This window comes from Vulpes vulpes, chromosome 13 (assembly GCF_048418805.1).
Source record: "Vulpes vulpes isolate BD-2025 chromosome 13, VulVul3, whole genome shotgun sequence".
NCBI classification, from domain to species: domain Eukaryota; kingdom Metazoa; phylum Chordata; class Mammalia; order Carnivora; family Canidae; genus Vulpes; species Vulpes vulpes.
Genome location: NC_132792.1, coordinates 74147142 through 74219230, shown reverse-complemented (window position 1 = coordinate 74219230; position 72089 = coordinate 74147142). Strand labels below are relative to the sequence as shown.

Sequence of the window (72089 nt, the reverse complement as noted above, 5' to 3'; positions counted from 1 at the left end):
ACATTGAAGATTTAAAAAAAGAAACTGGGACCATCAGGAATAATTATTGTTCATTATGAACGAGTCTTAAGGAGTCAAAGAAATCTTGGTTGTTGGTCCTGAATTTCAGTAGGACTTCAGCATAGGCTTGTCATCTGAGTTTAAATGTTTCTCAGGTGATTGTGATGTACAGCCAAGCTTGAGAATCACAGATCTAAAGTATACCTTGTACCTCAGCAGATTCACATTCAGTTGGTGAAAACAATGCATTGCTGTAATTGTGCACAAGAGAATAGAAGGCTGCAGATTTGGGGAGACCCCCAGAAGACTTAGAAAACAGAAAGGAAAGGGGAAATCAAAGCAGTTCCTGGGCTGGACCAGACAATACATGGCCTACTGAGGAAGTCCCACTTTGATAATGTGGATTTCAACTAGGGTAAGACTAGAAAGGAAGATAACGTCATAACTGACTAATCTTAACTCCTGGTCAAGGTAATATCAGGAGTGGTAAAGCAGAGCTGGAGAGTGACAAAGTCCTTAGGAGAATCATCATCAAGTACATACTGCAATATACCACAAGCTCCATCCATGTTTGCCTCTAAGACTCTGTAAGGTATAGTAACAGGCACGCGAAGCAGATAACAGCATTGAGGTCCCACAGCAACTGGGCAGTATGAATGGCAATTTTTAGAAGGATGGAAGTAAGATTTTAGGCAGCTCAGCAGGGTCCCAGACAAGAGGGTGGGGTTCAGAACCCAGCAGCTCTCATAGTTACCAGGAACTAAAGCAAACATGAAATGTCAAGTCACAGGCCCCTTCCTGCTAAATGGAACATCACAGTGAGGTTGAGGAGGGAAATCAGATTCTTACAGGTACACACCTACAAGTGTACACCACGATTCCAGATTCCAGGCCACTCACGTGGAAGACAAGCCCATGTGCTTCAAAGGTAGGTTACCTGCTCTGAATTCTGGCATTGCCACTAAGCTTGTGTGAACTTGGCCAAGTTACTTAACATCTATGGGCCTTCATTTTCTGCCTATAAGATGGGAATCAGAATAATAGTTTTATCTCATTGGGTTTTTGTTAAGATTAACTGAAGTAAGATATGTATATTTCACAATAAAGAACCACTCAAAAAAGTTAGAAAATGCTCAAAAGTACTAGCTGTTGCTGTTACCATGAGCTGGTAAGGAAGAGTAGCTAGGCAATGGCTGGGGAATTTGAGAGGAGGGGAGTGGGTGTGAGGAAGGAGCAAGAGGGATCTAAAGTGGACAGATGAACAGGAAATGAGAATTTTAACTACAGGATGTTGAAAAGAAAAGAGGTTTGAAATCACACAGTAGGGGTCAGTAGGGGGGGCAAGATGGTGGAGGAGTAGATCCCCAAGTCACCTGTCCTCACCAACTTACCTAGGTAACTTTCAAATCATCCTGAAAACCTATGAATTCGACCTGAGATTTAAAGAGAGAACAGCTGGGATGCTAAAGAGAGAAGAGTTTGTGCTTCTGACAAGGTAGGAAGACAGAAAAAAAATAAATAAAAAATAATCCAGTGGGGGAGCCCCCCGCAAGGAGCCAGGGCTAAGGCTGGTTGATGAAAGCCTCCAGGACAGGAAAGCCCAGCGCTGGAGAAGCAGGAACTTTAAGAATTTGCACCGGATTCTTCCTGGACAGAAAGGCGCTCGCAGGGAACTTGGGCAGGACCCCAGGAGGGGCAGTGGAGCCTCCAAGTTCCCAGGGTCACTAACAGAGGAAGTGCACCCCGGGGGAGAGCGAGCCACAGACTGTGGGCCGAGCTCAGTTAGCGGCTGGAGTGCGCGCCTGGCAGGGTCTTGGGAGAAGCTCAGGTGGTGGCTCCAGACGGAGGGGGCTGCGCCCTGCTGCCTTCGGGAGCCGTGGCCCCGGGAGCATGATTCCAGCAGCGCAGGCCCTGGATTCCAGGGTGCTGGGGGACACAGCCCAGGATTCTATGGTCCCCCGGGACAGGCGGAGGCAGGAACAGCAAGGACTCCTCTGCCAGGCACCCCCAAACTGTGCAGGTCAGCGCCCCCCCGCCCCTGGAGCATCCAGGACAGTAGGGACTGGGAAACTGTGGTAGTTACTGCGAGAGCTGACTCCAGAGCTGGAGAGCTGGCCGCTGCCAGTGTTGTATTCCATCCTGGTGTCACCCTGTGCCTGGGACAGAGAGGGGCCGCCAGGGAACAGGGACCTCACAGGATAAACAGCTCCCACTGATCCCAGCATCTGGTGGACAGCAGGGAAGCTCCCCAAGGTGCACACACCTGAGAATCAGCACAGCAGGCCCCTCTCCCAGAAGACCAGCTGGAAGGACAGGGGAAGAGCAAGTTCTTGGCCAAGCAGTGCTGGAAAGCTTGAGGGGAAGTCGAGGGATTTACAGTATATAGAACCAGAGGATACTCCTTTTTCTTCTTTTCTTCTTCTTCTTTCTTCTTCTTCTTCTTCTTCTTCTTCTTCTTCTTCTTCTTCTTCTTCTTCTTCTTCTTTCTTCTTCTTCTTCTTCTTCTTCTTCTTCTTCTTCTTCTTCTTCTTCCTTTTTGCAGTACAACTCGTTTTTAGCCACTATGCACTGAGAAAAATGACTAGAAAGAAGAACTTGCCACAAAAGAAAGAATCAGAAATAGTACTCTCTCCCACAGAGTTACAGAATTTTGATTACAATTCGATGTCAGAAAGCCAATTCAGAAGCACAATTATGAAGCTACTGATGGCTCTGGAAAAAAGCATAGAGAAATCAAGAAACTTCATGACTGCAGAATTTAGATCTAATTAGGCCAAAATTAAAAATCAATTAAATGAGATGCAATCCAAACTGGAGGTCCTAACGATGAGGTTAATGAGGTAGAAGAAAGAGTAAGTGACATAGAAGACAAGTTAATGGCAAGGAAGGAAGCTGGGGAAAAAAGAAAAAAAATATTTAAAAACCATGAGGAAAGGTTAAGGGAAATAAATGACAGCCTCAGAAGGAAAAACCTACATTTAATTGGGGTTCCAGAGGGCGCCAAAAGGGACAGAGGACCAGATAGCATATTTGAACAAATCATAGCTGAGAACTTCCCTAACTTGGGGAGGGAAACAGGCATTCAGATCCAGGAGATAGAGAGGCTCCCCCCTAAAATCAATAAAAACCATTCAACACCTCAATATTTAATAGTGAAACTTGCAAATTCCAAAGATAAAGAGAAAATCCTTAAAGCAGCAAGAGACAAGAGATCCCTAACTTATATGGGGAGAAAGATTAACAGCAGACCTCTCCACAGAGACCTGGCAGGCCAGAAAGGGCTGGAAGGATATATTCGGGGTCCTAAATGAGAAGAACATGCAGCAAAGAATACTCTATCCAGCAAGGATCTATTTCAGAAAGAAGGAGAGATAAAGAGCTACCAAGATAGGCAGAAACTGAAAGAATATGTGACTACCAAACCAGATCTGCAAGAAATATTCAGGAGGACCCTGTAAATGAAAGAGGAAGCCCAAAGAAACAATCCACAAAAACAGGGACTGAATAGGTATTACGATGACATTAAATTCATACCTTTCAATAGTAACTCTGAACGTGAATGGGTTTAATGATCCCATCAAAAGACACAGGGTTTCAGACTGGATAAAAAAGCAAAACTCATTTATTTGCTGTCCACAAGAGACTCATTTTAGACTTAAGGACACCTAGAGACTGAAAATGAAAGGTTGGAGAACCATTTACCATTCAAATGATCCTCAAAAGAAAGCAGGGGTAGCAATCCTCATATCACAAAGACTGTAGTAAGAGATGAAGAGGGACACTATATCATACTGAAAGGATATATCCAACAAGAGGACCTAACAATCAAGAATATGTATGCACCTAATATAGGACTGCCAAGGATATCAATCAATTGATAACTAAGGTAAAGACATACCTAGATAATAATACACTAATAGTAGGAGTCTTCAACACAACACTTTCTGCAAATGACAAATTTTCTAAGCACAACATCTCCAAAGAAACAATAGCTTTAGATAATACACTGGACCAGATGGATTTCACAGATATTTACAGAACTTTACATCCAAAAGCAACTTACTACACATTCTTCTCAAGTGCACATGGAACTTTCACCAGAATAGAACACATACTGGGTCACAAATCAGGGCTCAACTGACACCAAAAGATTGGGATTGTCCCCTGCATATTTTCAGACCATAATGCTTTGAAACTAGAACTCAATCACAAGACAAAATTTGGAAGAATTTCAAACATGCAGAGGTTAAAGAGCATCCTGCTAAAAGATGAAAATGTCAACTAGGAAATTAGAGAAGAATTAAAAAGATTCATGGAAACTAATGAGAATGAAGATACAACCATTCAAAATCTTTGGGATACAGCAAAAGAAGTCCTGAGAGGGATATACGTTGCACTACAACCATCCTTCAAAAAATTGTAAAAAAACTCAAATACACAAGCTAACCTTGCACCTAAAGGAACTGGAGAAAGAACAACAAATAAAACCTACACCCAGCAGAAGAAGAGAGTTAAGAAAGATTCGAGCAGAACTCAGTGAAATAGAAACCAGAAGAACTGTAGAAAAGATCAACAAAACCAAGAGTTGGTTCTTTGAAAGAATTAATAAGATAGATAAGCCATTAGCCAGCCTTATTAAAAACAAAAGAGAGAAGATTCAAATTAATAAAATCATGAATGAAAAAGAGAGATCACCACCAATACCAAGGAAATACAAACGATTTTAAAAACATATTATAAGCAGCTACACGCCAATGAATTAGGCGATGTAGAAGAAATGGACACATTTCTGGAAAACCACAAACTACCAAAACTGGAACAGGAAGAAATAGAAAACCTGACTAGGCCTATAACCAGGGAGGAAATTGAAGCCATCATCAAAAACCTCCCAATACACAAAAGTCCAAGGCCAGATGGCTCATCAGGGGAATTCTATCAAATGTTTAAAGAAGAAACAATACCTATTCTACTAAAGCTGTCCCGAAAGATAGAAAAAGATGGAGTACTTCCAAACTTGTTCTATGAGGCTAGCATCACCTTAATTCCAAAACCAGACAAAGACCCCACCAAAAAGGAGATTATAGACTAATATACCTGATGAACACACATGCAAAAATTCTCAACAAGATACTAGCCAATATGATCCAACAGTACATTAAGATTATTCACCAGGACCAAGTGGGGTTTATCCCCGGGATGCAAGGTTGGTTCAACACTTGTAAAGCAATCAACGTGATAGATCACATCAAAATGAGAAAACACAATAACCATATATATGATCCTCTCAATAGATGCAGAGAAAGCATTTGACAAAATACAGCATCCATTCCTGATGAAAACTCTTCAGAGTTTAGGGATAGAGGGAACATTCCTCAGCATCTTAAAAGCCATCTATGAAGACCCCACAGCAAATATCATTCTCAATGGGGAAACACTGATCAGATCAGGAACACGACAGGGATGTCCACTCTCACCATTGCTATTCAACATAGTACTAGAAGTCCTAGCCTCAGCAATCAGGCAACAAAGAAGAAATAAAAGGCATTAAATTGGCAAAGAAGAAGTCAAACTCTCCCTCTTTGCAGATGACATGATACTCTACATAGAAAACCCAAAAGACTCCACCCCAAGATTGCTAGAACTCACACAGCAATTCAGGATTGTGGCAGGATACAAAAATCAATGCCCAGAAACCAGTGGAATTTCTATACACTAACAATGAAGCCAAAGAAAGAGAAATTAATGAGTCAATCCCATTTACAATTGCACCCAAAAGCATAAGATACCTAGGAATAAACCTAACCAAAGTGGTAAAGGATCTATACTCTAAACACTACAGAATACTTCTGAAAGAAATTGAGGAAGACACAAAGAGATGGAAAAATATTCCATGCTCATGGATTTGAAGAATTAATACTGTGAAAATGTCAATGCTACCTAAGGCAATTTACAGATTTAATGCAATCCATTTCAAAATACCATGGACTTTCTTCAGAGAGTTGGAACAAATCATCTTAAGATTTGTGTGGAATCAGAAAAGACTCCAAATAGCCAGGAAATATTGAATAGAAGACCACAGCTGGGGGCATCACAATGCCAGATTTCAGGTTGTACTAAAAAACTGTGGTCATCAAGACAGGTGGTACTGGAACAAAAACAGACGCAGATCAATGGAACTGACTAAAGAATGCAGAAATTGCCCCTCAACTCTATGGTCAACTCTTGTTCGACAAAGCAGGAAAGACCATCAACTGGAAAAAGGAGTCTCTTCAATAAATGGTGCTGGGAAAACTGGACAGCCACGTGCAGAGGAATGAAACCGGACCTTTCTCTTACACCATGCACCAAGATCAACTCAAAATGGATGAAAGATCTAAATGTGAGACAAGAATCCATCAAAATCCTAGAGGAGAACACAGGCAACACCCTTTTTGAACTTGGCCACAGCAACTTCTTACGAGATACATCCATGAAGGCAAGGGAAACAAAAGCAAAACTGAATTATTGAAACTTAATCAAGATAAAAAGCTTCTGCACAGCAAAAGAAACAGTCACCAAAACTAAAAGACAACCTACAGAATGGGAGAAGATATTTGCAAATGACCTATCAGCAAAAGGGCTAGTGTCCAAGATCTATAAAGAACTTATTCAACTCAACAGCAAAGAAACAAACAATCCAATCATGAAATGGGCAAAAGACATGAAGAGAAATCTCACAGAGGAAGACATAGACATGGCCAACACGCACATGAGAAAATGCTCCGCATCACTTGCCATCAGGGAAATACAAATCAAAACCACGATAAGGTACCACCTTACACCAGTGAGAATGGTGAAAATTAACAAGGCAGGAAACAATAAATGTTGGAGAGGATGTGGAGAAAGGGGAACCCTCTTGCACTGTTGGTGGGAATGTGAACTGGTGCAGCCACTCTGGAAAACTGTGTAGAGGTTCCTCAAAGTTTAAAGATAGAGCTACCCTACAACCCAGTAATTGCACTGCTGGGGATTTATCCCAAAGATACAGATGCAGTGAAACGCCGGGACACCTGCTCGCCGATGTTTCTAGCAGCAATGTCCACAATAGCCAAACTGTGGAAGGAGCCTCGGGGTCCATCGAAAGATGATGGATAAAGAAGATGTGGTCTATGTATACAATGGAATATTACTCAGCCAGTAGAAACGACAAATACCCATCATTTGCTTGGACGAGGATGGAACGGGAGGGTATTATGCTGAGTGAAGTAAGTCAATCGGAGAAGCACAAACATTATATGGTCTCATTCATTCGGGAAATATAAAAAATAGTGAAAGGGAATAAAGGGGAAAGGAGAGAAAATGAGTGGGAAATATCAGTGAGGGTGACAGAACATGAGAGACTCCTAACTCTGGGAAATGAACAAGAGTTGTTGGAAAGGCGAGGTGGGCAAGGGGATGGGGTGACTGGGTGACGGGTACTGAGGGGGGCACTTGACAGGATAAGCACTGGGTGTTGTGCTATATGTTGGCAAATCAAACTCCAAAAAATATATATATATATATCCCCCCCAAAAAAGAAGTCACACAGTAAAAGACATGTTAAGAGGTCTTGGTGCCTGGCTGTGGAGAATCAACAGCCCTGTAAAAGCTGCCACAAAGAGTTAAAGCCTTAGTAACTGAGGTGATAGGGTAACTGGGACAGAAATAGGAAATGTGCCAGTGAGAAAGGGTTTGGAAAGAAGAGGAGAGTGAGTCAGAGACATAGAGATTTAAAACTACAATGTAGAGATTAGTCAAAGCCCCAGATATAGTTTGGGGATCCATCCATGAGAGCTGAGAGAGTTGATGAGGTGGTGGAGGTGGGCGTGGTAGGGACGGAGACACAGAGAGGCCGTCCACACAGAGGGAGAGAACCACAGCAGAGTAGAATTGAGACTCGAGAGGTAGCAGCTCATGGCATGGAGGCAGTAGAAACAAGGAAGGGATAAAAATCACTACTATCAAACAGCTAAGTGGGTAGAGAGCCCAGGTGAGGTATGAGGACATCCACGCACTGTCACCTATGTCCACCGTGGGTGATGTGGGGAACAAAGGCAAGAGATATATGGCTAAAATTAAGTCTCCTACAGCTTGCCACCCACTCTTAAATACCTGAAACATTCATAGTGTGACCTACCTCAAAAAACTCATGGCTGCCTTAATGCTTATGTTTTATTAAAGACTAAAAGTAACCTTATGTTAACAGCAGCTGGCCGCTCAAGGCCCTGAAAGCCTCGCTTCCAAATTCCTTAGAGACTTATGCTCTCCCTAACCCCCACTAACTAAAAAGTGTGTAATCAGTCACTGCTCACCATCCCAGTACAGTCTTTTTCTGTCCACAGGTCCTGTCCCTATGCTACTATAAAATCACCTTTTTACACCAAAAACGTCAGGAATTCTTTCTTAGCCATTCACTCTGGAACCCAAACTTCACATCATCACATCAGCAGGTAGAAGAAATAGCCTCGCTAAGGATTTAATTCTCCTCTTTGGTGAAAAGGGAGTCAATAACTGATCTTTGAGGGACTTTGTCCTGTGAAATGCTGTGTGGAGCCAGAGTGGTGGGGCAGAAACCAGACTGTGTAGAATAAAAGACAGAGCTCTTTAAATAGGAGGCATTGAGGGAACACTGAATTTTTCAGAATTTTTAAGGTGAAAGGAACTTATATAATAGCTTCAAAGACCAGCAAGGTCAAAGGAAGGTGGGCCAGCAACCATAGGTGCAGGGTACTGGCCTGGGTTCCAATGGAAAAATAGAACAAGATAAAATAGTGGGCACAATAAAATAAAAGCAGCAAATGAGTACTGTCTGAATATCTCTTAGATATTCTCTGTGAAACATTCCGGTTCATACAAATTGAATTGGACCCACCAAAGTCTGGAGAGATAGAAGAGCCAGGACTATGGAGTACTTTGGAAACCAAGGCGGTCCTTTATGGGAATATAAGTATGCATTTAAATATCTGAGGGTTTTTGTTAACTGCTTAATGATTTCCTGTTGACTAATACAAAACTACTTTCTCACATTCATATGGGAGATGAACTATATGAACCTTATACTTTACATCACGTTAAGTTTGTTCCTCACCATTAATGATGTCAGTAGGCAACGGTCTCAATATATAAAGTGTGTGCAAAATAGCATATTCATGGACCTTAAGATGAAGTTTAATTGAGGAATAGATGCTTAGAATTTCTATGGTGTGTTGGTAGTGGCAAAGCTAACAGTTTCTTTATTATAGTGTTCTACTTTAAAATTGTTCTGGGCAGAACTAACCGTCTAAGTGTGCTACAATACATGAAAGCACATTTACAGGAAAACAGTTTAGAAAAATCTCTCAGCAGATAATCATTCAGATCACTTAGTGGGCTTGGGCCTTTAACCACATGAACAGAAGATTTCTCCAAAGAAAGATTTTCTCAGAAAAGGAAGATTGCTTTTTTGTGGATGAAGATGTTATTAAGAAATGTTTTGTGTTCAAGAATGAAAACCTCGGACTTAACAAAAGCCTTTTGAATTTTAGCCCAGAAAACCTGTCTGGATTTTGATTTAACATTTACTGAGAATATCTGGTATACAAATCTAGACAGACATTACCAGACAGAGCTCAATGCTGTGAGATTAGTTTCCGAATTTACTTCTTCCCTTAGGTCACACAAACATTAGTTTAAGCATAATTTCCTTCCAAAAGGCAGTAATTGGCCCTAGACAGACTCCTTACTTCACTATTAAACAAACACAATATAGAGTTTTAATTTTGCTATTTGCAAAAGGTTCTTAGTTGCTAACCCATGCATAGTTAATAACAGCTATTTTTGGGGGGGTATAGAGTTTGTTTATAAATCCTTTCAATACAAATCATCTCATCATCTCTTTATAATTATCCTGAGACATACTTACTATCCTAATTTTTTCAGGTGAGGAAAACATTACTAACTTAAGATTATTCAACTAGTATGCGATTCAGAATATAGGTCTGCTACCGCCATAGCAACATGCACTTTCTACTCCACGTAATCCATTCACCTGTTCATTCATTTAACCAACAAACATTTGTTGAGTGCAAAGAAAGGGAACACAAAAAGCATGCCTTGGGCACAACCAAATAAGCTCCTATACAAATAGCTTGAATTTTTTTAGTCATAATCCCCTGAAAATGACCCCTACTATCTCTAGCAAACTAAATGGGAGCCTGTAAGAATGGTATTATCATTGCAGGGCTGGTTTCACTAAGAAATAGAATGAAAAAAAAAAAAGAATGGAAATAAATACAGTAAGTCAGTGCTATGAGATATTTTCTGGATTCCTAAGGTGCTTTGAGTAGGAGAGGGAATCAAAAGAGTCCTGGGGACAGAGAAATTTGCAGAGGAGAGAATATAAAAGGAATAGCCGGAGACAGGCCAAGAGAGACAGTCTGAACATATGAGATTTCACAATAATTTTTCTACCTGGATCCATGGTCTTGTCAGGAAAAGAGTAACTGCCTCCTCTGAATCTACAAGCATGATATCTAATCTGAAACTTAAAATGGAGTCTATCTTGGAAATATTCAGAACATGTGGTTGACATAGACATATAATTGACCCTCCAGAGTTGAATTAAATATTGAACCCATGGACTTTTAATTAATTGGATGGACATTTAGATTTCTTCACGATCTTTAGACTCACAGGAATTACTATAAAGAAATATGGATCTTTTTATTGCCTGTGATCTTAATATCTTTAAAATTAAAACACACTAATGTTCTAGTAGAACTCTTGATTCTCAAAATTTAAGTGTGCAATTTCCATATTAAAATGATTATAATAAGAATCACTCTATTTTATTTGTTTATTTATTAGATAAGTCTTTGTTGGAACACCTGCTAAGTGCAAAGCACTTTGCCAGGTTCTATGGAGAAAATAAAAAGTTGTTAATTGTTGCTTGTTAATCCTGAAAATATAAATGGGAAGTACTGTATAACATAAGACTCCTAATTGAAATTATTTGAGCACTTAGATTTCTCATAACTAATATTTGATATACTCATTAAGACAGAGTATATAAGAATATTTAATATTCAGGCCACAATGTTTAACATGTCAGTGTAAAAAATATTTATCACACATATTCTAAGGATTCCATATCATGCTAATCTTTGAGGATACACAGGTAGGTAAACCTCAAAAGGCAGTAAACCTTTTACTATTAAGCTCATTGAGACTCAGAGATATTAACTAACACCAACCATACTGCAAAATTTCCCATGGTGCTTTAGAAATACAAGGATCTCTCACTGTATTCCTCAATATTGATTTGGTACAGGGCTTAGCATCTATTATTCTTATGTCTCATGGAGGATTCTAATACCCAGCCAATGAAAAGAATCATTAGCATCACGGAAATTATTTTGCTTAACTTATTATTTGTTTCTCAAAGAATCAAAGAATCATTTACATGCAGGTTCTCATAAAACACTAGCCCTATCACCCAGCAATTTTACTCCTAGGTTACTCAAAACAAATAAATACACATGCCCACAAAAGAACATGTACAACAATGTTTATGACACTTTATTAATAATAGTTCATGTGTCCAACAAAAGGAAAATGGGGAGGGGGAAGTCCTCTGATATACAGTGAAATGCCACTCACAATTTAAAGGAATGAACTACTGATACACACGACATGAATAAATCTCAAAAAATATTATGCTCAATGAAAGAGGCATTACACAAAAGCTGCATGCTGAATCATCCTATTTCCCTTCAGTTCTAGAAGAGGCAATAATAATTTATGGTGGAAAATACTCAAAACGTTGATTTCCTTGAGGGGGTTGGCAGTTGAGAAAGGCCAAGAAGGGAACTCTCTTAAGATGATAGCAATATTCTATTTATTAATAGACTCAAGGCATCTGCACCTAAGAAAAGAAGAAACCCCAAAAGAAAAAAAAAACATAAGCAGATCTTGAGCTCTAATTGTTGGTATATATGTTGAAGTATCTAGGAGTGGAATGTACTGACACAGCTTACATTGATAGATGTAAAAATGAGATAGATTGATGGATGGAGAGCAGGATGGATAGATTTAATAAAGCAAGCAGAATAAAATATTAATGTAAAATCTAGGTGGTGGGTATAGAGGTGTGCACTCTAAAACTGACTCAGCTTTTTTGTATATTTGAAAATTTATATGATTGAACATTAGGAAAAATTGTTTTACAATTTTTCTATAGTGTTTAAGGTTTCTAATGTTATTCCAAGCACTTTGCTCATGTTAACTCATTTATTTTGCATCAGTCTTGTCACACAAAGAGGCTAGCAGTCCACTAAATGCACTATCTCTTCTCGGTCACACGGTTCTTTTCTAATCAATCATGTGCTTACCTGCAGTTACATGACTGAGCTCTAGCCAGTGGACTGGGATCCCAAGTGATGGGTATCATTACTGTCCCAGCCCACAGAAACTTTTCCCATCTGAGATTGGATGGAAGCATCATCACCTTGGTACCTTAGGTTGAAGGTGAGGCCCTGACCCTCTGGAGGAGCAATACTGGCCTATTGGAAATATCTGTCTGAGACTTCTTGTGAGCTCAAAATATACTTCTTAGTCATACAATAGAAATTTGTGGTTTTGTCTACTGAAGTAGTTAGTACCACTCTAACCTGTGCATAATTCTACATCTACAAGTAAGTATCCTTACTTAACACATAAGAACATAATCTAGAAGTAAGGCAACTCATTGGCAGCCCCAAGATGCAAATTCAGGCAATTTGGTTCCAGAGTCTAGACTCCTGAGTATTAACACTATTCCTGCCTCTTTTCCCTTGTAGGTACAAATAAATAATTGCTTCTCCTTCAAGCAACTTACATAACTCAGCGGCAGTGGATCATCTTTCAAAATACAAATTTGTATTCCCAGGGGTAGGTTTTTCTTGATAATTTCTGTGAGTGTGCTGGTCTGCCAATCTGCTCATATCAGTCAGGCTGGGTAGACCTATTGTCTGCGGAACGCAGAAGGAGGCAGGAAGGAAGAAGAGGATACAAACACCAGCACTGACCTTTGAATATATGTTATTGTCACTGTTAATCTAAATAATTAAGAAAGGGGAGGAATCCCCATCCACAGTATATAGCTTACCAACATCCTTTTGGCCCTCCAAAATTCATTTCAAAATAGAGAGAATTGAGCTTCTGCCTTGATCTCCACCTGGCCATAGCTCATCAGTAGTGATAATAGCAGAAAAGGAAGCTTATTCACCCCAGATCGATACTTGATATAAATCCTGTGCATTGATTTACTGAACTCCTGCAAATGAAGCAGATGCCTACAGGACCCAAAATGTAAAATGGAGATGCCAGGAGAGGACCTCTAATATTTTGCTGAATTGAGTTTTGATAGGTTCACTATATTCCCAAGAAATAAAGTAATGACTAAAATACAGCATAGATCCTCCCCAGCGCACAAAGAAGCAGGAAGCAGAAAATATGTATATAAACCTTTTACTGTGGTGCTCTGGAACTTGTACTAACCATCAGGCTCCTAATCACCAGATGCCATGCAGCTATGAGTTACATTTAGGACATTATTAAGGTTGCCCAATTCACATTTAAAAAGAATAATAAGGTACATGGTAATGTCAGATAGCCTTGTGAATCAACACAGAATCAAATGAAATTCAGCCATGCCACTTCTGTTTTCATGTTTGTTGTGCTTTATCAAGTCACTGAATATGAAAATAAATCAATACAGATCCTTTATTTTTTTATGTTTGTTATGCTTTATCAGGTCAATGAGTATAAAATCAATACAGATCCTTTTACTTTACTTCAGTCATAGGTTACAAATATTAATGGTTAAAAATCTCTGAGCATCTAGATAATCTGAAATATCTTAGATTTCAAAATACAATATTCAGTTTCCTCAAAGATCTCTAGATATTTCTCAAACCTTACTCTTTAAACTTAACCTTTAAAACTTTAAAAAAAAACATTCACAGCCTAAACCTAAGCAAACCAGTGGCATTTTGCAACAGTGTTGACACAGCCCTCAGTTTCTTCCATTCCAGTGTCAGATTTCAGGGTTTGGTTTGCAAGCCCTTGTCAGCTGAGCCCCCAGAAATGACCACAATTGTGTCTCTCAAGATCTGCTCTGTTGGTCACTGTGACAGAAAAGATTTGAATCCCAGACTCTTGGCTCTGCTTTACCACAGAATTTATGAAGGCTAAATATTTATTTAACTACCAACTTCCCAATAGTGCTCCTGTCAAAAAAATTCAGGTCCAAGCAGAACCCCAGAATATGACCTTATTTGGAAATAAGTCCTTGGCAGTGTAATCAAGTTAAGATTAAGTGACCGTGGACTAAAGTAGCCCAAAGATCCACTATGCCTGGCGTTTTTATTTTTATTTTTAAGATTTTATTTATCTATTTGAGAGAGAGGAGAGCAAGTGAGCATGAGCTGGGAGAGAGTGAGGGGCAGAAGGAGAAGCAGAGTTCCCACTGAGCGGGGAGCCTGAGGCAGAGCTCCATCTGAGGACCCTGTGATAATGATCTGAGCCAAAAGCAGACACTTAACAGACTAAGTCGCCCAAGACTAAGGCTCCCAAATGCCTGGTGTTCTTATAAGAGGAGAAAACACAGACAGAAAAGACACACATGGAGAAGGCAAGGCCATGTGTCAGTGGCAGTAGAGATTGCTTGTCTTCAATTCAAGGAACACCAATGAGTGCCAGCAACTACCAGAGGCTAGGAAGAGGCAAGGATGGAGCCTCCCCTAGAACATTCAGAGATAGCCTGGTTCTGCCAATGCCTGAATTTCAGACTTGTCTCCAAAACTGTGTGACAAGAGTCTCTGTTGTTTTAAGCTACCCACCCAGTTGGGGTTCTTTGGCAGTCCCAGTATCTCATACAGAGAACACCTGGTAAAGAGATAATGTTTTCAAAGATTTATTACTAAATACAAGAAACCAAATCAACATGGAATTCATGATGGGTTTCTCTTTTGGCACTCAAGCTATCCTCTAAAAGCAAAAAAGAAACAAGTATTTTTGCTGAGGTGGTAGCGATGGACTGCAGGGCATTCATTACCCTCCACTACTGGGCCTGAAGGAATGAAAGCCTTTCCATGGTAAAGGGTAGCCAGAGAGTATGCGGAAGGCCCCAGGACCTCTTCCCCAGAGACTAGCAGTGTCTTCTGCGATGGTACTTGTTACACTGAACCTGAGAATACCCTTGTTGTTTGCAGTCACAAAAAGTAGAGGCATCCCTTTACAAAAAACATTTCGCCCCTTGTCACCTGCTTTGTCTTGCCTGGCTAATCTACCCTTCCAAAGACTTAACTTTATCACCTAGGGAAATGCCAGCAGTGGTACTGCCTGCATCTCTCAGTTATTTCGAGAGTTGAGTGAGTTAACACATGGAAAGTACTCAGACAATAGCCAGCAAACAAAGCACTGAGTTAATGGCAGGTGCTGTTCTTATCTAGGATAGCCCCAAAGTTCCAGAAGGAAAATCTCATACAGAACATTCTTCTTTGCTTTATACAGCGTAACGGTTCGGAAACTACTTCTCAGATGAAAAAAAAGTTCAATATTGGGAATTGCATGGTCTAGAAGACATTTCGTCTGATTCCTGTTTCCAAATGCTTATGATGGAAGACTGGAATCAGTCTGAGACAGGTGTTAATACATTGCCTACAGCCTTTACCCGCTGGCGTATAACCATCATATCAGGTGGTATCTCTGGTAAATAACCTTGTGTGTCCGTTGGCACAAGCAACCTTCGTAACTTCCTGATAGCAGTGACAAAACAATCATTGGTGCAATATAAGTGAAAATTTTCTTTTGCTTTCTTGCATTATAAAGAGAGAGCAATCTTGACGTTTAGCTGAGCTGAGAGCCAATTTTAAATGACATATTCAGTAGAGCTGGCACCAAATTTTCCTCCTACAATGCTGAGGATTCTGACTTCATCCACATATGAACCAGGCTTTGGTGAGGCTGACAGGACATCTCCAGGACTCAGAAAACACAAGTATCTTCACTGACAATTTGGTCTGTCTTGTGTATTCTGGCTTCCTGAATCTGACATATCTAGTCTCTCATAATATGTGTATTTCCTAGAAAGAAAATCAGTCACTTAATGGAAACAACCAAAAATCTTTCACAGAATCTTGAGACCCATTAAAACAAAAGTTTTAATGAGGAAAAAAAGTTGATCACACTCACATCTAAGAAAGTGTGGAATCTATTTACTGCATTTCCACATAAAATTGGTTATTTGAGCTGCTTATTTTCCTTGATCTCTGTATTGATTCATTTGCCCAAAGTATAGAGTGATAGAATAAAATGTCAGAAGGTGGATGAGTATCAACATACCATTGCATTGAGTTTACATCCACATTTCACATGGGCTGTGGCCAAATGGCCACCAAGACAACTAAGAACCATTTTCTGTTCTCAAGCTATTTTAAGTGCCTGCATTCAGTGCACCAAATGGGCAACACAGCATGACTCCATTTTATTTCTGGGGACATCTAAGTTCTGGTATGACATGTAAAGAGCTTGGATGTTATCACTCCCATCCTCACAACAAGAGAAAAACTGAAAATCAGTGACTTTTCTCCTCCTCCTATTTCTCCCCTTTTTTCTTTTTTAAAGATATTTATTTATTTTGATAGAGAAATACAGAGATAGTGAGAGAGAGAGAGAGAGAGAGAGAATGGAGGAGGAGGAGAAGAAGAAGCCTCCCCAGTGTGGGGCTCAATCCCAGGATTCTGGGATCATGACCTGAGCTGAAGGCAGACACAACCCACTGAGCCACCCAGATGCCCCTCAGTGACTTTTCTTCAGACCCACCCGAGAACTGAGGTGATGAGGCAAGCCACCGCCTCAAAATTGGAGAAGAGTACAGAGAACCAGAGTCCAAAGGGAGGAGACACAGTAGATGGTGGGGACACATGAAGGATATGTGACTATCCTTGAGGCAAAATGTGCATTAGCTCAAGAGAAAATGGAACTCCTCCAAGCTGAGTCTTAGGACTTCTCCCACATTTCTGTGAGTTTTACCTCCAGGAACATCACCAGATTTTCAAGATAAAGATTGGAAAATAATCCTTGCTTACTTCAAGCAGAAGGAGGGGAATGCAACCATTATGAAATATACCCAGAGCATTCTGTTCTCATACAAAAGAAGCCTACCATCAAGGGAAACCATCTTACCAGAACCTACCTGGCTTGGCTTTTACCGAGTCCAACCAACAGCAGGGAAAGTAAATGCCCAACTCCAGCTCCTTTTTACCCAGCTAAGAGGGTGAGAATCAGCTGAGAGGCGCTGGTGAAGGTCACAGCCCAGAGGCATAGGAACACATAATGCGTCTTCCTCCCTCAAAACTTACCAGTAGCAAAAACATTCCTTTATAATAATGGGGATTATAGCTAAAAAGAACTGCAAGATTCAAACTCAATTTTAGGAGTCTCTAAGAGAGCCTAACACAATACAGGATAGATACAAAAACAAGGACACCAGAGGATACCTGACTATGGCAAACAGTAAACACAGCCTAACTCGTAGCCAGATAAACATGAAACCTCACACTAAAGGCATATTTACCTTTGTTCTTCTTACTCAATAAATTATGTCTGTCCTTTAATGACAACAGCAGCAACAACACACACAGGCATGCTAAAAAGCAAAACACAGACTGAAGACGCACAGCAAGCATCACAACTGGACTCAGATGTGGCAGAGGTTTTGAAGTTATTGGACTAGGAATTTTAAATAACTATAAATAATGTACTAAAGGCTTTCAAGTGGACAGAAAAACAGAAAGTGGACAACATGCAAGAACAAATGGGTAGTGTAAGCAGAGAAATGGAAACTCTAAGAAGAAATCAAAAGGAAATGCTAGAAATGAAAACCACTGTAATATCAATGAAGAATCTCTTTGGTGGGCTCATCAGCAGAATGGACATAACTAAGGAAAGTATCAGTGTGCTTTAAGAGACATCAACAGAAATTTCCAAGCTCAAAAGCAGAGAGAAAAAGCAATGGCGGGAGCTGGAAAGCCAGAAGCAAATATACAAGTACTGTGGGGGGATTCTTGTTTTAAGTAGATTTTATTTTTAAAACAGATTTAGATTTACAGTAAAATTGAGAAGATAGTTCAGAGTTTCTCATGTATTATATACCCAGCTTCCCTTATTACTAATAACTTACATTATTATGGTACATGTATTACAATTAGGGAACAAGTATCGGTATGTAAGTATTTACTGAACTCTAAACTTCATTCAGATTTTCTTAGTTTTTTTCCTAATGTCTTTTTTTGGTTCCAGTGTCCCACTCCTACATGTTACATTTAATGCTAATGTCTCCTTGGGCTCTTGTTGACTGTGACAGTTGCTCAGACTTTCATTATTTTTGGTGATCCTGACAGTTTTGAGGAGTACTATGCCTTGAGATTTTTCTAGTATTTTTATCATGATGTGGACTTGATTTATGGTTTGAGGGAAAGAAAACCAAGGTATTATGCCATACTCATCACATCATCAAAGATACATACTATCAACATGACATGTCATTGATTTTGGCCTTGGTAACCTGGACACACAAAATATTTAGAGTTTGTCTCTTCTCCTCCATTTATTTACTTATTCATTCATTTATTTATTCCAGTATGAACTCAGACATGTTTATATTACACCTTGGGTTATAATATAATACTCTTTTTTTCTTTGTCAAATTATTCCAGCTTCAGCCATTGAGAGACCATTTGTTTACCTTTGACATATTCTCAGAATTATGACTTTATATATTTACTTTGGGCACATCTTCACTATCTGGAACTAAAGATGCACCAGGCCAATGTTATATATTACCTGTCTCAATCCTAGAATCATCCCAGGTCACTTGTACTGGAGATTGCTATTAGATACCATGTTCTGGATGCTAGGTATGCTCATTGCTACTGGGGAGTCATCTCTTTTAGACTCAGTTGACAAAGTAAGGAAATACACGTTATAGAACAGCACAAGTACATCCACATAACTACATTTTCTATATGCAACCATCCGTAATTGTTTATGATAAACATGGAATCAGATTGAAGTCTCCATCTAATTGCTATATAGGTTATTCTAGCTTACTAGCCTTGGTTTTCTGTAAATTCCTACTCCAAACTTGGCTCACACCATCTGCCATCCATTCACTGAAAGTGCTCAATTCCAATATACATGTATAGCAGTACAGGCATTGCTACCTTCTTGGGAAAAAACCTTATCAACCAGAGTGCAGTGCTTACTTGAAGTTCCTTTGTTTCTGATCTTATAGATTCTAGTCATTTCCAACTGATCAGCACCCTTTCTCCAGCCCTTCAGTGAACATATTTTATATATCTGTAACACACTTAGAATCTCTTGTCATGGTTTTCATTCCTTCCTGGGACTCATCAACCTTGTAAATTATTCTTAAAATTTGTATACGTTAAGGTTCACTCATTGTACTGTAAAGTTCTAAGGGTTGTGATATATACATCTACCATTACCAGTATCAGGGAAATTATTTCATGGCCCTAAATATCCCATGTGCTTTACCCATTTAATCTTCTCTCCCTCCCCTTGAGCTTCTAGCAGTCAGAAAACTCTGTACTGTCTCCATAGTTTTGCCTTTTGAAAAATGTCATATAACCGGAATCATATACTATGTAGCTTTTTAAGAATACCTTCTTTAACTTTGAAATATGTCTTTAGGTTTATCCATATCTTTTTGTGGCTCAATAGCTCTTTTTTATCATTTAATAGTATTCCATTATATGTATATACCATAGTTGTTTATCCATTCACCTACTGAAGGATACCTTGGTTGCTTCCAGTTTTCAAATCTCTTGGGTACATATCTAGGAATGTAATTGCTGGATTATGTGATAATATCACATATTTAAAAAATCACTTCTGGTACCAATGTTTTATGATCCTACCAGAAGGTAGCATTAGTAATGGCTAATAGTAATGAAATACAAAATATAAATATGAGGATAGTGAAAATTAACAAAGATATACCATATCAGCACTCCTTTTTCCCCAGAGTATTCTTCTCAGTGATTTTTTTAAAAGATTTTATTTATTTAGTCATGAGAGATACACACAGAGAGGCACAGACACAGGCAGAGAGAGAAGCAGGCTCCCTGTAGGGAGCCCGATGTGGGACTAGATCCCAGGATGGGGATCATGCCCTGAGAAAGGCAGACACTCAACTGCTGAGTCACCCAGGGGTCTTGTCTTCTCAGTGAATTAGTACCTTATATTAACTGGATTATTTGGAATTAACAACAAATTTACATAGTGAGATAGATGCTGATCTATTGTGACTACACCTCAGAGACTGCAAATAAATCAATGTATTTTCATGCTAATAGTCCCTAAGAAGTCATTTTTTTTCAGTGTTCCAAGGAATATTCATTGGCCTATCTCTGGCACTCAGTGGGATATGTTCATGCCAGATACTGCAGTATTATATAGTCCCGTGACATCAGCACAGGGTTTTATCAATTGACTTTTAAAATTGGTTATAAATACCAATACTGTACTATGTATTTGAAAGTTGCTAAGAGATCTTAATTGTTCTCACCATTAAAAAGTAATGGTAATTTATGTGACATGATGGAGGTATTAGCTAACCCTACACAGATAATGATATTATAATATAAAAGTGTATCAAATCAACATATTGTACACCTTCAAGTTCTAAAATGTTATATGTTCATTATATCTCAGTAAAGCTGGGAAAGAATTGAGGCTTTTTTGGGAAAGAGCCCTGATGAAATTTGGAATTTTCTAAAAGTTTTTTCTAAGCTTTTCTAAAAAGTTTCAAAACTACACTCCAAAGCACTGCGCTAGGCTCTGAGGAAATACATATTATGTGTAAGACTATGCAGCTGGACTTGAAAGAGCTTGTAATTGTGTGCAGGTGGTTAAGGCAAAGGGATTGGAACATGTTCTGAACGTGTTTCTAGAAGAAGATAGTTTAAGATTAGTATCATATGAATGAAACCAGAGTATCACAGGCACAGTAAAGTTGAAGAAAGTACTTTTTGTGGAAGTGATCGATAAGGTTAAGACTCCCACAACTGAGCAATGTCAAACAAGTGACCTTATATATCTCAGTAAAAGTCATTAAGTGCTAATGGGAATCTCAGTTCCATTTGAAAAAGACACTTCATAAACCACACATTAAGTTGGTATAGAGAGGTAATTCTAAGCACCATATTAAGTGCCCTGCTATTAAACCTAATTCTTGACAGTTAACAACTACTACCAATCAGATGGCAGTATTAGTATTTTAAAGTTGTTCTCTCTCTCTCTCTCTCTGATAGATCTATGTATGAATATGTACATACACGTAGGGATGTTATTGAGAAGTATTTAATAAAAATTAAGTAATATAAATTGAAATGAAAATTCAATATCAAATATTTAAAGCTGTATTTTTTTATTTTCTAAATAAGACTATGTGTGTGTGTGTGTGTACAGCATACAACTTTCTACATAAGTCCGTGTCATTTTCATAATTTCCAATCATTGTTGTTTTAATCATTTACTGAGTTTTAGAATTTCTTTTCCATGTGACCCATTGATTGTACTGCTTGCTCATCATTGGGTCTCCAGTACAGACTGAGTAGCAGTGAAGGAACAAAACTGGGAATGAGGGTCTACTCTTGGGACTAGTAGTAGGCCCTACTAGTAGTAGGACCACAGGCCCCATGCTCCTGCCCACAGTGCCTCCATCAATGCCCCTGGCTCACCTCCTCTTCCTGTGCCCTTGCCAACTGAAGCCTGGAAGCACAGAGGCAGCCAACCCCAGTGCTGCTTCTGTCATCTCCCCCTGTGTGCCCTCGTACCAGCTCACAGCCTCTGCTGGGAATGCCATCCTCTTAGGCTCTTTGCCAAATGATATGAAAAAATTTGCAGTTTGTGCCTCTATTACACAATAGATGCTGAGTAAGGCTACAGGGCTACAGTACGTGTGTGTGTGTGTGTGTGTGTGTGTGTGTGTTTATAGAGATAATGTATGTATGTTAGATAATGAAATAAATGATCCTATGCATTTAAGTTAATTATGGTCTCATTTATGGAGAATAGTGGAAATAGAAGCTTCTATCCCCCATCCCCTCCACCTTATATTTCTTTCTGAACATATATTACAAGTCAAGCATTTTGAGTTTTGCTTTTTTTTAAAGATTTTTATTTATTCATGAGAGACACACACACACACAGAGGCAGAGACACAGGCAGAGGGAGAAGCAGGCTCCATGCAGGGAGCCCGACGTGGGACTCGATTGATCCCGGGTCTCCAGGATCAGGCTCTGGACCAAAGGCGGCGCTAAACCGCTGAGCCATCTGGGCTGCCGAAGCATTTTGAGTTTTAAGGAGCTGACTGTAAGCTCTCTTGGCTTTTTTATTCTGTAAAGCTTTGATGAACTTGTTCCTGTACCTAGTCATGTAATCTAATACCCACCTGCCACTAACTCAAGCAGAATGAACTACAGATAAAATAAATACATTACTCTGAGAGCAAATAATTATGGGCTCTGTGATGCTTTGTTCAGCTTATTAAACTTTATATAATTTGCCTTGGAAACTGTATTCAACATTGTACCAACAAAGGACATATCTATTTGTATTTCTGATTTTTAACTCAAAATTTCAGTTTAATTTGATAACAGGTTACCAAAGTAGATATTTATATCTTTCTATTTTTTAGTGCATAAAGAAACTGAGACAAAGAAGTGTCAAATAACTTTTAAAGTCAAGAAATGGAGGTGATTTCAACCCCCCATTTTGCTGGCTCACAAAACCATGATCTTTCAAAATTCCCCTAAGTTGCCAGTAATAAGTTTTGTATAATTTGATACAATATTTAGAAATCTGAAATAATATGTGATAACAAATTTACGTTTTATAAACTATTATGATGGGAGAACTATCCATACCTAAAAGAAACTTATTTTCTGTGTTCTTATAAAATGTCTGTACTCATTGCTTATTTCCATTATTAATAAATTTATTGCAGTATTATCTCCCACTCCACAGCTGCCTTTTTAGTTATGTCCATTATCTGTTGGACAAAACTGGAGGGAAGCTGGAGGAAAAGAGATTTAACATGAGTTTCTTAGAAGCCTTAGCAATTATATATTTCTATTCCTTAGAAAGGATGTGAACTGGTAAGCTAACAAGGTTTGGAAGAAAGGCTAACTGCTCAGAATGATTCCTTTTATCATTAAGAGGAGTAGTTTTTCCCATCTGCCATATAAAGAAGTGAACAGGGAGGTTCTGAGTGGAGGCAGGTCATGAAATCTGACTGTTTCGATCTGTGGGTGTTCCATTTATTATATGACAAAGTGCTGCAGAACGTAGTGCTGTAAAACAACATTTTATTACGCTCACTGATTCTGTGAACGTGATGGAAACTTCTATTTTTTTAAATTCCCTGACAAACTATTTGACGCATTGTGCATGTGTATATGGAGTGGTATTTTTTAAGTTTTTATTTATACTGGAACTAATATTTGAATAACATAATCAAGAAAATTTCCATAAGTCAAAAATTTTTGCCTGCATATCGATTTAAATCGAGATACTTTCTATTCCTTAAAAAGTAATCCTTAAAAATAGATTCTTATGTACAGGGGAATAATTTAAAAATGTAACTCAAAGAAACACTGAGATTTATTTTTAATCTGAAAATATAGTTAAAGGTGTAAATAGAGCATAGAATAAAGAAAGCATAGTGGCAAAGACCTTGAGAAGGTCATCTTATTGTAGTGTGTTCATCTAAGCAGAATTCCAAAATGAAAACAGGCGACAAAAAACAACTTCCAGTTTACAAAAAAAAAAAAATCTAGTCAGTGTTTATGGGTGCACTGTTCTTCAAATTATCTCAGAATATAAACACTCTTAATTTTCACTCGAATGGAAGCAAGCTCCAGCTGGCATATGTCACAGCTTTGCGTGAGGTTACAAGGAAGAATGGCAAAACTCTCTGATCTGTACACAGATTGAAGGCACATTATTTTAAGTCATTTTCCCTAATTGCCCCTGTATTGTAATCTCTTCTCCATGCCAGTAAAATGCCTGGATCTCTCATTCTCCAAATGGTGTCTAATTTAGACCTGATAGTTGCAGGATAGATTTGAGTATAAATAGCCACTGTATGACAAGGTCTCATGTTGTGATGCAAGATATAAGGAGATATAAGATATGGACTATATGGAGGGTATAAGAAAAGCATGAGTTTAGTCATAGTGATAAGCAATTGTACATTGTTTTTTTTATTAGCAGTACCATTTTAGTGTTATTTCTAACATCTGCAAATATTCATTTTTTTCTAACAGACATCACCTTGTATTATTTATAAAATATTATCCATGTTAGAACTCTTCAGAAGTGTCACTTATTCTGGGGCTTATACACTAAATTTTACTTACTAAATTGAAGAATATTTAATGATTCTTTTTAATATAAAATTTCTAAATCTAAATACTAATTGCTATTTGGAATTAATACTCAAGAATATAGGTATTTTCAGTGTGTGCTTTCTTCTTGGCTATATACATAAATCTGGAACCCCATTCCCAGAACAGGAGAGAAGCTCTGCAGCTATCAGAACACCATGTCCCCATCTGTGTGGCAGCCAAGATGAATAATACTGCTGTTCTCATTCTCATCTCATTCCTCAGCTCACCCACCACCTCCACCTGCAAATACTTATCACATGCACAGTCTGTTAAATGCTGCTGTCCCTGGTTTTTTTTCCCACCAGATTCTTCTCCTTTCTTCCTCTGGAGCCACTAGGGATAGAGTGGAAAGTTTGAGGAGATGGGTATTGTGGTAGGTGCTATGATAGAATCGTATCCTCACTACCTGCTGAACCTCACAGGGCCATGATGTGTCACGTAGCTGTGTGGAGCAGCCCACAGGGAATCTCAGAGTTATACGATTTTAGAATTGGAAGAAACCACAGAAATAATGGAATCCAATTTTTTGCAGTGCAGCTGGTTAAGGATAATAGTAATTATATTAATAACACTTTTTGAGTACTGACTTTAGTTACAGGAGCTCGATAATTCTATGTGGTAATATTCTTTCTGTCAATGTTTCATAAAGGATACTGTCATACAGAAAAAAAAATGATATCCCGCCCAAGACCACACAAATCTCAACTGCAGCTGGGATTTAGTCCAGGCCATCTAATTCTCAAGTCTATGCTAGCGTTTATCCTCTGGATCTCTTTTGTTGCAGCTTACCAACACCCCAGAATGCTGACCCTGACAAATCTCATCATTTTCCATATAATAATCTCTGCCACTTACTATGTCACACTGGCAAATTTACTTGATTTTTCCACTTCAACTAACTCATAGACTCATTGAGAGTATAAATTCAGGACATAGAAAACACTCAGTATAACAATAAACATGAGGTTTAGCACTAGTCATAGCAGCACTGTTATTTTTAAATCAAAATGTAACTGATATTTTCTTTAGTAAATAACTCTCAGGCTTGAACAATATATATTTTAGTGTGACCTTCTGGTTGAGGTAAATTATGTCATAGAAATATCAAGTTTTATTTGTAATTTCAAAGATGCAGAAAATCTATAGCTTTGATGAAGTAGAGAGTCATCCAAGACTTTATGGGTGGTCCCGAGTCCTTTCCCACATCCAACATGGAGTCTTTTCCCTTAAATAACAGTTGAGGTTTCTGAAGAAATTGTAGGCCACCTCAAACAGCAAGGAGAGTGTTTACATTATGAAACACATCCACTTTATGTCTTTCAAAAACATAAACCTATAGATTACTGATTTATCACAAGTAATCTTCTAGCCAAGGACATCCTGCTATGGACATTTTATGGATGAGGCCTCTTCCACCAAGCAAAAATCATTATTTATTGGGGGTCCTTTTGAGGTTATTTGGCAGTCACCTGTCCTTGTTCCTGCCCCACTTGTAAAGAAGGCACCTCCACAAGGGGGATGAATTGGTTGCAAACCATCTATTTTAACTCTTCCCTCCCTAGTTCCATTAAAAATTATTGGAAGTAACTACAATATACCCTGTAGTTTGATCTGTGTTTTACATCCGCCTTTGTAGCACAGCCCATAATTATCAATGTCTCATCTTCTGGTATAATTCCAAGACTATATTGTTCATAAACTATTTGGTTTTCAACATATAGCCTTCCTTGACTATTTAAAGCCCACAAAGTCACTTATATTATTTACTAGTAGCTGCCATTTTAACTATCTTCATATATAAGAATACTGTAACTCTAACTTTTCTAGTAGTTTCACTGGCAATGCATAGATATAGATAAAGAATTTTTAAAAGTATGTCCTAGACCTTTTAGGATAGATTACATTCACTAGGTTATGCCCTCATTGCAACACATTGTAATTATTTCCTTAATTGCTTGTTTTTCTTAGACCGTAATATCAAAAGTGTATCTGTTTTGTTTACCTATGCAGAATCTGGCATAGTTCCTGACATAAATATGAATGAACATCCTTCAAGTAACAACTTTGGAAAAATTAATTATAATATTTTTTATTGTTATCACTAGTTGTAGGAATGTACAATGCAGCAAATTACAGAGGAGAAGATATCTTAATGCCTAAAATTTGCTGCATGTTGAGTTTTCTCTCCAGTCCAACTTGCAATATACTTGAAATCCAATCCCAAATGAAATTTAGTTATCAATCAAAGATAAGTATGCAACAAGAAATTTGCTGTTTTAAATGAAGGTAGGACCTGTTACCGTGTTCTCCCCAATTAGCAAGAAGAATCCCTCTTTGACTTCCCTTCCTAAGTTTGTTTCTACTTACAAAAAAGTCTTTCTTTTGTCAAGATTCTGGTTTTTAAATTACCCTTTGGCTATGTGTACCCATAACCACGAGGTTTAGGAACAGAAAATGGTGGTAATGCAGTTACACTGTATTAGAAGAGGGGAAGAAGAGTTTTATTTCTTTATGTTTTTATTGATGGGACAGTTTCATTTTGAATTTTGAATATTTGTTATTATAAAAAAGTGGTTTTCCATAGGGAAGGCCATGTGTAACATTGATTATGGATCTTGACAGCATAACTGTGGAAAGATGTGAATTTTCCTTAGTTATTGGTAGGTTTTGGAATTTAAGATCATGGTTTAGATTCTTACATGTTTTGTTCCATTCCATTAATTATCCACGACATTTTCATGGATGAAAATCAGAGACTGTTTTTAATTTTGAGAAACTCAAAATTAAAAACAGTTAACATTGTTCTTGCTGAAGTGCAGCATCATCAAAGCCATTAAACAATAAATGATCTACCACAGTAATCAACGCTGTGTTTGGAGCAGGTGCAATTTTTATTTTACTGCAAGATACACAATCTTATATACAATGCATAGTTGTCAACTTCCAAAAGTTCAAGATAAAAATAATACACAATAAAGAATATATGAGTATAATTTTGTTTCAGAGAAGAAAACTGCCTAAGAGCAAACAGGTTTATGCCCTTTGGGAATGGGATTTTCATATTTATACTGATTCTTCCAAACAGCTCTTGTTTAGAAAACAAATCTCATTGGATGGACTTACAGCCTTATCAGAGTTTTCTTCTTAAGAAGGTCTAATTTAGAGCCAGCCAATGTATTCCTTTTATTCCAGTTATTCATCTCATTATACTAGATGAAACATCTATAAATTGTCCAATAATGGCTCTATAGATTTAGTAACTTGTATTTGCATCATAGAATAGAACCACTTTCTTAAGATTTATATGAATATTCCTTGATTTTTTTTCAAAACTACCTTTCCAAACTGTGTTTCTTTTTTAGCATTATGCTTTGAGTTTTGACTTAACCTCTTTGCATAGGGGATGTTCTTAGACTCTTAACAGTATTTCTGAGACATTAATGCCAGTCTCTCCCGAGTTAGAATTATGTGTTTTCATCCTCATTGCTGCCTCCTGTATGGCTGCTACCTTTCTCTGTATCTTTTTACCATCCCTCACTAGATCTTAGCTTCCAGAAGTCATCAGGGTGGAAATATGGAATTTATGTCGAGTTGATCTTGAGGTTAGATACACACAGTTCTGGTCTCAAAAAGACACAGCAAACAGTGTGCCCTCCCTGCTGTGATGAGACAGCAGGAATATCAAGACATGGGACACAGACAAACCTAATCTCACACACACACATGCATGCATATGCGCACATAATCACACACATGCACACACATATAGTCATACTCATGCATACATGCATACATGATCACACACAAATACTCATGCATACTCACATGCTCAAACGTGTACTCACATATACATACACAATCTCACACATGTATTCACACACATACATGCATGCACATACATAATGCATATATAGAAAAACATTCGCTCACAATTTCACATATGAATGCCTACATTATCACACAAGCACACATACATTTTATGCACACATAGCCACATACACTCACTTACACGTGCATGTGCATGTGTGCACACATACACACTTTTGACAAATTAATACTTTTGTGTAAGTGGTATTTTCTCTAACATATATCATTCACTTTTTCATTCCTTAAAGCAGTGCCCTGAAATTACAAAGCCACCCTCTCTCCTCTTCCAGTTTGAAGAAATTGGTGTTCACAATAATAGAGAAACTTAGAACATCTCTCATGGGCACTCAGAGCTACTTCTCTCTCTCCTTGGGCTGCAAACTTAGATATAAAGACATGCAGGATAATCTGGCTAAAGTTTAGACTCCAATAATGGCAACAAATGCCATAAGGATACATGGGGTGCTAACTGAAAGAGAATCCATTACTATAATTACCATAATTCCATTTCACAATTGCATATTTTTGCACTGCATAAGAATCCTTCAAAAAAATCCTTTGGGTCTTACTGTTCAATAAAGAGATTTTTATATTTCTCACATCAGTATGGCTTGTACCTGAAATTACTCTCTGTATAAATATCCCTTCTGTGTGATAGCCAAGATTTATAACCATGAGGGGAATGCCAACCAATATTTAAAGCCATTCCTATCTACATTAGTTATAAGAATACAAGAACACCAAAGAAAATCAGTGGAATTTAAGAAATGCTCAAAAGAGCACTTTGGGTTCATTCAGAAGAAATGTGTAGGAAATATCAGGAAGGGAGACAGAACATAAAGACTCCTAACTCTGGGAAATGAACTAGGGGTGGTGGAAGGGGAGGAGAGTGGGGGATGGGGGTGACTGGGTGACGGGCACTGAGGGGGGCACTTGACGGGATGAGCACTGGGTGTTATTCTGTATGTTGGTAAATTGAACACCAATAAAAAATAAATTTATTTAAAAAAAAAAGAAGAACCCTGCCTTTCTGCCTTAAGTCATCTGTTAAGTGCCATGAAAATCTGGAATGTAGACAAACATCATCATAGTAAAATTCTTAAGCCGCATATGAAGCCTTCAATGCAAGGTTTGTTTCCAAAAGAAGAGAAAGAACACACAAGATAGAAAGTACACAGTGAACATAAATTATAGGTGTAATGATGTCTATGAGTAGGTAGGTCTATACATTTGATTTTCCCATTAAATTCCAGGGGATGCTGCCCTGAGAACATATAGGCTTAAAGAAGAGAAGAAACTGGTGTTATTTCTAAATTATCTCTTTTTTCTACCCAGGTAAATTACAGAAAAAAAGCCATTACCTCTGAAATCATAAGTTTCAGGAGAAAGATGAAGAAATTAATATATCATCTGGAATTTTTAGACAAATTATCCTAAATATGCTGCTCATGGCATTATCCTCAACTGGAATGCTCTTCAGAATACAGTGCAAGGTATGTCCAAGCACCACGGGTGACATAATGTCCTTGTTCAGCCTACGATTAGGAACATTTCTACTTTCTGCCAAAAGTGACAAAATCCTAGCCCAAGATCAACATGATGAGTCAAATGCCCTCCATCCAAGGATAGAGAGAATTTGGTAACAGCTATATATTCATGAAGAGATGCTGCATATAAATTAGATTCTGCCAAGTTAACAACCTGGGAATGAGTGAAATATTTCGTGATTGATTAACACATGAGTTAGGAGCACCACTGAAGGACTAACTGGTGCTTAGTGTCTGAAAGAGACGGCGCCTGGCTGATTCCCAGAGAGAAGCTCAGTTGCCACAAAATGTTTCCACATCAACTGTCAGTAACTCAGGGGATATTGTTAGTGTGTCCTCGGGAAAGTGCCCATATGAGAGGCAAACCCAGTCTTTATTTGCATGTATCCTATTATTTACAGATGAAACTATAGATACTTTCAATGCTATTTGAATCACTTTATATTTCTTGACATAAGGACATGCGTTATTATGAAATTATGTATCTGAATAGCATGCTGCAAAACAAACTGTGCCTTTTAAGAAATTAAGCTATGTTGGAAACCACCTTTGCATGTTTAAATAACTTCATAAATATCAAGATAATTTCCTATTATACATGAACATCAGACACCTAAGGTGTAGGCCCAAGCCATATCTAAACCAGAATTGTCACCACACAGCCACACTACATGTGTGTCCACACAGCATAAAGTGAGCTGGACGTGTGCCCTGGAAATGGTTTTTGTTTTTATTCAGGGTGTTGTTATCAATGTAGAGCATCTGGATGAGATGCCCACTAAGCTCTAAAACCAATATTTTTTTTTCTTGTCCTTTTTTCTAAACAGAGCTTTTGGAACCACACTGCATGGGAAAGCCACAGCAGATGGGTCCTGAACTAAATCTAGGTGACCAGAAGAAAAAGGGTTGTTTCTTTGTTCACCAAAGGAACTGGGAGTCAGCCTTTCTTCCCTGCCTTAGAAAGGGGCTGTATTTGCTTACTCGATTCTTTTGTACTCCATCCCTACAACCTTGATGCTTCCACTGACCCGGGTGGCAGACCCAGTCTGCATCTTATGACTTCAGACCATGAGATTTCTAAAAGTTTGTTAAAAATTCTATCTTTCCATATTAGACTTCAGTACTAATCTGAGTTAACCCGAGATCATTAAACTCTTCTCTTCCTGAAGAACTGTAAGAAGACATCTCCACGACTAGTCATACTGGTTTATTTAGCCCATCAACATCCCTCATGTAAGCAGGATCCTGAACTGTATTTCTGACTCTACTAGTGCTCTGTCGCTCCATCCTCATCTTAATTGGAAAGCAGAAGTCCCTGAAACACCGCTTGAAGTTTTCATCAAGAAAGGCATAGAGAATGGGGTTCAGACTGCTGTTGGTGTATCCCAAGGCAATGCAGAAGTAATAGCTGGAGAGGGCAGCTGTGCTGTGAGAGGCATTCCCCAGAGCTTCCACAAGGATGAAAATGTGAATGGGTGTCCAACAGATGATAAAGACTGCCACCACGACAAGGACCAGCCTGGTGATCCGACGAAGGTTGCGATCTTTCTCTCGGGAGCCAGAAAGGAGTCGGACACTCTTCAAACGTAGGATCATCAGGGTGTAGCAGATGATGATGATGAGGACAGGGATCACAAAGGCAAAGATGAAGACACAGATCTTCATGAAGAGGTCCCACCAGGAGTAATCATCATCTGGGAATTGCAAGGAGCACTCGATGACATCCACGTCTAAACAAGGTGAACAAAACAAACAGAAGCACAAAAAGAAAATCTATTCTTATTATGGTGGCTGCAAAATATTCTAAAAGTGAGTTTTAATATGTTTGGGTACAAAAGTCCAATTATGGTAAGATGACAGTACCTGAAACATCCCACCAAATTAGGAATGGATGCTGTATATATTAACCAGACTATCTGTGCTTAGATCAATGAAGCTAGAAAGTCACCATTTATTGGTAATGTATACAATGCTATGGAATACATAAAGCTAGCTAGCAATATAAATTATGTAGTTGTGGAAACCGTTTGATATGGATGACTTTCAGAAGAGCTAAATTGGTAATTTATAGCATTAAGCCTTACTTGCATTTCCATTAATTAACAATTCTCCCAGACCTATGGCTCTGGCAATAAAAGCTAGTATCTATTTGTAATAAGTGACTAAATATTTCAAATCTAGCCATTCAATTTAACAAAAACCAACTTGTATGAAAAAAATCAAGTGATTTACAAGAAAGTACTATTTGGGTCAGTAAAAATTTATATAAAGTGTGTCTGGGCAGCATGGGTGGCTCAGTGGTTTAGTACTGCCTTCAGCCCAGGGCGTGATCCTGAGACCCGGGACCGAGTCCCATGTTGGGCTTCCTGCATGGAGCCTGCTTCTTCCTCTGCCTGTGTCTCTGCCTCTCTCTCTCTGTCATGAATAAATAAATAAATAAATAAATAAATAAATAAATAAATAAACAAACAAATAAATCTTTAAATATGACCCAGGAATTGTGACTTAATGGCATTGGTTGACTAGAGGGTGTTGTTGAGACATGAGTAAACTTTTGGAGAAGGAGAAAGAGGAAGAAAAGGAAAGAAAAAAACAGAATAAGGAAAAGGAGAAAAAGGAGGAAGAAAACCATGCTCATTAGCACCATCATCAAGAAAATTCATAAATGAAACAGACTTTTCATTTTTAACAACACTATCTAACAGACAAAACAAATATTTTATATGATAACTTGGAAAATTGTGTTATTTGCTCTGCTTCTCTTTGATTGATAGTATTCCCTTTGTAATGACCTTCATATTGGAAAGAGCATAGATCAAAAAGAACAGAGACTCAGGATAAGCACTTTTATGACACTTCATTGAGAGCCTGCTCACCACTGTGGGGGGCTCCCTTTCTCCCCAAGCATCAGCCAGCCCGCATTTTTCCCCTTCCCTCTGAGCAGTCATTGAGCACAGACCATGCAAACTCTTTGTCCTGATCCTTCTTTACAGGTAAAGTAATCATGAAAAATAATAAGAATAAAATTTTTATAATGACAATATTTTCTTCTGATATTGGGAAAATCCACTTCAAAAATAGAACAAGATATTTTTTTAAGTAGTGAAACAGCTCTATTTGTGTTTTCTAAACATTTTAATGTGATTTTGGTCAAATACCTCTTAGTAAAAACAAAATATATCATCTTAGAATTTCAATTAAGCATACTGTAAAAAAGAAAGAATATAATCATTTTGGCCAATTAATAAAGATGATTATCTTATAAATATATCTTTTATCAACTAGATACCAGATCAAACCTTTCATTAGTAAACACAAACTTCCAGAATAACTCGATTTTTTGATTCTCTAAAAAAAAATAAATAATTGTTTAAAGTACTATTACATGAAGACTATTAAAAACAAGCAAGCATCTCTTTTAATTTCTGCTTTTAATGTTTTATGGGAATACTAAGAGTTAAAATAATTTTTAAAAAATCATCACTATTATCATTGATAAAAAAAGTACTTATTAAACAGCTTTTGACAGGTACACATTGAAAAAAATCTGAATTTAAAAAACATACTAATCTAGACTTGATTTGTCTATTGAATCTAGTGAAGATAGGGAGCACGTCTAGTTTTGTTTTGTCTTTTCCATGCTTTACTTTTGTATATTTCAACATTGTCTCTTTCTCGACGTTGGCCTCAGCTTAAATGCCACATCAGAGACATTCATACAGAGTCTGATCCATTTGAATAGTCCTCACCCTTGCAACTTATTTTCTCTATATATATTATATTTACCTTATTTTAAAATCATTATATAATGACAGAAGCTAGACAGAAGCTCTTCTGCAAAAATATGTTACCCTTCCTGACATTTTTCTCTCCATCCAGAATCAAACTACCATAGGGTGGACACCCAGCTTGCTTTATCTAATATATAATCCCTGCTACATAGGGTGGCAAGAACATAAGATACTTAAGGAATATAAATCCTTAAATAAGAGCATGAGGTGCTTCAGGAGTACAAATTGTTGAATAAGTGAATAAATGAATACCACATGGAAACCCTTGAAAATGGATACTGATTACAGTAGTTATTATGGAAGAGCAATCTGCTAAGATAAGTAAGGCAATATAAGAGCTGATGTTTAATCAGCTTCCTCTTGAACAAATTGTCTTTCATGTAGTAGGAGCTCAATAAATATTTGCTGAATGGGCAAAATAAACTACAGCTACTTTTACAAGACCTTGGAAAGCATTCAGTGTTAGAGTTAGAAATATCCTCCATATATGCCAATGAAGCTAAGATTATACCAACAAAGAGAAAAGAGAGTACTGAGGCAATCATCAAGGAAATTCAAGTCAACATGTACTATTTCTATTAAATGTTCTCTTTCAGGAAAAAGAATGCATCTTTAGCTTTAATGACACACATAGGTTGAAAGTGAGGATAGAAAAATATATTCCATGTGAATATAAATCAAAAGAGAGCAGAAGTAGCTATACTTATATCAGACAAAACTGGCTTCAACTTAGAAACTGTCATAAGAGGCAAAGAAAGTCACAATATAATGATAAAAAAGCCAAGTCATCAAAAGAATGTAACAATTATTAAATATCTATATATCTATATATCTATATATATATATAAATGCTTGAGTTGAATGACAAAAGAAATACAATATACCAAAACTATGGGATGTAGCAAAAGCCATTCTTAGTGAAGTTTATAGTGATAACCACCTACATTAAAAAAAAAACTCAAATAAATAACCTAACTTTACATATTAAGGAACTAAAAAAAAAAAGAACAAAGTCCAAAGTTAGTAGAAGGAAGGGAATAATAAACAGAACAGAAATAAATGAAGTAGAGACCAGAAAAATAGTAGAAAAAAAATTGGTTTTTTGAAAAGATAAACAAATCCAAACTCTTAGACTAAGAAAAAAAAGATATAAGACTAAATGAAAAAAAAGATATTAAAACTGATAACACAAAATACAAAGGATCATAAAAGACTACTATACACAATTACATGTCAACAAATTGGATAAGCTAGAAGAAATTGATAAATTCCTAGAAACATACAACCTATAAGACTGAATTATAAGGAAATTAAAAAATATGATAGACTAATAACAGATAGATTGAGACTACATAAGAAAAAAAAAAAAAAAAGACTACTACAAAGAAAAACCAAGTGCCAGATTGTTTCACTGGTGAGTTTGATCAAGCATTTAAAAAGGATATCAATCTATTGTAAGCTTTTTCAAAAGTTGAAGAAGGTACGCTTCCAAACTCATTTTACAAGCCAGAATTACCCTGATAGCAAAACCAGAAAAGGGCACCACAATATCTCTGATGAACAGACATGCAAAAGTCCTACTACACTAGCAAACCAAATTCAATAGTACACGAAAAGAATCATATATCATAATCAAGTGAGATTTATCCCTGGGATGCAAGTATGGTTCACAAATCAAACAATGTGATATGTCACATTAATAAAATGAAAGATTAAAGATCATAAGATCATCTCAATAGGAAACCTTTGACAAAAATCCAACATGTATTCAGGATTAAAATTCTCAACATGGTCAGTATAGAAGGAATGTATCTCAGTGTAATAAAGGCCATATATGACAAGCCCAGAGGAACACCCTGCTCAACAGTGAAAGATTGAAAACTTTTCCTCTAACATCAGGAACAAGGCAAAGATACTCACTCTCACCAGTTTTATTCAACATAGTATTGGAAGTCTTAGCCAGAGCACTTAGGCAAGAAAAGAAATAAAAGGCATCCAAATCAGACATAAAATTCTTTGGAGATAACACAATCTTATGTATAGAAAACCCTAAAACTCCACTAAGACACTATTAGAAAAAACGAATTCAGTAAAGTTGTAGAATTCAAAATCAGGGGATCCCTGGGTGGCTCAGTAGTTCAGTGCTTGCCTTTGGCCCAGCGCAAGATTCTGGAGTCCCGGGGTCGAGTCCCGCGTCGGGCTCCCGGCATGGGAGCCTGCTTCTCCCTCTGCCTGTGTCTCTGCCTCTCTCTCTCTCTCTCTCTCTCTCTCTCTCTCTATATATATATATATATATATATATATATATCATTAATGAAATATATATATCATGATATATATATGATATATATCATGAATGAACATGAATGAATAAATAAAATCTTTTTAAAAAAAGAATTCAAATCAATATACAAAAATCAGCTGCATTTCTATACACTAACAATAAGCTATCTGAAAAACAAATAAAACAATACCATTTATGTTATCAACAAAAAGAATAAAACACTTAGAAATAAATCTTTAAATAAATCTAAAATATCTGTATACTGATAACTGTAAAACATTGAAATAAAAGGAATTTAAGAAGATACAAATAAATAGAAAGATATCGTATGTTCATGGATCAGGGAAAATAACATTGTTAAAATGTCTATACTACACAAAACTATGTACAAATTCAGTGCAACCTCTATCAAAACCCAATGGCACTTTTCAATGCAATAGAAAAAAATAATTCTCAGGGGTTCTTGGGTGGCTAAGTTAGTTAAATGTACAACTCTTGATTTCGGCTCAGGTCATGATCTCAGGGTTGTGATATTGAGCTCTGTGTCCACACTGAGTGTGGAGCCTGCTTAAGATTCTCTCTCTTCCTCTCCCTCTGCTCCTCCCCACCCTGAACTCACTTTATGTCTCTCAAAAAAATAAAAATTAAAAAAAGAAGAAGGAAAGAAAGAAAGAAAAAAGGAAGGAAATAAGAAAGAAAGAAAGAAGAAAAGAAAGAAAGAAAGAAAGAAAGAAAGAAAGAAAGAAGGAAGAAAGAAAGAAAGAAAGAAAGAAAGAAAGAAAGAAAGAAGAATGAATGAAAGAAAGAAGAAAGAAAGAAAGAAAGAAAGAAAGAAAGAAAGAAAGAAAGCTTAAATTCATACGGAACCACAAAAAAGACTGAACAGTTAAAGTAATCTCAAGCAAGAACAAAGCTGGAAGTATCACACTTCCTGATATCAAATTATATTACAAAGCAATAATAATCAAAACAGTCTGATGCTGGCATAAAAAACAGACACATATTCCAATGGGATGGAAGACAGAGGCCATAAATAAACCCACACATATGCTAGTCAAGAAATCTTCAATAAGGGTACCACAAATAGAAAATGGGGAAAGAATAAGTTCTTCAATAAATGGTGCTGGGAAAATGGGGTATCCACATGCAAAAGAATGAAATTAGGCCTTTATCTTACACCATCCATAAAAATCAACTGAAAATGGATTAAAGACTTAATGTAAATAAAACCATAAAATTTCTAGAAGATAATGTAAGGGAAAAGCTTCTTGAAACTGGTCTTGGCAATAATTTTTTTTGGATATGATGCCAAATGCACAAGCAATAGAACCAAAAATAAATGAGTGAGATTATGTCAAACTAATTCGAACTAAAAACAACAACAAACAAAAACAAACCCAAAACAAACCAAAAAACTTCCTGCACAGAGAAGGAAACAACCAACAAAATGAAAAGGCAACATACAGAATGGAAACAAAATATGCAAATCATGTATCTGATAAGGGGTTAATAACTAAAATATATAAGGAAATCATATAACTCAATAACAGAAAAGCAAATAACCTGATTTAAAATGGACATAGAACTGAAATAGACATTTCTCCAAAGAAGACATACAAACTACCAACAGGATTATAAAAAGGTGCTCAACACCACTAATCATCGGAGAAGTGCCAATAAAAACCACAATGAGATATCACCTCATACCTGCTAGAGTGCTATTATTAAAAAAAAAATAATAATTGTTGGCAAGGATGTGGAGAAAAGGGAACTCCTGTTGGTGGGAATTCAAATTGATGCAGCCACTCTGGAAACAGTATGGAAGTTCCTCAAAAAGCTAAAAATAGAACTATCATATAATCCAGCAATTCCATTTCTCAGTATATATCCAAAGGAAATGAAATCAATATCTCGATGATATCTGCACTCTCATGTTCATTGCAGCATTATTTACAATAGCCAAGATATGTAAAAAAAAACCCACAAATGTCCACCAATGGATGAATGGATAAAGAAAATGTGGTATACAGTGTGTATATACATACACACAATGGAATATTATTCAGGCTTTAAAAAGAAAGAAATCCTGCTATTTGTGGCAACATGGATAGACCTGGTGAAAATTATGCTAAATTAAATAAGCCAGACACATAAAAACAAATACTATATGATCTCCCTTATATATGGAATCTAAAATAATCAAGCTCATAGAAGCAGAGAGTAGAATTGTGGTTTCCAGGAACTTGGGGTGGAAGGGATGGGAGGCAGTGGTCAAAGGGTACAAATTTCAGCTCTGCAAGTAAGTAAATTCTATAGATCTATGCAGCAGAGGTTTTATAGCTAAGCATGCTGTACTGCATACTCAAAGTTTGCTGAGAGTGTAGATCTTATGTTAAATTTTCTTATTACACAAGAAAAATAATAATAAACCGGGCAGGAAGAAACTTTAGGAGGTGACAGAAGTCTGTGGTCTTGATGAGGTGATAGTTTCACAGATATAGATTTATCTCAAAACTCACTGAGACGTTCACATTAAATAATCACAGCAGTTTGCACATCCACCATAATAAAGTGATTTTTCTACAAAGTAGTCTTTTTTTTTGTATCAATATTTGAAGGCCCTAGCTTTCTGTGGCACATGTTCTAACGTCTCAAGGCTGTTGTAATTATAGAGTTTGCTCTAATATCTAAACTTGAGTTTTCTTTGTATTCTTTTTGTTAAGAATAATTCTGTTCCTATTGTAGCCATTACAGTAACTTAGTGATTATAATAGTAGTAATAAGCAGACTGTGAATTTCTTGCTTTCCATGTACTAATCAGATCTGGAAAACTCCTAGGAGGTAGGCACTATTATTTATCGCTATTTTGCAGATGAGGACATTGGGGCACAGAAATCTAAGTAATGTCTCCAAAAGGATCCTGTCCATAAATCATGAAATCAAGATTCAATCCCAGGCAGTTTGCTTCCAGAATCTGAGCCCTTAACCAAAAAGAAACCGGAAAGAAAATCAGAGGCATTAGCTGAAATTTCTCATCCAGGTGGATATGTTCTAACGCAATTGATGCCTGATTTCCTTCACTGAGCATTCTCCACAAACACAACACTTTAAATTACGGCTGCCATTCAGCTCTGATTCAGGAGATTATTAAAACACTCCTCTTGGTGATCCAAGAGTCTTGATGGGGAGTGTCATCCAGCCCTCAAAAATGAGTAGACTAGATGGTTCAGAGACAGTCTTTCATTACATAAGCAAAATCTGCTTTAGAAAATAAAAGAAACAAAGAAAGAAGGAGCCCTCCTACAAGGCTACTTTAATTTTCTCCCACTCTCCCCTCTATTTGTTGCACAAATTAATCTCCCGACACTGGTGGATCCTTTCTTCCATGGCATTAGTACACATTCATCTACAGGAACTCCTTCCTGGAAAACCTACATCTATCTTTTTCTTTTCTTTTTTAAGACTTTATTTATTTATTCATGAGAGACACAGGCAGAGAGAGAAGCAGGCTCCATGCAGGGAGCCGGATGCGGAATCGATCCTGGGACTCCAGGATCATGCCCTGGGCTAAAGGCAGGTGCTCAACTGCTGAGCCATCCAGGTGCCCCTACATCTATTTTCATATCCTCTTTCAAAAACTGAATTGGAATTCATTGTTTCTAGGATGTCATTTTCTGACAATGATTAGAAGAGTGTAGTGGTTAAGTCTGTAAGTATGTGAAATATCAAAATCAATCAATTCTTTATTTGCCCTGGGGAAAATTGCCATCCTCTTTTATTATTTAGCCCATTCTTCTAGTCCTCATGGTGCATATGTAGCCTGTCCTCTTGAATCCAGCTATTAAACATCAACACCCTAGGGTCAGAAGGGTTTCTTGCAACTTTATTTCCATTTGTTGAATGCACGAAGAAAGGAAATCCTGTGTGTAATCATATTTCAAAATGCTTCTCTGATAAAGTTTGGCATATCTTAAAATTTAGCCAGTATTATAGCTTAACACCTTCCATGGCTAAGCTGGAAATTCATTTTAGAGTTTAAGAGGGAAAAGATGGTCTATCATTACAAACTGGACCATAATAAAGTGATTTTTCTACAAAGTAGTCAAATCCTATTTTATTTAGCACCTGCTTTTTCTATGATCTGGAAGATCCCTACTATACACATTCAATTACCTGTATTTATAAGTATCATGAGCTTCCTTAGTAAACTAGAGAATTTAGAGAACTGCTACAGCAATAAACAGCATTTATAAAGTCCAAAGTGACAGATCTGTTCCTCTCTTCCAAGTGAGTTTCCATCAGGACTGAAGATATTTTCATAGTTTTACTTTTACTAGTAAAGCAAAGCTGCTGGAACAGTAGTTCTCACCCTGGCTGCAGGTCAGTCACCTGAGGACATCTTAAAAACCTTGACACCCAGGGGTGCTTGGGTGGCACAGATGGTTAGGTGTGTGACTCTTGGTTTCGGCTTGGGTCTTGGGATCAAGCCCTGCATTGGGCTCCACGTTCAGCATAGAGTCTCCTGGGGCTTCTCTCTCCCCCTTGTTCTGCTTTCTCTCTCCCTCTCATAAATATATAAATCTTTAAAAAAATCTTGATACCCAAACTGTGCCTCAGGTCAATTAAACCAGACCCTCAAGGGGTGGGACCCAGGCAGCAGTACAGTTGACCCTTGAACACCATGGGTTTGAGCCACACAGGTGCACTTATACACGGATTTTTTTTATAAGTGCAGTACTATAAATGTATTTTCTCTCCCTTATTATTTTCTCAATAACATTTTCTTTTCTCCAGCTTACTTTATTGTAAGAATACAGCATATAAACATGTAATATACAAAATATGTGTTAATCAACTGTTTATGTTATTAGTAACCCAGTCTCTGGGTCAACCGTAGACTATTAGTAGCTATGTTTGGGGAGTCAAAGGTCATACATGGATTTTTGATTTGATGAGGCTGGTGACCACCACTATTAAAGGATCATTTGTATTTTCTGAAGTGCCCAGGTGATTCCGACATGCAGTCCAGGGTGAGAACCACTACCCTAGAAATACTGGGAAAACATCAAATATCCTGTTCGCATTAGTTAAGAACTAGTATAGTATATTCAGAATCCAAATTTTGCTCACGGGTACTATTGTCCATCTGTGAACCCAATTCTTAACGGCCTATGCCAAATGAAGTTGTTACAGTGGTGAAATGGAGATTAACCCCTAACGCACAAAACTGTTGTGTTTCTCATCTTCCATGGATTTAGGCATTACGTTTCCACTGCCTTTTAGTTTTTCCATTAGATATGTGTCCTACTCACTTGCAAATTAAGCATTGCATAATTAGAAGTAAGGTTCTTAAAAATGAGATGAAAATGACTGTCCTTACCTTCCCTGACTTTGGTCCCTCCAAGAACTATTGCAGATATGCCAACAGATGACGATAAGAGCCAAATACAGATGTTGATGATCTTTGCCTTCATGGGTGTGCGAAAGTCTAAAGCCTTGACAGGATGGCACACAGCAATGTATCGGTCCACACTCATCATGGTCAAGGTGAATATGCTGGTAAACATGTTATAATAATCAATGGAAATGACTATCTTGCACAGCACATCCCCAAATGGCCAGGAATTCATCAGATAGACCGTGCTCTGGAAGGGCATGGTTGTAGTAACTAAAGCATCCGCCAACGCCAGGTTAAATATATAAATATTGGTTGCTGTCTTCATCTTTGTGTATCTGAAAGACAAGAAATAAGATCATTTCTCTTTATCTTTGTGTCAAATCCTTGAGGTAAACGTGTTTGTGACAACCTTTGAATTACTGAATTTGTTTTTCTAATTCATTTATTCTTTACATACTTATTGAGCATTTAATATGTAAAAGGACTGTTCTAGATCCTAAGGGTAGTAGAAAAAATGGACAAAAATCTCTGACTTAACTTAGCTTTTGTTCTAGTACTTTGTTCAAAATATATTTAAATTTAAAAAGGTAAAGAAAATAACAGATAAATATATGAATATATATATATATATATATATATATATATATATATATACAGATCTTTTTGACAGACTTGCACATAATACAGGTCTTTATTTTGTGACTGACAATTCATTTTAATCCTATCTGGAATTGCTGGCTTTAAGCATTTTTTACATACTTTATTACTTCCCTTTCACTGCATAAAACAAAGATAAAGCTTACTCAACTTTCCCTTGGGGTCATTTTGAGAAATCCATCATTGTAATTACGTCTTTTGAAAATTTGAAATGTGTTTCACTTTTAAAACACATTCAATTTCAAATGCTAAAACACAACTAAGTTTGTTGGTTTTTGTTTGCCAGTGTGCCTTCAGTTTTTCATCTTAAGTGCATTATGTAAATGATGCTAAATTCTTCCTATACACATCACAACACGAAATGTAATCTAGCACAGTAGGTGAGAAATAACTCAGTTTTTCCATACTCTCATCTTGAGAGATTTTTTTAAATTTTTTTTTAATTTTTATTTATGATAGTCACAGAGAGAGAGAGGCAGAGACACAGGCAGAGGGAGAAGCAGGCTCCATGCACCGGGAGCCCGATGTGGGATTCAATCCCGGGTCTCCAGGATCGCACCCTGGGCCAAAGGCAGGCGCCAAACCACTGCACCACCCAGGGATCCCTCATCTTGAGAGATTTTTAAAGCACGTAAGCTGTTTCCTCTTCCAAACGAGGGGACAGTAATTTTCAAAAGAGGTAAAAAAGATTGCCTTTAAACCCAAATTTTAAAAAATAATAAAAATAAACCCAAATTATTCTTTGCATTATAACATGAAGTTTAGAACAATTCCACTCTCAACTAAAACTGAATTAAGAGGATTGGTTTACTTAGAGAATGCCCCCTCAGGGATCTATAGGGCATGAAGCATCCCAAACAGTTTCATCAGGTTTTCAGAGGCCAAATGCTAAGATATGTATGGGAAATCTATGTTAATTACTTTCTACACACCTCAGATTTGTAGACTTTATTGTAATTAATTCAACCATACCCCTACGGTATGGCTTTGATTGTCACTAAAGGTCATTTTTAAAGAGCTGTCTTATAGAAAACTACTGCTTTCACTATAAAATCCATCTCAATGGTTATTATTGATCACTGCTAGAGTGTCTTTTCAATACATCAATTTCCATGAGAAATGTCTTTTAACATGTAGTGACAAACAGCTTTGGCTCTCCAGGGAGGCAGAGTTGTCTTCCATGAAGTCAGATCATCCTCAGTCTGGATTCAGTATATGACTTTTCTGAGTTTCAGGTCCTGTCACATAAAGATAATAAAACCAAATGGCTGTATCCGAGATAAATGCAGTAGGTGACCTGACTCAAAATGTGTGACACATAGGATCACTCTCCGCGTCCCTCTCACCCTCCCCCCCAATTCTCCCCTTCTTCTTTTCTTCTTGCTAGGAAGTGGTTTGTCTGTGCTTGGATGAAGGCATGGTATAGAATAGCACAGAGTCGGTATCTGTCGATTTCCATTTTGATGCTCTGCTATCTAAATAGGGCTTTAATCTGAAGAATGAGGAGTTTATTTTAAAATATGTTATCTTTTACCTTTACAGATTTCACTCACATATTATTAAGTGGCCTATAAGCTTTAGAAAGTGATTAAATGTGGGATGCCTGGGTGACTCAGTTGGTTAAGCATCTGCCTTCGGCTCAGATCATGATCTCAGGGTCCTGAGATAGAGCCCCATGTCAGGCTCCCTGCTCAACAGGAAGCCTTCTTCTTCCTCTCCCTCTGCTCCTCCCCCTTGCTTGTGTGCTCTCATAAATAAATAAATAAATAAATAAATAAATAAACAAACAAGTGATTAAATGTATATGGCCAATGCTCAGAGCATAGGCTTTATAAAGGCACAGATAACTAGGGAAGTCCACTTACTGAGACAGAGCAAATGTTTCCAATGAGCAAGACTGAAATGCTATCTTTTCAAATGTTGGCTCCTTTAATATGGTTTTATGTTTGAAAAGTTCATCTTACAAGCCAATCTCCTATTTTTTTCAACTTTCTCCCCAAGAATCTCTGATATAAGCAAAGATTGTGGTTGGCAGAGACTTGGACTTCTGCAGTCACATTTAGTGACCCTTACTTTATGAAGTAAGGTCCCCTCTTATTTTATGAAGTTAGATGGATGTTCCCGGCCTTATATAGTTGTGTAAGCCAGGGTTCCAGTCCTTATTTTTCCCTCCAGCTGTTAGATTTTGGAGAGGTCACTAAAAATGGAGCTTCAGTTTCTCAACTATAAAATGGGAAATATAATGCTTACCTACCTCATAGAACTCCTGAGATAATTGATGGAATCCTCCTAATCCCGAGAATATGTCTAATTTATTTTATAGTCTTCAACTCCTCCCCTTCTTTTATGTATGTGGGAGCGATCAGTTACCACAAGAAGAAAAAAGGAACCTAGTTTTTAGTTAGAGCCACGGTTCAGCTTGAATATGAAAGATAATAGTAAAAATTATGCCTGCAACCTTAAATGCTAGAAGAACGTGAATGGTATGAAATATTAGGTGTGATAAAATATAATATGCATCTTTATCAAGAATAGCCAAATTATGAAAAAAGTCCACGTGTCCATCGACTGACAAATGGATAAAGGAGACTTGGTATGTATATACAGTGGAATATTATTCAGCCATCAGAAAGGAGGGAATCTTGCCATTTGCAGGGATATGGAGAGAGCTAGAGTGTATCATGTATGCTAAGAAAAATACGTCAGTCAGAGGAAGGCAAATATCACATGATTTCACTCATAAGTGGAATTTAAGAAACAAAACAAATGAACATAGGAGAAGGGGAAAAAAAGAGAGAGGGAGGCAAACCATAAAAGACTCTTTACTATAGAGGACAAACTGAGGGTTGCTGGAAGGGAGGTGGACAGGGAGACGGCTAGATGGGTGGTGGGCATTAAGGAGAGCACTTGTTGTGATGAGCATTAAGTGTTGTACATAAGTGATGAATCACTAAACTCTACACCTGAAATCAATATTACACTATATATTAACTAACTAGAATGTAAATTTAAAAATTGACACAATTACATATATATAATATGCATCTTTAATCAAAAAATGATGAGTGATTTTTCTCTTAGCTTTTCAAAACTACTTTTAACAAATAAATGTATGAAATTGCTTAAGGCTTGAACTTAGAAAGAATTCAAACCTGTCATCAAATCTCAGAATAACAGAGATAAGCTCCTATAACAGAAATGTCTACAAATTACACTAATTTTACTATACTAATTGGAGCAAAAGTTCTTACTCCCAGAGAAATAAGCTCTTCCCAGACCATTCATGTAGGAGCCTACCACTGTCACCATCGCTCAGGGCCAGAGACACCTACCAGAGCCCTAGAGACATACATACCTGTGCCTTCCTGCCATGGAGACCCCTGGATCTGCCAGCATCTCTATGTCACAGCATCACTCTCATTTTGAGATGGTTCATGTTAATGATGACAATCTTAGTAACCGTTTATTTCAAACACTCCCTCTGTCAGACTCCGATGTACATCCCACATATTTATCCCATTCAGTCTCCATTGCAACTTCATCTGGTAGGTATCCGTATTCCTTTTCTACAGAAGTCACCACTGAGAATCACTGGACTTATGTGCATTTCTCAGAGTGATACGGTTATAAAAGCATTACAAGACTCAAACTTGGGTGCTGGGTGCCACTTTCCGCATTCTTAAACCCTCCCAGCACTCTATAATTTACAAAGGCCAGTGCTTTGATCTCCATGTATTTTATCTGATTCTCACGACAACTGCTCCTCATGTTTAGCCAGGAGATTTATGTCTTCTACCTAATATTAGTGAAGTGAGTTAGACTCAAGTGAGTAAAGTGATGTTTCTAGTGCTGGCAAAGGCTCAGTGGGACCATCTGGAAGGGGTGGCAGGGCAAGGCCTCTCTCCTAGGGTTTTGGAAGACACATACTTATAAACCTACCACACCAAAATGGAGAACCAACAGGTATAATTCAAAGTAGTGAATAAACTATGAGTACAACAAATATTTACTGACAGTCTTTTATATACTACAGTGGACTCTCACAGTGGACCTGTGAGAGTGTGATAATAAGACCCTCACCCTCAAACTGTCTGGTTGAGCACTCTGGTATTGTTAGCATTTAATCAAACTGAGATAGTAGCTAGTCTTTTCAGTCAAATGTCCCCGAGGGAAAAAAGTAAGCTTTCTTACTATGATAAGATATGAAATTATTTTCCACTTCATCCACCCTGCCTTACAAAAATTTTTAAGTATTTCAAGTAAAATGGCACCATCTGGGTGGGAAGTTTTGGCTCATATGGAGGTGGGCTGGCAGCAAGTGGTTGCACTTTTTAGCGTACACACCACAGGAGCATATGGCACTAAAAGAGCAAAGTCTGTAGGCTGTCCTTGCTACACTTGTCAATGTTATACGCCTGCAAATGATGGTAAGGTGTACCAGACAGGATGCAGGGAGCAGGCCAGGAGGAGGCCTCGAGTGCTGAGTCATGAGGAAGGTCATCACTCGGCAACATGCTCCCCATCACACATTAGCACAAGATGTTCCTACTGTATTTCTCTTTACAGAGAATTGAGGGGTGGCTTCTAGATTGGCAGTCATACATGAACAAGGTTGTCTGCTGAGCTGTCAGGAACCAACGTCACCAGGCAGGGTTCCTGGGAGAGCCTGGCACTTGCCACAAGAAAAATGAGGCACCAGCAGGAGGAACATTGACCTTGTGACACAGCAGTCTCACATCTTCTTGTCCTTCCCATGTGCCTGCTGTGCTCAGACACTGTGCAGTGGAAGAGCTCATTCTTGAATTATTAGCATCCCCTGCTCCTGAAGTGCATTGCCTGAGTGCTTTTTTATTTTAAATTTAAATGATATTTCTTTAATCAGGAACTCCTTTTTAGCTTTATGATAGCATAATAAATCCATAATCTTGATAGGTAATCACCATATATCTTTAATTACAAACATGTTTTCCATTTTATTGAATCGCTGTTTTTAGCTCTCATTTGCAATTGTCCCCCATGCTGACAATACACACACCCTCCCTTCTCTCTGGTTATATTCAAGCTTCTTCCCCTGTCTTCATCATTCATTATTTCAACACATTTTTAAGTGTCTGTCCCATACACAGCAATATCCTGGGCATTGAGGATGACTGAAAAACTCAATATATGGACCATGCCCCTGCGAGATTTCCAACTGACTGGCTCAATTACAACTTGAACCAGAGGAAAAGACAGAAGGGAAGGATCAGCAGTGAAGAGATTGGACACATTTTAAAGAAGACAAAACCCGGACAGGATCTTGCACTGTGAGGAGGACTTGGATTGAGAGGCTTTCATGGCGACAGTAATGAGAGCCTGGCTGGGATGGGGAAAAGTGTGTCAGGCCCCACAGAAGACCTTGAATACCAACAGGCAAAACCATTTTAAGCATCCATTGAGGGATTAGTCTGTACAGATTCTGTTTTAGGAACTTTATCTGGCAGAGTTGTCATGATGATTAAATGAGACAGTCCCACAAAGTACTCAGCACACGAACTGGTACTTGATGACAGCTCACTGGATGCCAGCCCTCAGACTCACTATTGCTGCTGCCAGTATCATTGCTGTTGTTACTACCTGCCACTGTCCTAATAACCTAGCCTGTATGACAGCCCCATAAGATACCACTGCCCCCACTTATTCTGAAGAATAAGCAGTCTTAGAGATGATTCTCAGGGGTTCTCAGAGTCCATAGCTAATCAGCAAGGAAATTCAGGATTGTCATTCCAAAGTTTCTTAAGGAAGGAAGAATTTTACTAGAGAAATAATGTGATTCTGTGAATTATTCCGGCAGCTGAAGACTGAAAAACATTCTGATAAGTGTGGTTAAGTATGCGCCATGAGGGTAAAAAACATTGAATATGAGGCAAGGGGGTATGAATCAAAGAATACTAATGTAAAACACTAGCATGCTGCCGTCAAGGGACAAATGCTGTCACGTACATTATAATGTTACAGTTTTTCACAAACTGTGCCCATTGTTTGGGTGAGGAGCCAGAGTAAAGAGGAATTAAATGGCTTGCCTGAGACCACAAATTAGTGAGACATGAGGGAGTAAAACATGTAGCCATTAAACGACAGCTCCAAAAGAAGGAAAAAACAAACACCCTAGTGGTCATTCTTCTGAAATGACCCCTTTAGTACAGCAAATACCTACAGGCCAACAAAATGCACCTGAGGAATCGCTGTTTGGTCTGGTGAAAAAACTAGTGTGACCAAAAACTCCTGGCCCACAGGAAGCTGGCCGCTCACTGTCTCACAGCACTACAGGTGCACTCAGGTCTGAAGACCCTCAACACACCAAGTTCAATGGAAGGAAATTTTTGTGATACCTAGGAAAATGCAGTTCTTTTAAACCAACAGTGGAAGACTAGCACTAACGAGAGACATGCTTTGACACTCTTTTCTCTGTGTTGCCAACAAGCATGATTTATTCATTTCCCTGGGCATGTTTTCCAGATACAAAGATTTGGATTTCATGTTTTAAATGATCAGAAATGATGTTTTAAATGATGGCTTTACTGATGTGAATTTTCAGAAGAATTTATTTGAAAACATAATGAGTTTGCTTCATTAATTCTCCAGATAACTTTCAGTTCATTTCGATAAAATTAATTTGCTATATCTTTTTGGACTACTTACTATTGAAACATTGGTTCCTTACTAAGGGGCAATGTTATTAATTAATTTTAATAATAATAACAAGGGGCTTATTAATTTTCAAGGGAAGGAAAGGAAATTCAGTCATTGTTTTTCCAGTGATCTGACTCTGCAATTGAATATATTCACTATATTCACATTCATTTTGTGAATCCATAGATTCACACAGCTGTCAAGCCCCTTTAGTTCCCCAGAAATACTCTTCCATATGCAAAGGGCAAAGGTAGAAAGAACAGAAGGACAGAATGTGTCCCTGAGTTCCATGACTGTCACAACCTCAGAGACCACACTGGCAGTGATGTACAGTCAGAATGGTGGACATGCATTGTGTTGCATGGGAGGCAGGCTGTCCATGCAGGGTGGTTGGAGAATGCAATAGCTGGTGCCCAGGACCTCCTTTTCCTCTGTAGGCATGGCCCTGACACCCAGAATGAATATTCTAGTGTATGCAGGTATGCACACAGGGTGAGAGTTTATCATGCCTGATAACACCCAAGAGAAAACTACAAATCTCACGTGATTGACTTGTAGTTTCTCAGCCTACAGCTATCTAGATACTTAGAAGTGCACAGATATCTTAAATGATTTTTCCAATTTTATACAGAAAACTGACCAAACTAAGGGAAGCCACAGAATGCTGGCAGAGAGGAGGTAAGATTAAAGATTACCCTTCCATGCTGTCAGAAGGAGATGGCCCCTTCACTGGGCAGAAGGTAACTCTGTAAGCACAGAGAGTTTAGTTGTCTTGTGAAGTTAATACTCAGCAGGAGATCAGAAAAGTGTTCCCCTTGTAGTAGAGGATCTCTAAATGCTCACAATACTAACCATTGTGAATCTGAAGGCTTCCTTCCCCGCCTTTAGACCAATTCCTTTTGGATCTCTCAATTCATCACATATTCATCACGTGCTGTCTGTTTTTCTTGTCTTTCACCTGAATTCTGACCTATGGGGCCAGGGAAGGGGTAAGTGTTTAAACACACACACACAAGCCTTTTATAGCATCACCCCCACTTCTAAAATATATTCTCTTACATGAGTTTTCCTTATCTTAGACATAAGCCAGCATCCTCTCCAAAGAAAGAAACAAACAAAAATGTGCTGATTTTCTATAGAGGAATAAATCTTCTGTTAAATAGTTTTGAGCCTATATTACTTTCAGCACTGAAACCTTAGAAGAAAGACTGTCCTGCAGCCATACAATTTTAGGTTTTGGCACTAAAAGCAGAGCCCCCCAGGACAACGATAATTGAGTACGTCAAGAAGTTAATCTGGAGTGAGGAAAGTGCCAACTGCACAGCTCACACAAAGATACTGCTGCTCAAGAGATACAGCTGAATGATTAATGGAGAGGAGCAATCATCTCCCAGCCAGAAATAAATCCCTTCTAAAACTAACTCTAAGACAGGCACCAGGAAAGACTGTAAAGTCTCATAAAGTCAACAGAATCAAAGAAGTGATTTTGAAGACTACAATTTTGCCTGGAGTCTGTTAAAGGTTTGGAAATCTATATCTGATGACCAAATAGGGTTTATTTCTCTATAATTCTTTCTTTTTCTGATTTTTTGAGAGGAGGAGAGGTGTAGCTGGTTAGTCTCTGGTCTCTGAAACAGATCACAAGGATTCGGATTTCAGCAGCATCACATGTTCCACAGGGAAGAAAATTCCATTTTGCGAATCCATATCACCAGTTGCAATGAAACCAATTCTCCCTTTTAATGAGCTTGTCAAATAATAAAATTACTCGGAGAAATGCAAGATAGGCATTTTTGAAAATCATTTCTGGAGGGATCTTTACTAGGCTTACTTTAAAAGAAATGTTCAACATTTATTCCCAAGAGAGGACTCAGGATAAATGAGAACGTATTTGTTGATCAAAGTCTGAGGTAAGATGGATGTCAGATAGGGAGCAGCACAAGGTTAATTATACCACTATGCCTCTGCCTTTTCTTCAATGCCTCTCTAGGTGTAGTCTGGTGATATTATCCAAGATAGGCTACAGTGACATTTGAGAGAATATGGAATATGTGTGTACATACAACTGCCGTGATTGCAATGAGAATCTCCCCAAGAAACGGACACCCTGGATGGAAAAGAGGCAGGCACTGCAGCAGACACTCTGTTTGGGTCACCTCATTTCTCCCCACCTCCTCAATTCAGTGATAGCCACACAGTTTTCTGAGACTGGTACAACTTCAACCAGGGGACTCAGACTGACTCAGGGGTGACCAGAGTCTATATATCCTATGTAAGCTAAGATGGTCTCAGCAGAGTGGGACATCTGTCAGTGGCTTGGAGAAGAAATATTCTGCCTCCCAATTTTTGAGCAAGAAAACATATAGCCTTATAGAAAACAACCTGTGTGCCCAGTAACCTTGGGTAGGTTGACTGCCTTTGAAGAAGAAATTTGAGTTCAGGAAATGGAACCATTTCCAGAGTATTTTTGTGGCTCTGTTTATTTTTTTGTAAGTCCCTGATAAAGTCGCCACTTTTAGGAAATTTCAACACTGCCCTCTGAACTAGAGGGAAGCAAAAGTCTACTCTCAGGGCAAGGGTCGCAAAAGATTGACCCCCTAGAGGTCTTTATTGTGGTAGCAATGAATTAATGAAAGCTAATGAGAAAAGAAAAATGCAAAACTTAAAAGATTGAAGGGGGGAGGAGGGCGGGTGTTGGAGGGGAATGGGTGACGGGCACTGAGGTGGACACTTGACGGGATGAGCACTGGGTGTTTTTCTGTATGTTGGTAAATTGAACACCAATAAAAATTAATTTAAAAAAATAAATAAATAAAAGATTGAGGGCCAAGAAATTTTGATTCCTGCTATTTTTGTCCTAATAATTTTTCATTTATACTTACATTTAACTTAAAAAGAAGCATACATTTATAAGAGTATAGTTTTTCTTCAAATTAAACAAAAGAGAACATATATACATACTTATTACGAAAATTGAAGCTTGAGGAGAATGTTTTCTTAAGGGGAACAGAAGGGGGATAGGAAGTGTTTAGGGCTGAATTATGTCCCTCAGATACATGTGTTCAAGTCCTAACCCCTCAGTACCTCAGAATGTGACTGTATTTGAAGATAGAGCCTTTAAAGAGGTAAAGGGAGATAAAATCTAGGTAAAATGGGGTCGTGAGGGTGAGCCCTAATCCAATATGACTGGTGTCTGTATCAAAGGAGGAGATTAGGGCACAGACATACACAGAAGGAAGGCCATGTAAGGACACACGGAGAAAACAGCCATCGACAAGCCAAGGAGAGAGGTCTCAGAAGAAACCAACCCTGCCAACACCTTGATCGCAGACTTCTAGCCTCCCTGTGAGAAAGTAAGTTCTGTCGTTTAAACCAACAAGTCTGTGGCCCTTTGTGATAGCAGTCCTAGCGTGCTAATATAGAGGAGAACAGAGGCTTCCCTGAGAAAGAAGTTCTACCTGGGGCCAGCGGCCTGGCCTGCCTCTCCTGATGCCTGACCCCCAGGTTTCAGACTTGCTCAGCCAGCTCCATGGTTGCAACCCAATTCCTTGCAACAAATCTTTTCACATGTGCATCTCCTCTGGTTCTTCTGTTCTGATTGAATCCTGACTAATACAGAGAATATGCAAAGTGAGGAGAGAAGATCTGAAAAGGCTCTGGAAGATATGACCAATTAAGAAACCCGAGAGGAAGAGGCATCAGTGCTGCAGACAAGAGAAACCCCGAAGATGTGGTAGGAAGTCAAGGAGGGTGCTACCAGAGGAAGCAAGGGGCATATGATTGGTGGAGCGTACCAAATCTCCACAGAAATCAAGGGACAGTCAGCCTAAAACGAGCAGCTGAAACATGATGCTCTGGCTTTGGTAAAGGAGCATCAGGGAGGGAACCCAAGTGCACAGCCTGAGGAACAGAAGATGAGAAATTAAAGAAGCAGGATTATCCCCCCAAGAAGCTTACCTACAGGTAAGGAGGATGAAAAGACATTGGCCAAGGGAACTCAGAAAGATGGAAGGGTGATGGATAATGATGACTTGTAAGACGACAGATGCTGGACTATATCCAGATGCTTATGGGACAAAAGCAGTGGTGAGGTTGCAGATAGCACAGACGGGGGATAACTAACACAGCAGAGACCTCAGGAGAGCAGGAGGGGATGAGATTCACCTCTCAGGAACAGGGATTTGCCCTGGATACAAAGAAGGAAAGATCTCTGCAGAGACTGTGGTATGAGGGAGGGTGGCTGCCAACGCACATATGTAGGAAGAACACTCCCAGCAGCTAGACTCTAGTGTCACAGGGAGCTACCATGATGAGACACGGTCAAGAAGATGACATAAGAATTAGCACCCATTACATTAATTTGGATTTTGTTTGTTGTTTTGGTTTTGGTTTGGTTTGTTGGGAATGGGAAAAGGAATTGGCTCTTTCTGGAAACAGGAGAGAGACAGAAAAACTAGGCAGACTTGGGGTCAGATACACTTGAAGGCAGTGACTTTGCCCTGACAAAGATAAAACGGATTTTATTCACCAGCATTCAGTTCACTGGGTATAGGAACAAGGAATATAAGGCACTGGCTTGATCCAGGGTCAAGGTTCAGTAGAAGACAGCCACAGAGGACAAGAAGTCACGGCAGCTGAGTGTATTGTCAAGAGAGGCTGTGGCGATGGTTTGTGGTTTCCAGGCAAGGTAAGAAAAAAGAAAGAAAGTCTGGGAGAAAATAAAGGGCTGCCCGGCAAGAAATTATCCACAGGTTTGCAGAAGTGGTATAGTGAACAGCAAACTGACGCACAGGCTCCGTGTCATTTGGGCTCCACAATCAGCATGTGTGACCTTAGTCAGTTTATTTAATCTTACTTTGCCTTCATTTCATCATCTGTCAAATAGGGATGATAATACACCTATGGTTGGGAAGAGTAAATAAAATGATTTCCATGAAGTAGGTAGCTTTACTGGCCTGGCACATATTTAGTGTCCCTAAACTTTTAGTCATGTCTGCTACGGGAGGAAATAGCCATATGCATGGAAGTTGTGGGAGAATGGAAGTTTAAGATGTCATGTCATGGGTGAGACTGCCTGGAGAGATCGGAGATGTGAATGTGGATGGGCATCATAGCATTCCCCGCAGGTGACCTACACGGGAAGAGGTGGAGAGAACACAGGGTTAGGATTTTAAGTGTTGCACCTAGGGGCACAGCCAAGGTGTCAGTAGAAGCCAAAGACAGGGATCTATGGCTGAGGTAAGAACCTCCCACCCCAGGACCATAAACCCCAAAGCCTGGTGAGAAGGGAGGCCGAGTGCTTAGTTATAAGGTTTTCACAATGAAAAGTTCCTATGCCCTAATATTAGGCAGTTATGGTAGTTGGTACATACAAAATGATGAAAACCCTTGAAATGTTAAATATATTCAGAGGATACTGGGCAGCATTTCAGGCATCCAAGAAGGGAAAGCTATTTGTAAGACAGGTCTAAAAATAGTCACAGCTTTTTCCACAACCCTAGCTTTCTCCTTGGGTCCGAGCAGGCCATCTCGGACCTACATCTGCCCCAACATCCAAGCATCTAAACCCCATCTCTACAATGATGTCCTAAATGACTGAACCATGGCCCTTTTCAATGAACAGTGTTTTAAAATAGTGTCCTCAAAAGTGATCCTCCATCTTTTTAAGCAATGTTGCTCAGCCCTCAACCTCAATTATAAAAGTTGCATTTGTTTTTTTGTTTTGTTTTGTTTTGTTTTTAATTAATTTTTATTGGTGTTCAATTTGCCAACATACAGAAAAACACCCAGTGCTCATCCCGTCAAGTGTCCACCTCAGTGCCCGTCACCCATTCCCCTCCAACACCCGCCCTCCTCCCCTTCCACCACCCCTAGTTCGTTTCCCCGAGTTAGGAGTCTTTATGTTCTGTCTCCCTTCCTGATATTTCCCAACATTTCTTTTCCCTTCCTTTATATTCCCTTTCACTATTATTCATATTCCCCAAATGAATGAGAACATACACTGTTTGTCCTTCTCCGATTGACTTATTTCACTCAGCATAATACCCTCCAGTTCCATCCACGTTGAAGCAAATGGTGGGTATTTGTCGTTTCTAATTGCTGAGTAATATTCTATTGTATACAGAGACCACATCTTCTTTATCCATTCATCCTCAAAGAGTTAAAAATAGACCTGCCCTACGACCCAGCAATTGCACTGTTGGGGATTTACCCCAAAGATTCAGATGCAATGAAACGTCGGGACACCTGCACCCCGATGTTTCTATCAGCAATGGCCACAATAGCCAAACTGTGGAAGGAGCCTCGGTGTCCATCGAAAGATGAATGGATAAAAGTTGCATTTGAATTCCGTATTCCAGTCCTGCTCCCAATTCTGGTGTGCAGACAATAGCCACCTCTCTCAAGTCTTCAGTTCCTTCTTCTTCTGAGCAAAATAAACCCACTTCTACTAACCTTCCTTTTGAGGCTTTATTTTTCAACTCTTTGGGCATCTCTCAGTCTTAACCAATACCAAATACTCCTTAATCCTCATGGCTGTAGATATAAGGAAACAAATGTTTCAGTACATTGGCATTCCAGGATGATTCCTCACTTTTCATACTTCATTTCCAACCAGTTGGGAGTGAAGTGGGAGGATGAATGATGTTACCTGAACTAGCTAACTTTTTTTGTATTTTTAGCTGAATTTATCTTTTAATAAATTTTGGTCCTGGATATCTTTTGGATGCACACACACACACACACACACACAAGCACATATATAAAATTATATATTGCATATGTTATATAAATATATGAACAATTGATGAGTACTATATTACTATTTATAATGGTGATTATTCATTATATATAATTACATATAATTGTTATATATATTTATATTTCATTTCTATTTCTTCATATTCATATTCGCCATTAAAAGTCCTAGTTAATCTATAATTCTGTTTTTGGGCAGCCTGAGTGGCTCAGCAGTTTAGTGCGCTTTCAGCCCAGGGCCTGATCCTGGAGACCTGGGATCGAGTCCCACGTCAGGCTCCCTGCATGGAGCCTGCTTCTCCCTCTGCCTGTGTCTCTGCCTCTCTCTCTCTCTCTCTCTCTTTCTCACTCTCTGTCTCTCATGAATAAATAAATTGAATATTTAAAAAATATATTAAAAATATATATATAATTCTGTTTTCATTCTGACATTTCTACTGTTCCCCATGGAGTTGTCTTTGCACATATTTTAGGATTCTTCATTCCTTTTTATCCTACTTTGTAGGGCTATATAAACAGTTGTTAAACAACTAAGAAGCTCTTCTCAAACTCAAAACTTCAGGTGCTCTTTCAAATAACAATGAGATGTATTCATTTTACTCATGCACTTAAATATGATATAAGTAGGAACAGAGTTGTTTCTTTTCTTAGCATCTTCTTTTTGTGTAGCAGTGTTTTATTACAAACTCACAGCCTCTGAACCAAAGATCTCCTAAAACTTTTAATTATAATTGAGAACACAGCTGTTTTCTTTTCTTTTGGTTGCTATAATCTTCTCTCTAATGGAGAGCAGCCCTGAAATTGCTAAAGACTTTGGAAAGCAATGTGCTTTTAAAATACTTCCTCCCTCTGTGGCCTTTACTTGTCACAGATAGGATGCCTATAAAATGCAATACACAATCATGGAAACCAAGGCTACCAAGCTACAAATGCTAATTGTAGATGAAATGAGCTTTATAATGTGTATTTGGAAGCTTAAATGATGGGTTTTAGTTCCGGAGTACAGATGAAGATAAAATTCTCAAACCTGGATAGACAGATGAATGGGCATTTTTTATTATGATGATTTCCCAAGACTCACGCTATAGATAATGTTCTTAAGGTTTACAATAAATAAAGAACTAAACTAAAGCTAGAATTTTTTTTGAAGATGTAGTTTTTATTCATCACTTCAATGTCCTTGAAATGAGTGACTTGTGTCCCTTATTTCACAGGAACTCTTCAAAGGAATGTAAACTCCTTATTCACTCTCAAAAGTGTATTTCCAAAGCATTAACTCTCCCAGAAAGTGAAATATTTATATCAAAGGGTATCAAAAGCAAGCAAAGTTGAGATTTTTTTTTTTTTTTTTTTTTTTTTTTTTTTTTTGTTGTTGAAAGAGGCCAAAATAAAAAATCACTTCACCTACCAGAAAATTAGCAGATATGGGTGGGTATTTGGAGGTTTATAACAGAAGTTGACTTCAATGTAATTCCACCAAAGAGCAATAAAATAGAATCATCAGTTTCTCTCCATGGAAAATAAGAAGCAAAGCAATTTTTGAAAACCTCCACAATCCACACTTTAGAGGATAAATATTAGATGGCTTATTTTTTAAAAATCACTGAAATTCTAAGTAAATGAGATAACATCTCAGTACTAAAATGGCTCATGGATGGATACTAACAACCCTAAGGATATATCGGCTTTTGCTTATAAACCGTAACACCAATCTGATGAGTCACAGGAAATTCTGAATTATCTCCAGTGCATTCAATGGGCTTGAATTTTACCTTAAAAAATATTTGCAAAGGACAGAACAAGGTGCTCCGAACCAGCGCGGGCAACCAGGCAAAAAGTCCAGGCAAATGAACTAGTTTCCTTTCCAGAAGACGCTGACCTTGCTCCACACCCTAATATTTTCCATAACCATAGTTTTCAGTAAGGGTTTTGGGGCGGGGGGTGGGGGGGCGGGAAGGGATGGGAGGGTCATTCAAAGCCTCAAAACTCCCCTGGCTGTTCTGTTCGCCCCCGTGCGAACCTCAGAGTCCCGCACCCAAAACTCTTCCAGGAATCCTTTACTCGGAAGAGGCCGCCCTCTGAGGCTCTCCAGGTCCTGCACCGCCACCTGGCTGGGGCCCCAACCGCGCGCCCTGGCGCCAGGCCGGACCTTCCCCCCACCCCCGACCCCCGCCACTGCGGCGCCGGGACCCTGCACTCACCGGATGATCACGAACATGACCAGGGAGTTGCCCACCAAGCCCACGACGAACACCACGGAGTAGACAGCCGTGATGATGACGGGGATGGCGGGAGAGAGGTGCGCGGACTCCAGCTGCGCGCCCTCGGGGCCGCCGCTGCGGTTGCCTTCGGTCTCGGCCCAGCCCGGCAGCCAGCCGCTGCCGTTGGGGAGCAGGCAGGTGCTCGCGGAGCAGGTGGGGCCCGGCTCCCCGCGGAAGATCTGGACCGGGGACTCCATGGTCCGGCGGCTGCAGGTGCAGGGCGAGCAGAGGCACAACCTGCGGGGCCGCGGGAGCGAGAGAAGCTGGACCCGGGGAGGCAAACTTTGCGCACAGGGGCCAGCGCCGGGGGCGCGCGGACCAGCCTGATGCCCACCCGGGCGCACGTCCCCGGGGGCGGGAAATGCGGGCGCCTGGCGCTACCCGCTCGACTAGCACAGCGGCTCCTGCAATCCCCTCCAACCCCTTCCTAGGTACGACCCCCCACCCCACCCCCGTGAAACCGTCCCCAGACTGCTGCTCTGAGCCCCCAGAGACAAAGAGCTCTCGAGCAAGGAGCCGTCGCTCCCCAGGTCTGCTCCTAGAAAGTCGAAAGCCCAAAGCCCACCTCCGGCTCCCGGAGACCCGCGCAGTGGCCTCAGCCCTGCAGTCGCGGCGCGCCCGCAGCTCCGCGCCCTGGACGAGGCCCCTTCCCAGCCCAGCCCCGGCCCGCGGCTCAGCCGGGCGTGCGCTGCAAGGACTCAGCGGGCGGGAGCTCCCGGGCGCCCCGCCCCTGCCCGGGCCGCGCCCCCAGCCGAGGCTCACCCACCACCAACTCCCCAGAGCCTCAACCAGCCTCTCCTGGGTGGCCCTAAGAGCAGCAGCTGTGCGGGTTAGCTTTAGCCCTAAGGGTGTGCCTCCTCAGTGCGATTACGCATCTGGATCATTCATAGTAAGTCTAGAGCTACTGTGGGCATCGTTCTCAAGACATGTCTTCTTTCAAGGGAGGAGAAATTCTGAATGACGCATCCAAATAAAGTGGCAAAACAATCCAAATAGAGTAAGACCGGGCCATCAGGTATTAATGACTTAATATACGTAAATAGAATATTTCTGTCCATTCTGTTCCTTTCCGTCTTCGCGGAGATGACACATAGACTGGCATCTCAGGTATTATCCGTATTTCGTGGTATTACCTGCAATGAGTAAGACGCTCTCCTTACTCAGGCCTCGGCGCTGGGCCGGGAGTTGACATTGTCTTTCTCTTTTATTAATCCCTGCAAATCCACTTTCCCTTCCCTGGGGTGCCTTCTTTATAGAGCCCCCAAGAACCTGAACCCTCATGGAGAAGTTCAGTAATAATCCTATCTGTGCATAACTCCACCAGTCCAAGGATACCTGTCAGATCCTGCTGAGTGAAAGCCCCCAAGAACCTGAACCCTCATAGAGAAGTTCAGTCATCATCATTTCTGTGCATAACTCCACCAGTCCAAGGATATCTGTCAGATTCTGCTGAAATGTCCCCTCAGGCAAAGAGACCCAGGGGATGATGAAGACAAGGAAGGAAGGCCAAAGTTGGCTGTACATGGGAGCCAGGACTCAGCCACTGAAGGACAGTGGAGAAGTTCCCCTTTCCAGACTGGGTACAGGAATCAGGATGCCTATACAGTCATTCCATTCATCAGTTGACAGCAGAAGAGAGCTTCAACCTTGTTTCAGATATTGTGACTCCCAAAAAGGCATTTGACCACCAGAGTCTTACTACAACCTCGAAATACACAGCTCTTCTTGGCAATGTGATTCGAAGAACAACAGGAAAGCTCTTCTTTGCCCCCACAACATCCCTCAACCCCGGGGCCATTGGTGTTTTGAAAAGTATTATCAGATCTTACTTTTTTTTTTTTTAGGTTTTGATTGCAGATTTTCTTTAGAAGATAACAAAACATGGGAATGATGGAATCTCCATGTGCCTGAGGGTCGGTCGTTCTCTGTTAGGAAGATGGCTGACAAATCTTCTCCAGATAAATCTCCAGTTGTTTGGGAGCTCATTTCCTGCCAAAGGGATCCCAGACTACCACCAAACAACCCAGGAAGACATTTTGTTTGAAAACTAAGCAGTATCCAACAAAGAAAATAAAAAGAGTATGTTAAAGGAAAATAGCTAGGAAAGAATTATTCATCTATCTTTCTGTCTACTACCTATTTATGATTTCATGCATTGAAAATACATACAACTGTCTCTGTTCAACACACTTTTGAAGGAGTATTTACGATGTCTGTCCTTTTGCACTCACTGTATTAGTTAGTTTTTGTTGTTAAATTTAGTACACAGGTGGCTTATACAGCTGGTAACATTACTGAATTGAGCTCAAACAGGTGTTTCTGTCTCTTACCATAAGCTGATTACACAGAGTGATTTCATATAAGGGAACAATTACAGAGCCACTCTTCCCCGAAGGACAGAATATATATAGAAGGGGTTATTTGGAAAGGACAAAAAAAGAATAGAAAAGGGAGAAGCAGACTCCCTGCTGGATCCCAACGTGGGGCTGGATCCCAGGACCCTAAGATCATGATCTGAAAGCAGACGCTTAACTGACTGAGCCACCCAGATGCTCAGTTTTAAAGAGGTAAAAAACTTTAAAGAAGCTTCCAAGTTGGTACAAATCCAATAATTTGAACTTTTGACCTCCCTGTACGTCTCATATATATACATGTTATCTGTGTGTGGAGAGGTTTGCAGGGTACTTCTATAATGACAGCAGAATACAGAACTCAGCCTGGGGCTTCTAACCTATAAGATGATGTTGTCATTCTGACCACTGTAAGAAGCCTCTACTTGTTGGGACAGTCTTTTGAAGGTAAAAAATTACTAATTATGATAAAGGCAGTTTTGTTTCATTTGAGTACTCTTATTTTTTTTTTCTTTTTACCAAACTAATGGCCAAAATAAAGTGAAGCTGAAACAGGCAGAGCATTAAGAAACCTTCAGGCAGTTGTGGTTGCCAGGGGAACCTGGCTTGTGTCTCTGAGCACAGTAAGGAAGTCTGCTTAATGTGGAGTCAGGTTGTCAGGAGTATGAGACTTTATCATAATATTGGAGAAAAGCTTATAAAATAGAGAGGAAAAATAAACTTCTAAAATGTAGTACACTATTATGCACTGATATAAAGCACATTATTAAACACTCACACTTTATCTGCCATTCAGCTCAATGCAAACACTTTGCTTATAATTACAAGTAAAATACTTTTAAAGCTGAAAATGTGTTTTCAGTGATTCTTATTGCTTAATACTACAAAATGTCTTGGGTAGTAGGTGCATTGGCATTTCCATTGTATAAACTATGGACTTTACCAGTAAACTGTGATCAGTTGGCTTTTTTGTGGCTCTAAAAACAGACATAAACCTGCAAGGAGTATATAGCTGAAGGCAGCAGTTACATTTGCGTAAGACCCTGAGTGTGGCCAATACAGCCTAAGAAGAGCCAGAAGCCATAGGCTCCAGGTCACTTCACTCATCAGATATTGCTGAATGTCCCCAAATGGCAGGTCAGAAGGCAGGATTCAAGGGAATAACGATAAACAAGACAAAGGCAGTCCTTTCCCAAATAGGTTGTGCAATCTAGTGTGAGAGATAGAATCTAATTTTTTTTTTAATTTTATGAGTAATTAAAAACCCAGTTAATTGGTAAGTGTTTTATAGGAAATGTGATAAAACAAGGTAGTCAACAATTAATGCAGCAAGTTTATGTGAAGTAAAAAAAAGGGGGTGGGAGGTTCCTGTTCTTCAAGACACTATCTGCAAATTGCCGTAATAAAGATTTAAGTCTCTTTCATGTCTGTCCCAAAGGCATCCCATGAACCATTGCAGGTGTACAGCCTGCACATGTTTAGGGGGTCTCTGAAGACCAGATGTCAGGGAACCTTACTACAAAAGGATCAGGGAAATCCCTCAGGACCATGTAGTGTTGAAGCTGACTTTTAAAGACCATGTGGTAGTTCTCCAGGTGAAGAGGAAGAAAGAGAAATTCTAGGCAAGGAATAGCATATGCAAAGAACATACATGAGCAAGAATGGGGCACATCTGTGGAACTAAGGGGAGTCCAAGGTATTTGAGCCTGGTGGCCAAGGGAAGTGTGACTGACACAAGATAAAATGGCAGTCAAGGTGAAGGTTACACTGAGCCCTGGGGCATCTGGGTGGCACAGTATGTTGCACACCTGACTCTTGTTTTCCACTCAGGTCATGATCTCAGGGTCATGATATTGAGCCTCACGGGCTCTGTGCTCAGTGCAGAGTCTGCTTAGAATTCTCTCTTCCTCTCCCTCTGCCCCTTTTGCTTGTGGGATCACTCTCATCAGTAAATAAATCTTAAAAAAAAAATAATACATTGAGCCCTAACAAATATGTGGTGAAGGTTTTGGATTTCAGCATAAGACACATAAAGTGACATGAAGAATCTCAGACAGGGGAATAGCATGCTCAGATTTGGGATTTTTGAAACCTCTTTTGATCTTTAATTTGTGGATTGTATTGGAAGAACAAGAACAGATGTGACAAGTTCCTTATTGAATCAACGTCATGTACCGTTACCACTGAAAGGCATCTTAGTGTGACACATACCTGCATAATACATAAATGAGCGATAAAATGAGGACTATCCCATAGTCATGGAGCTGAGTTTCAAACCTGAAATTGCTTACACTGAACAACTTGATCAAATTAAATCCACAGATTTAAAAATTCAGTGCCAGTCCAATGTCAGGCACCAGGTTGGGGAGTGAGAGAAATTAAGGCAACACAAGGAAATAAATAGCACATTGTAGCATGTTCATAATGTTAGCAGCACCAATGGGACTGAGGTAAGGCTGGGTGAAGGATGGGGGGAGACAAGAATGGTGAGTCCCAAGGACAATGGTGCACAGACTGAGGAGTTTTGAGTGTACGGCAAAGTGGCAGTGGTGGTTGATGGATTTGAGGAGAGTGCATTTGAAGAGAAAACAGTAGTAAAACTACTATAATGATCTAGGTGAGAGATTATTCAACCCTAAAGCCAGGTAATTGCTGAGCAAATAGGGAACGTGATAGTTTTGAGAACCATTTGGGAAATTAAATTGGCAAAACTTGTAGTTTGAATGATTATAGAAGTTATGGAGGAGGAATAGCCTGGAATTACTTTAGGCTTATGCTTGGGTGACCAAGTGGAGGACAGCACCATTAACTGAAATAAGAAATACAGGAGCAGTCACAGCAAGCTTGGAAGAGAACATAATGTGCCCAGATAATGTGCAAAGCTGTGTTTGAGCCATCAGTGAGGCATTTGTTTGTGTATGTGGTGCAGGATCATCTAATGCTGGGGAGAGCTACTATTGGAAAAATTAAGGATAGTTAGAGCCAAGGACAGGAATAAGGGTGCCAGGGTGAGGATGGCAAGAAAGGCAAGCTGATGAGACAATGCTGAGAAACCACCCCATTTAATAGAGATCTCACAAAGAGGATTGATAATAGGCATAAGTGAAGGAGGAGAGAGAGAAACAAAGTCAGGGAAACCTAGAGAAGACAGAATTCCAAGGAGAGGTGATCGACAGTGTCCACACGACAGAGAATGTAAACTAAGATACTTGACAAAGAGAGAGTCAGTGGAGGCCTGGCATTATCTATAACCAAAATTGTGCTATTTGAGCATTAGAACAGAAGCAAACAGGCAATAAAACATAATGAAAGTCTGAAGAGCCACTTGGTATTAGGGTTCTCTGTTGAAGGGACTCTGACCCTGAAGACAAGGACTGTATCAGCTGGCCAGTGGATAAGACACTTGCCTTCTGCCCTGCCCAAGGCCATTGCTCACTTTGGATCTCACTCTGAGCACAGAAAGGCCCACCTACTGGTCCAGTCACCAGGTGAGAGAACAGTGCACATTGCACGTGGGGGTGTCCTCTCCGTATTGGACAAGGTCCCAGGCCGTCAGCTTCTGTGATGTTCAGGAGTCAAGGACCTACCTCTGAGGCTCAAGAATATAAGCTTTCCTATTTCTCCCGAATCATGCCGATAGTCTCTATTTGCCCCTACACATCCACTCTCTGTTTTCTTCACCTTGCTCTGAGTCTGGAAAGTACTTGTTGGGTCCAGGGAAGAGGAGGCACCCTGGCAAGAGATCAGAGGGCAGATGGCAGGTAAAGTCCAATTGTTGTCCCAAGGTTCTCCCACCAGGGTCTTGTGTCAGCCTGTTTCCTCTACTGAAGGCACAGCTCCTGCCTGAAAGCCCTCTCTACACAGTTGCCCTCTCAGACCTACAAAATTCCTCCTTCCTTTTACCCCTTCATGGCAAAAAGTGGAAGAACTCCCTCTCTTCTGCTTCTCTGATGTACTCAATTCATCTTTTCCCTCAGCTCTTTCCACACCTAATAAATATCTTTTTATTAGGAGGGCACTTGTGATGAGCACAGGATGATGTAAGGAAGTGTTAAATCACCATATTGTACACCTGACACTAATGTCACACTGTATGTTAACTAACTGGAATTAAAACAAAAGTTTAAAAAATAAATTCTCTCAGTTACCAAGTTTAAGGTAACACTCAGAACCCACATTCCCTGATTCACAAAGACCTTTGTTAATTATACTCACCCTGCTGCAAGGAGGGAGCTGGGCAGAAGCAACTCATATGTCATCCTGGTCACGCATGACCCATAGTCATAGAGAAGAAAGTTGGTCATGACTTTCTTTCAGTTCATTTTGAAACATTACATTTTTGTGTTTGATAATCTGCCTTCCCTAATGCCCTAACTGAACTAAAAAGATACTGTCTTGCCCAGCCTTGACTTTCTTGGCTCACCTTTGAATTATCTTAGAATGGATGAATCAATGCACAAAACAACATCAATACCAAGACTCCCAAGCAGAGATTTCTTCTCCCTTTTAATCATCAATGTTGTGTACGTTTCCATCGAGGTTAAAACATACTCCAGCTCCATACACTGTAGATCATGACCAGGTTGGGTATTGACCAAGAGATGTCCTCCTTGGCTATTGTGGAGAGACATGACCAACTGAGCCAACTCTTCCAGGTCATGGGACCACATATGTCAAAGCTACATCGTGTCTCAGCTCATTGGACACTATGTGAATTATTCGTAGAAATTAGAAAATGTTCAGGTGACTCTCAGTAATATATCTCATATAATTTTATTCGTCTAAAACCTTTCACAGAAACATGTTAGAAGTTTTAGAATTCTTTCCTCTTCTTCTCTTTGTTTGGTGTGTTTTCTGTCAAAATAATAGGATTGTGGATCCCTAGCATAGCTCCAATTAACACTTTACATTAATTGTTACTAGGACTGCTTTTCTGGAAATTATGCTCTCTTACCAGGGTTTATATGCCCCTTGTTTGGCTTAGAAGATGCACAGTAAGAAGGGAACCCTCCCAGGGGACACTTTTCATAGATATTTCCTGAACCATCTCTTCATCTCTGATACATTCCACTCCAAGTAAGTCTAGAGAAGAGAAGGGTGCCTCCACTTCCATTTTCACTGCCCCCTTGTACTTGAAGCTGGAGGCACTTCAGATCTTCAGCATCTGAGAGCTGAATCAGAAGAGCCATTTTAAAAACATGAGCATATTACTTATATTGTTCATAGTTCATACAGTTGTCTTATGATTTCACTTTATGAATAAAAACATGAGTTTCAAAGGAGAGCAAGAAGGTCAGGAGTTTTTAATTCAGAAATAATCATAACTACTGATGTATAACATAGCAAGCAAGGACATTAGGGCAGGTTTATAAAAGCCTGTCAATTGAGGACTTGACAGATAACTAGTTGGAAGGATAACTGGTTTCCCAGGAACTGAGGGACTCTTTGATCCCACAATAGCCACTTTCTGTCTTCTCTTTCAATAGCTCAGGCTAAGCTGAACAGACACCCCACAGTGTAGCCACTGGCTCACTTGACCTCACCAAACCCATCATTCTATATGCAAAGAGTAGAAAGCATTTTGATTTAATAAGTAACCATAATAAAAAAATAAGTGTCTGTAATGATATTATTACCTTTTTCCAAATATAGTATCGGCATCTACAAAACATGTATTGAATTAATTAATTAAGAAAAATGAATGGTGGGTTATATGTTACATTTCACAGTACAGAAGCAAAAGTGGCTGGATGGGCTTGAGATGAGAAAAGATGCTGATAGAATCTTAGCATGTGTTTAAAAAGATTAATTTGAGAGGGGCTACTTTTGAATTACACATTTTAATAGCATTTTCTTTCCCTTTTTTTACATACTCCTTAAAGCAAAATTATGAGCAAAGTGACAGAACTCAAGAGAAAATAAATCTGGAGAAAATAAACTAGTAGTTTCCTTTGAATCTTAGGTAGCATTGTGTACATTTAATAAGATCAATAAACTCACTGAGCTTAACAAAATTTTGAAATTCATCACTCCAAAGAGTTCAGACTCAGAATAAGCTTTGTATTTGAAGGCAGTGTTTGCCACAAATGTCACGTGTTCTGCAATAAATTTCACAATTATTCAGTTAGCACTCAGAGTCTAGAAGCAAAATCTCCTGAATGGAGAAGCCCCAATAACTCCTGACATCTAATAATACCATCTCTGACTGACTCCTTTGTGTTATTAGAAAAAGATCTCCAATTTCTAGCATTTTTACAGCATATGCCATTAAAATTAGAGGCTGTAGACTACACTCAAAGAGTGATATTTGAAAAGAAGATCAAAGCCAAGTTCTACAAACTACAAAAAAAAAAGTACAGAATGTTTGAATAATCCTCCTTAAGAAAGAGATAATTAAAATAATATTTCAGGTGACACAGAAGTGAATTTTGTTTGCTTTTATTCCTGAGTTCCTCTTCTCCCTCCTTTCGACCCCAGTTTAACAGAAAGTAAAAGCAAAAACATTTGAACAGCAGAGGGAGTAGGTACTATAAAATATTACTTTGGGTAAAGAGATAAAAGTAAATAAAAATAGATTTCACATATAAAAATTTTCAACAGTACAGCAAAATTGAAACCCAGTTTTACTTCAAAGGTACTTTTTTTTACTGATTTCAAAATCATTGCAGTATATCAAAACATCATAATGGTAACATAAATTTGTGCAAGCCTTTGATTTTGTCAAAGTATTTCATAGAATAATATTTCATTTGGTTTTGATAAGTTCCTTGTACTTTAGGCAGAATAACCCTGTCTTTATTTTATAAGTAAAATACAGGCTCCAAGGGTTTAAGCCACACAATCATGATCATTTATTAAGTGGAAGATCCAGAAATAGCATCATTCTTTTGAATCCCACCCAGTGATCTTTTCACCTCCTCAGGATGCACAAAAATTTTAGTTTGAATGAAAGCAGAGATGAGTCATGGGAGTAAAATTAAAATGTGAGAAGAATGTCAAGTGTTCACTTTAACTTTGAAGTATGAACTATGACTTCATTGTCTATTGTGCAAGAACTGGTTAATACATTTTACAAAACAGAGACATATGGTCTCTATGGGAATCACTTTGAAAATTTCACCAATATTAATATGTTAAACTCCCCTAAAAAGGGGTTATATTTAGACAACTAAAATAAGTAGAAGGAAAGACTAGTCAGTTCCCAGTACAAAGAAAGACTCTGAATAAGTGTCATACTGCAGATATATTTATTTGAGTGGAGTATTGATATGGACAGGATTATATCACACATGTGAAAATAATATAATTAAAAATATAGTACAATTTATCAAGTTGGTAAACATTAAGAAAATATCATTTATAGTTTAATGTAGAAAAAGATTTCTTGGGGTGCCTGAGTGGCTCAGTCTGTTAAGCATCTGCCTTTGGCTCAGATCATGATCTCAGTGTCCTGGGATCTAGTCCTGCATCAGGCTCCCTACTCAGCGGGGTGTCTGCTTCTCCCTCTTTCCATGCCCCTCCCCCCTGCTTATGCTCTTGCTCTCTCTTGCTCTATCTCATAAATAAATAAAATATTTTTTTAAAAAGAAAAATATTTCTTTTTATTGGTTTAAAAGATTGTTACTTGCTTTGTTAATATGAAGCAAAAATCCAAACTGTTTACAACAGTATTAAGAAGTTTTGCTCCTTCCCATCCTATCTCCCCTATTCTCTCCCCATCTCATACAAGTAAACTACTCTTTGAGTTCCCTCTGTTCTTTTTTTTATTCCTTTAAGCAAATATAATTAAAGTGATTTCTCTACATTTTTATACAAAAAATATTCACTTTCCTGAACCATGTATTTTTCATGTAGCATACACACTGGAGATATTTCTAGATCAATACGAAGTTTTCTTATTCTTTTAATAATTGCTTTAACTTCTTCAGAGCATTCCATTTTGTAGATATACCATGGTTTGTGTAACGAGTCCTTCACAAATAGAAACTTAGATTTTTTTTCATCCTGCTACCAGAAACAATACTATTAGCATGTTTGCATGTCACTGTGCATGTATACAAGTAGGATAAATTCCCAGAGGCTGGAAGATTTGATCACAAGGTAAATTGAGTGGCGTATTGAAATCAGCTGTTAACATTTTAGGACTATCTGATCAGCTGTTAAAAACTGGCATTACTAAAAGTTACATTACACAACCTTACAGTTAAATCAATTATATTATAAATGAAAGTAATAGATACTTAAAAATGAATCACTTCCTATTACTTCATTATGTTTTACTATAATTCATGCTTTGGAGGGTATAGTGGTATATCAGTACAGGGAAAAGTATACAATGGGCTGTTACTGCCCATCTCTTCCCAACTTCATGTTCAGTAGCATCACATCTGTAGCTGAAATCAGCAATGATAGAAATATTTACATCTCAGAAATTGGCAAATATTACAAATCAGAGTTTTGTTAGTGTTTACCAAAGAGTTGGTTTTTAGACATTTACTTGTGTACTGTTCATTGATGACTTTAATCTAATTATAATCCATAACAATTTTGTAGACTTCACTGTGATGAACTGAAATTAAATACTTTCAATCGATATCTGAGTCTCACCTTCCAAATAATTCACTTATTTTATTGAGTTGCCTTATGTTTCATGGCAAAATAGTTATTTGCATAAACTCAATCAGAATCTTATTGTTTTATGGCTTCACTTTATGTATAAAAACATGAGTTTCAAGGAAAGCAAGAAGCTCAAGAGCTTTTAATTCATGAATAACCATAACTAATCATACACAACTTAGCAAGAAAGGACATTAGGTAGGTTTGCAAAGACACTGTCCATTGAGGAACTGACAACTGCTGGTTTGGAAGATAGTTTCTTGGGAACTGAGGGACTCTTTGATCCAAATAATTGCTTTCTGTCTTACTCTTGGATGTCCCAGGAGAAGCCATGCAGACACCCTAGAGTGTGAACAATGCATGAACAAGGTGATAATTTCAACAAAGAGATAGAAAATATTTTAAGATACCAAAAAGAAATTACAGAGACAAAGAATACAATATTAAACTGAAAAATGTAATATAGAGATTAAGTGGCAGATTAGATCAAATGAGGAAAGCATCAGCCAACTTGAAGACAGGGTAGTAGAATTCATCCAATTAAAGGAGCAAAAAGAGAAAAAAACATGAAAATAATAAAGATAAAGAGGTACTATGAAGGGTTTCAATAAACACATTGTAGGGATCCAGAAGGTGAAGAGAGAGAAAAAGGGCAGAAAATTTATGTCAAAAAAATAATGATGGAAAATTTTCTAACCTGGGTAAAGAAATAGACATCCAGATAAAGAAATCCCAGAGAACTGTAAATAAGATGAATCTGGAGACATCCACACCAAAACACATTATGGTTAAATTGTTAAAAATTAAAGGCAAGTAGAGAATCTTAAAAGCAGTGAGAGAAAAACAATTTTTACAAGTAAGGGAATGTCCATAGACTATAAGAAGATTTTCTAGCAGAACCTTTGCTGATCAGAAGGAAGTGGGTGACATTATAAAGTGCTGGTGAGAGGGAACCCTGCCAACTAAGAATGCTCCACCTAGCAAAGTTGCCCTTTAGAATTGAAGGACAAATAATTTTCTAGTAAAAAAAAAAAAAAAACCTGAAAGAATTCATCAGCAGTAAACTGTTTTACAAACAATGTTAAAGGCAGTTCTTCACATTGAAATGATAAGACACCATCTAGTAACAAAAATATATTATGACAGTATAAATCACACTGATAGTTTAATATATAGTTAAATTCAGAATACTCTAATATTGTAATGGTGATGGGTAAATATTTTATAACTCTAGTGTGAAGGTTAAAAGACAAAACTTTAAAATAACCACAACTACAGCTATTTGTTTATGGTAAATTGTATGGAAGTTTCTCAAGAAATTAAAAATAGAATTTCCATGTGATCCAGAAATCCCAGTTCTAGATATGTATCCAAAGGAGATAAAACCATTATCTTAAAAAAATATATATGTACTCCTATATTCAATGCAGCATTGTTTGCAATAGCCAAAGAATGGAAATAACTTTTAGCATCCATTAATGGGTAAATGAATACAGAAAATGTGGAATATTATTCAGCCTTAGGAAAGAAATAAGAAAACTCTGTCATTTGTGACAACATGGAAGGTCTTGTGCTAAATGAAATGAACCAGACATAAAGACAAATATCTTATAGTGACATTTACTGTGGATTTTAAAAGAAAAAAGAAAGTTGAACTCTTGTAAGCAGAGAGTAGAAAAGTGGTTGCCAAGTGCTGGGAGGTGGAGAAAAGGAGAGTCTGGGTAAAAGATACAAATTTTCAATTATAATATAAATAAGATCTGAGAATGTAAGGTATAACATGATGACCACATAGATAACACTGTAATTTATAATTGAAACTTGTGAATGGAGTAGAACTAAAATGTACTCACATGCAAAAAAAAAAAAAAAAGGTAGAAGAGATGAAGGATGTGTTAAATTGATGTAGTGGTGTCCTTGCACAATGTATATGTATATCAAATGATCGTATTATATTTTAAATATCTTAAAATTTTGTCAATTATACTTTAAAATAAAATAATTAAATTGAGGTGTGCCTAGGTGACCTAGTTAGTAAAGCAGCCAATTCTTGATTTCAGTTTGGGTAATGATGTTGGGATCCTAGGATCAAGCCCTGTGTGGAGATCCACTGCTCAGCTGGGAGTCTGCTCAAGGATTCTCTCTCTCTCCCTGCCTCTCCTTCCATTTGTGTGTTCTCTCTTTCTCTAAAATAAATAAATCTTAAAAAAATTAAATTGAAAAATATAGTTTCCTTGCATCTAGAGGATTGCCAAAATAGTCTCATAAAGCATATAATGTAGTATCCACTTTTTGTCTTCTGTGCTTTGCCCAATTTAAATAGACATACACAGATATATTATTAATAATACTAAAGGGATGACAAATATTATCTAAAAGGATTTTGTTCCAGAAGCTTCCTTTAATTTGAGTGATATATATCAAGTTGAAATTTAAAGAAAATTTACTACTTACCTAAATAATTTTTTATTAATATCATGATTAAAATGTAAAAAATAGAGTAAGTGTTGTCTGAACTTCTTCTTTCTTCCTTTTTGTCCTTTTTGAAATATACTGAAACTTGTTTCTGTGACTTAGTAAAAGGTAAATTTGAATGTTCCAAGAGCTTTTCAAAAAAAGTATATTTTTCCAATGTAAATATACAGACTTTAGTAAAAGTCAATCAGATGTACCTTACTAATCATGTTGTTTTAGTCATTTATATTCTTATTTATCATGTCAACTTGATGTATAATGTGAGAGGTGAATTAAATTCCCTTACCAGAAGTGTGTTTCTTTCTGTTCTTTGTGCTTCTGTACTTTCTGTTTCATGGAAATTACTTCCATACTTTTGATGCATTACTATTCATAGCTATTTATAACTGTTACATTATCCTTGCAAATTTAACTTATTAACATCAATGTAGTTCTTTTTGTCCTGTATTTCAAGTTGTCTGATATTAATATTTAGGAAGGAAAAAATTAAGCAGTTGGCCTACAATTCATTTCTCTTCAGTTTCAGGATTTGGAGGATACTCCTGTGTAATATGGAGGCAGGTGGCTGTCTAATTGGTTGTAGGCATGCCATAATAGAAGCTGTAGAAAATAAACTAATGGAAATAGCCAGGATGAATATCTTTATTTCCTAAATGCTTTCAGCAGGATGTCCCTGGCCTAAGATTGTTTGTGGTAAATAACTTAAGAATCTTTGGATGTATGAGCTATGGCTTGTCTGAAAATAAAACATAAATTAGGTACATCTGAGATGAAATGAAGGTGTTTCATAACTTAATTGTTCCATCTTATGCAAGTAAGATGACCACAAGCCTACTTAGAAATTTTATCTTTTGGGACGCCTGGGTGGCTCAGCGGCTGAGCGTCTGCCTTCCGCTCAG

General features: G+C 38.4%; 1 protein-coding gene across 1 annotated transcript; it reads right to left on the bottom strand.

Annotated features, from left to right (window-relative positions):
- Positions 1-27383: 27383 nt before the first annotated feature.
- On the bottom strand, positions 27384-58396 carry OPRK1 (opioid receptor kappa 1). The gene is made up of 4 exons (XM_026011396.2): positions 58314-58396; positions 57689-57985; positions 41385-41737; positions 27384-31659 (listed from the first exon to the last, which is right to left on the bottom strand). The coding sequence occupies exons 2-4, from the start codon at positions 57943-57945 to the stop codon at positions 31127-31129; spliced, it is 1143 nt and encodes a 380-aa protein (XP_025867181.1). The 5' UTR covers positions 57946-57985; positions 58314-58396; the 3' UTR covers positions 27384-31126.
- Positions 58397-72089: the final 13693 nt, after the last annotated feature.

What these genes read in the sequence shown, in the direction of transcription:
- OPRK1 (XM_026011396.2), bottom strand. Translation starts at nt 57,945, where the DNA reads ATGGAGTCCCCGGTCCAGATCTTCCGCGGGGAGCCGGGCCCCACCTGC. An exon ending in GTCATGTTCGTGATCATCCG is followed by an intron (nt 41,738 to 57,688) that starts GTGAGTGCAGGG and finishes CTTGTCTTTCAG; the next exon opens with ATACACAAAGATGAAGACAG. An exon ending in AGGGACCAAAGTCAGGGAAG is followed by an intron (nt 31,660 to 41,384) that starts GTAAGGACAGTC and finishes CACCTTGTTTAG; the next exon opens with ACGTGGATGTCATCGAGTGC.